This window comes from Nymphaea colorata, chromosome 2, assembly GCF_008831285.2.
Source record: "Nymphaea colorata isolate Beijing-Zhang1983 chromosome 2, ASM883128v2, whole genome shotgun sequence".
NCBI classification, from domain to species: domain Eukaryota; kingdom Viridiplantae; phylum Streptophyta; class Magnoliopsida; order Nymphaeales; family Nymphaeaceae; genus Nymphaea; species Nymphaea colorata.
In genome coordinates this window covers 16260258-16316351 of record NC_045139.1, presented here as the reverse complement: position 1 = coordinate 16316351, position 56094 = coordinate 16260258, and the positions used below count along the sequence as shown (strand labels likewise).

The 56094-nt window shown below is 38.9% G+C and overlaps 7 protein-coding genes across 7 annotated transcripts; 6 read left to right on the top strand and 1 right to left on the bottom strand.

The window, feature by feature from the left end:
* The first annotated feature begins 4418 nt into the window (after positions 1-4418).
* Positions 4419-5015, top strand: LOC116247461 (kunitz trypsin inhibitor 5-like). Its single transcript, XM_031619642.1, has one exon. The coding sequence runs from the start codon at positions 4419-4421 to the stop codon at positions 5013-5015; it is 597 nt and encodes a 198-aa protein (XP_031475502.1).
* A 2047-nt stretch (positions 5016-7062) lies between these two features.
* LOC116247460 (miraculin-like) lies at positions 7063-7692 on the top strand. Its single transcript, XM_031619641.1, has one exon. The coding sequence runs from the start codon at positions 7063-7065 to the stop codon at positions 7690-7692; it is 630 nt and encodes a 209-aa protein (XP_031475501.1).
* A 2040-nt stretch (positions 7693-9732) lies between these two features.
* On the top strand, positions 9733-10691 carry LOC116248698 (kunitz trypsin inhibitor 5-like). Its single transcript, XM_031621632.2, has one exon. It carries the CDS (start codon positions 9854-9856, stop codon positions 10535-10537), a length of 684 nt encoding a protein of 227 aa, XP_031477492.1. The 5' UTR covers positions 9733-9853; the 3' UTR covers positions 10538-10691.
* Positions 10692-12532: 1841 nt separating this feature from the next.
* LOC116248813 (miraculin-like) lies at positions 12533-13321 on the top strand. The gene has a single exon (XM_031621793.2). It carries the CDS (start codon positions 12550-12552, stop codon positions 13162-13164), a length of 615 nt encoding a protein of 204 aa, XP_031477653.1. The 5' UTR covers positions 12533-12549; the 3' UTR covers positions 13165-13321.
* Positions 13322-20528: 7207 nt separating this feature from the next.
* Positions 20529-22027, top strand: LOC116248252 (kunitz trypsin inhibitor 5-like). Its single transcript, XM_031620931.2, has one exon. It carries the CDS (start codon positions 20819-20821, stop codon positions 21668-21670), a length of 852 nt encoding a protein of 283 aa, XP_031476791.1. The 5' UTR covers positions 20529-20818; the 3' UTR covers positions 21671-22027.
* A 7835-nt stretch (positions 22028-29862) lies between these two features.
* LOC116247459 (transcription factor SRM1) lies at positions 29863-37305 on the bottom strand. The gene is made up of 3 exons (XM_031619640.2): positions 37294-37305; positions 35025-35548; positions 29863-30580 (listed from the first exon to the last, which is right to left on the bottom strand). Exons 1-3 carry the CDS (start codon positions 37303-37305, stop codon positions 30088-30090), a joined length of 1029 nt encoding a protein of 342 aa, XP_031475500.1. The 3' UTR covers positions 29863-30087.
* A 15922-nt stretch (positions 37306-53227) lies between these two features.
* Positions 53228-55700, top strand: LOC116246795 (LRR receptor-like serine/threonine-protein kinase FLS2). The gene has a single exon (XM_031618658.2). It carries the CDS (start codon positions 53630-53632, stop codon positions 55427-55429), a length of 1800 nt encoding a protein of 599 aa, XP_031474518.1. The 5' UTR covers positions 53228-53629; the 3' UTR covers positions 55430-55700.
* The last annotated feature ends 394 nt before the right edge of the window (positions 55701-56094 follow it).

Genomic DNA, 56094 nt, shown 5'->3' with positions numbered 1-56094 from the left:
CTTTCATTCTTATAGTTGGCATTATTAGCTCATCAAAAAAATCAAGCACTGTTAGCTTTAAATGGCATTAGCTCATCCTTTTTAGTCAAATTCAAGCACTATTTTTAATGTTGTAGTTGGCATTAATGCTTTTTTGAAAAGCAAAACACACTCCCTTGGCTTATTAGGATAATCGGCTCCTGACTTTTATTGAGAAAATCAATAGTTTATTCTACTGAAGATGCTAATGATTTTTTGCCTGCGGCTTCAGATTTATAGTTGGAAGCCATCTTGACGATCAGATTAATAAGATTCCGGAAGCACATAGAATAAGGATGTAGACCGATGTCGTAAAAGAAACAAAATGGTAAGCCGCATATCAGTCTATGGACATCAAAAACAATTTTAAATAATCTGAAAAGGAAATAAACCTTGTACTCGGCCTTGCATCGCCGTATCGTCAAGGAGTACTGCCGTTTGATTATTGAGGATCTCGAGATCCTCGGTTTAACAAACAGCAGATCTTGAATCTGCAGATTTCTAATCCGCAGACGGGCTGCGGATTTGATGAACATGAAGACGAAGTTTTCACAGTAAACTAATGTGAAAAAAGCATCATGGGTTCAGATCATGGATGCATCTGATATTTCCAAAATAAACAAAAACTTGCGACGCGCATTCGTTTGTTGGAATGGCCCATATAGTTGATAAAGTAGAAAATAATACTTGGAAATTTGGAACCTTACAAATGCTGTTGTGAATGAGAAGCAATTGGTCATAGTAATCCAAAAATAGGGTTCCAAGTATGAAATCGGTTTTTGGATTCAGGTTCATATATGACTTTTCTTTTCTCATATTTGAATCAGAATATGTAAATATCCAAAAAAAAAAAACAATATGTAAATATCCAAAAAGATAATATGTAAATATCCAAAAAGACAAGCATAGTTAAATGTATATTCAGTTCAAATCCAATCCGTGGACATAGTTCATATTGGGTCTCACTGCATTTCAAGTTGGAGTTTGAAACCAAGTCAAAATCTAGTTAGGTCGGCCTAATAAATGGTGGATTCTAATTGAATTCGAATGAGGAAATGGGCACTTGGACATGCTTATGTAATTGTTAGCTAGAAACTGATTTAAACTACTTAATTTCACATAATTTCACTTTTTTTAAGTTCAGCTTCCATTCTGTTTTTAGAGTTATTATTTATTAACATATAATATTTATATTCACATCACTTATTGATTTAAATCATAATCACAAAAAACAAGAAAAAAACATGATAAATTAACTAGCTGTTTAAATCTTAAAAAAAAAACATGTTTTTTTGAAAAAAACGTTAAAAATGAAAAAAAAACGTGTTTCGTATATTTTCAGTTTTTTTAATTTTAAACAGTTTTTTGGTTTTCATTTTTTATTTATTACAAATCTACTTATCTTTTGATGTTTGTGTTATAAGTTTCTCAATTATTTTATTTTCCCTTCATTTTTTGTTTTTTTAAATTTTTAAAAATTTATCATATTTTTCTTTTTAAGACTTTGAGACGATATTTGTAACTATCATTTAAATGTTGCTTTCATTGTCATTTTTTCTATTTTATACTATACATGTATATATCCTGTGGTACCATCGTAGTCACTTCTTCTAAATTTACCATATCTGTACATATTCCGCTATCCATATGACTTAATTGAGTCGGCATGCATTCATTTGCCAGTTTCAGTGTATATAATGCCTTCTTTTATCCTGTCAAAAAGTAGGAGGAGAAAAAATGAAAACTGAAAAGAAAAGGGTGACCGAGTTTGGTTGTCTGGAAGCCCAAGAAATCGTATTCTAAAAAATTAACACGATCATCGTGTGAGTTTCAAACGGACAAATTAACACCAATCCGCGTTTTTTGACTCCCCAAGAATCATTCCATGATACTAATCTTCTGCTTATCCTCATCCATTATTCTCTGCCCTCACTACCTTACAAACCAGCACTCCATACTCGAGATCGTGAGCACCATTAATTCTGCTAAATGCCAACACATTTAAGAACACAAATTCATGGCACCAATCTCCCATGCTCCACCATTCAAAGTCAGATAGCAGAAAGAATCGATTCCCTAAGAAAAAGCCATGTTGGCAATCTTGTCACTAGCCATCCTCTTCTTCGCATCCACAGCCGGCGCTGCGCCTGCTCCGGCAATCGACATGAATGGCAATCAAGTTGAAGCCGGCGTCTGGTACTACATGTTGCCGATCCAGAAGAGCACCTACTAGCGGTTTCTTTTCCGGCGCTCAATACAACACCACTTGGCCGGCCGGTCGACGGACCTGAACGTGGAGTTATACGAGACCAACCAGTGCCCGGAGAAGCCGATCTGGACGCTGGCCCTCAGGGACGAGAAGACGGGGCTGAGGTTCGTGAGGTACGGCGGGGTGATCGGCAGCCCCGGCCTCGCCACTCCCAACAATTGGTTCAGGATAGAGAAAGACTGGGAGTACTACAAGCTGGTGTTCTGCCCCACCAGCGTCTGCAAGGACGTCGTCTGCGGAGATCTTGGCATCTATACGGGCGGTTATAATCGTTGGCTGGTCATGGGCTGCCAACAATTTTCCATTAGGTTCAAGAAGTTCCGTCCCTTGAAGAAGAAAAAGAAGAAGATCCCCCAGTGATCACTCAACGTGAGAAAGCATCGTTAATCGATGTCATGGATGCATCGGATTTTTCCGCAGTAAAGGAAAATTTATTATCTTCATTATACTGTTGCAATGATTATCAAATCCAATATATTAATCGGAACTCCTTTAATTTATTGGACAAGGATATGCGCCGATTACGTCTAAAAGTTGGATTCTATGCTCGGTTTAAATATCCAAGTCTGAATTTGAGTCCAAATTAATCAAGTAGGTCGGCCGGCCCAAGTACAAGAGGTTCCAAACTCAACAGACTAATATCATGAATCTCCTAAAAAATGTGACAGATTCATAAAACTCTAAAACTATAAGCGTATTTCTTCGGGCGTCTGATCGCTTCCAATAATATGAAGTTCAACGTGGTTTGTGATAACTGGGAATCTCAATCAACCTCATTCCCATCAGACCTCAAAGCAGAAGTATTGGATTTCAAATCGGTTTTTTTCACGTAATCGTAAAATTCTGTATTTGTTTACATTGTGTGCCACACATAAAAAGAGATCTTCAAATATATCCTTTTTAAGTTTGTGCATATTTCTTCAATCGAATGAAACCATGTGGTTGGAACTTTGGATCCCATCTTTCGTAAACTCATCATGGCTGTATTTAGTAATAGCAGGATTTCCAATCCATAATACTTAGAATGTTACATAGGATTTCTTCGGTGAAAGGAATTTAATGAGTGTAAATTCTTAAAATAAGAGTTAAGCATGTGTTCTTATTTAATATTTGATCTTTCTTGAAGGAATCGTTGTATAGCTCAGAGCTAGCCCGTACTCTGAATTCGTGCTGTACTCGGATTTACATTGGTATAAATTTGGAATCATTTCAACTTACGAGGACGTTTGTTTAATTAGAAGACTGCATTGTTTGGCATCGTAACGTTAGATTACATTCGATATGTGATAACAAATTTGATATGTGAATTAAGAATTCCGATATAAGAAATGGCATTTTATTGGATTCGGGTTTGATAAATATCATATACTCTATTTTCTATAAGATAGTTTGGATTTGGTCTAAAGATCAGATTCAGATTATTAGTTTAGCTTTTGGATTCAGATATGTTATTGGTTCTTCATCCGCATTTGATTAAGAATTCAAATCTCAATATATAAATATCTGAAAAGATGGATATGCTAATGTATATGTCCAATTCGAATTCGATTTGTTGACATTCTGAACAACAGCAGCCCTCATGGAACACCAAGTTCCAAAATAACACGGAATTTCTGCTACCATTGGCTTTACATTCGCTGGACTACTTCAGTTAGAGACAAAGAGGGGCTGACTAGACTTTTTTGTCCCAGCCTCGTATATACAGTTCATGGTCCTACTGTTACGATATTTTTATAGCGAATCATCTGTTTTATTCATGCATATAATTTTTATAAGATGAACAATGATTCTAAAATATATTTTTTATATTTATATATATATATATTATAGTTAAACTTTCCAAAAAAAAGAAAAAGTAAAATAAAACCACTCATGAAATTTGATTTAAATATGGAGAAGAAAGCGGCGAAGGATGATCAGGAGCCTTCAGACAGCAATTTTCCGATCAACTCGCCGGTTTTTGACTCACCAAGAAACCGGCTACTTTGCGCATCCTTATCCTTGCCGACGTTTCTCGCCATTGACTTTCAGCTACTCGTCCTAGCACATGTCAAGCTTCATCACGTTATAAAACGCTCTCTTACTTAATTCCTCATCTCACCCAATCACTAATTGGAATCCAATAACAAACATGTCCCCCATCTTTGCATCACTTGCCATCCTTCTCCTGATTTCCGCCGGCGCTGCCGGAGCCTTCCCGGCGCCGGTACTCGACATCGACGGTAATGTACTCGACGTCGGCACTCGCTACCACATAATGCCGGTCGTGAAGGACAGATTCGGCGGCTTATACTCCGGTCGCCGCAACGACATGTTCTGCCCCATGTACATCCAACAAGCTCCCTACGCTATGCTTGAAGGAATTACTGCCAACTTCGTGCCAGTCGACGGCTCCAAAACCATCCGTCTCTCGACCGACATGAACGTCGAGTTCTTCGAGTCCAACCGCTGCCCTGAGCAGCCGATCTGGACCTTGGCTCCGCCGGACGCTGCAACGGGCATGAGATACGTGAAGTACGGCGGGGTGTTGGGGAACCCTGGTCCGAACACGGTGAACAATTGGTTCAGGATAGAGAAATCAGGGGACAACTACAAGATGGTCTTCTGCCCCGGCGTCTGCAAGGCGTGCAAGGTTCCTTGCAGAGATCTGGGCGTCCATGCCGAGGGCAATGATCGTTGGTTTGTTTTAGGTGGCCGGACTTTCGCCGTCAAGTTCAAGAAGCAGTGATGCGTCAGGGCCTCATGTTGAATGCCCAGATATACGTACGAAAAAAATTTCATAAATTTTCTGCATCTCTCTGTTACGGAAACTTTAAGTTACTGAACGCTCCTTTCTTACTGTAACGGAGTTGTTATTTTCTTTCTGAATAATGAAAAATAAGAATCTTGTGATGTAACGATTGTTCATCGTCACACGTATTCTTCTGCAGTATTAAGAACAGAACGCGTGGTTCCTCAACAAATTAACAGTGTCATTTTTTTTGGAGAGAGTCAAAGCACTCCCTTCTTTAAATCTTATAGTTGGCATTAGCTCATAAAAAAAAATCAAGCACTCCCAACTTTAAATGTTATTAGCTCATCCTTTAGTCAATTTCAAGCAATCCTTTTAATGTTGTAGTTGGCATTAGTGCTTTTTTGAAAAGCAGAACACACTACCTTGGCTTGGCCTTTAAAAGCACTCGCAATGCTAGATAGAATAGTTTATTCTACTGAAGATGCTAATGATTTTTTGCATGTGGCTTCAGATCTATAGTTGGAAGCCATCTTGACGATCAGATTAATAAGATTCCGGAAGCACATAGAATAAGGATGTAGACCAATGTCGTAAAAGAAACAGAATGGTAAGCCGCATATCAGTCTATACAAATAAAAAATAATTTTAAAGAATCTGAAGAGAAAATAAACCCTGTATCTCTTCCTTGCATCGCCGTCTCATCAAGGAGTACTACTGATAATGTTGAGGCAACGTTTGATAATTGTGGATCTCGAGATCCTTGGCTTAGCGAAGAGCAGATCTTGAACCTGCAAATTTCAAATCCGTGGACGGACTGCGGACTTGATGAACTCGAAGATGAAGTTCTCACAATAAATTAATGTGAAAAGTATCGTGGGTTTTGATCATGGATGCATCTGCTATTTCCACAATAAACAAAAACTTGCGACGCGCATTCGGTTGTTGGAATGGCCCATCTAGTTGATATAGTAAATAGTAATACTTGGAAATTTGGAACCATACAAATGCTCTTGTGCATGAGAATCAATTGGTCATGTGAGTTTAGCGTGCGGATAAGGATAAAAAAACATCAGATATGAAAAAGAAATGTAACATCCAATTAAGAAAATGGATTAGATTCAGATTTAAGAAATGACAATTGATTTATTGGATTTCAATATACATAAATATCCAAAAGGATTCAGATTTAGATTCGTATTGAGTCTGATATTTTAGTTTTAAATAGTTTTTCTACATTCAATGGTAGCCAAATTCGTTGAAAAATTCAGATTCACTTAGTAATGCAATTATGAAATTAGATTTTGGATTTGGGCTCAGATATTACTTTTCTTTTGTCATATTTGAATGAGAATGTAAATATCCAAAAAGATAGGAATAGTTAAAGGTATATTCAATTCAAATCTAATCCGTTGACAAAGTTAATATTGGGTGTCGCTGCATTTGAAGTTTGAGTTTAAAACTAAGTCCAAATCCAATTAAGTCCAAATCCAATTAAGTCGGCCCAATAAATGGTGGATTATAATGAAGTCCGGATGAGGAAATGGCTGCCAGTGAAGGAGACAAAAGTTTCAGGAAAAGTACACCGGGGAAATTACGGATGAGGCAGGGACTGCTTTTTCCCATATAAAGCAGAGCATCCACAGATTAATGGCCGACCAGTCAAAATAGATCACTCATTGTACAGCTGCCATCTCCTACAGTTTTTATGGAGGGACGTGAAATTACTACGAGCTTTCACACGGTGGATCAGTTTCCAGCCCCCTGTTTCGGCAGTCCCCGACAGGCCAATGGTTTTTGAATGGTCAACACAAAACTGCACATTCAATGCGCCCGCCTAAAAATTTGACCTCCCGACGATCCAATCTGAATCGTTCCTTTGGAAATCCAATGGTGTGAACCGATCGCCTTAGTTTCCGGCCACCACTAGCTATATTCCGATCTTTTAGAAATCTCATTTTCTAATCGCTACAATTGATTCGTGGAGTCTATAAAATCTCAGAACCTCCAGTCTTTCACCCGTCATCTCCAACCAAAACAAGCAATGGCGAAAAAAACAAGCATGTTGGTCATCTTCTCACTGGCAGCTCTCTTCCTCCTGGTCTCGACCGGCGAGGCAGCGGCCCTACCAGGCCGGATACTTGACACCGACGGTAACCCGCTGAAATCCCGTACAGCCAAGTACTACATATCGCCCGTTGTACAGGATAACTACGGCGGCCTGACTGCCGAGTATCGCACCAATGGCACCTACGAGTGCCCAAAATTCATCAGCCAAGAAGATTACTCGACCTTGGATGGTGTAACCGCTTCTTTCTGGCCCGTCGATGGCAGGAGTTCGGTTCGGCTTGCGACGGACCTGAACGTCGAGTTCCACGAGTGGAACCCCTGCCCGGAGAAGCCGATCTGGACCTTACCGGCGACCGACCGAGCCACCGGCCAGAGGATGGTGAGATACGGTGGGGTGATCGGGAATGCGGGGCCGGAGACGGTGAACAACTGGTTCAGAATACAGCAATCTGGAAAGAACTACAAGTTGGTCTTCTGCCCCAGTGTGTGCAAGACGTGCAAGGCGGCCTGTGCAGATCTCGGCCTTTACTACCAGAATGGGCAGCGGTGGTTGGTTCTTGGTGGACGTCCCTTTGAGGTCAAGTTCAAAAGATTTTCAAAGTAGCTGATGAATATGAATGCGTGTTACAGAGATTAATGTATGCCACACTAGAATAAGCAAAAGCCACGGTATTATGTTCTCTTTCATGGCTACTGTTTCCTTGGCTTTTGCCTCAAAACTTACTTAAATAAAGCATCATTTTGTTGTGGGCTTCTCAAATACAAGAAAGCATTCCTTGTTGAGCTCATTTTTCCATTCGTATTTGCTTTCGTGGTCATGGCTCGTTCGCATTTTTGTGAATTCATGACATCTGAAGTAGCCAACTCTCGGTTCCTAGTTCAGTTGGTGAGTTCAAAACCTAAGTAGTAATGCCAAGGAGAGTTGAACCTTAGTCTCGACATCCTTTATGCCTAATGCCTATGCTAATGCTAGTTGGTGGTCTCGAGAGAGAGGTGTAGCATAATTAGTAAGCTACCATTAGTTTGATTTCTGTAAATACTACTATTTTACGCCGCTGTTAATCGGTGTCACGCTTCCCATCTAAATCACGATGAATTAAGCAACCCTTGACCCCTGAAAAGCAAGGCGAAAGGAAAAAGACGCATGTCAATATATCTGATTTGAATTGCATATTCGACCAAATTGATCCGAAAAATCGATATGGAAAAAAATTCAATATCGAATTAAGAAATCTGATCGGATTCGGATTTTATAGATGGCATCCGATTGGATTCGGATTTTATAGATGGCATCCAATTGGATTCGGATTTGGATATACATAAATGTTTGAATGGATTCGGATCGGATTCATTTTTAGACAAATATCATGTATCTAATGATATCAAAATTTGAAAATTGGCAAAATCTGGTTCAAGAATCGGATTCAGATATAAATATAAAAACCACATTCAGATTGTAAAATCACATTTTAGATGATTTGGATATGACTTTTTTTTTATTCGAATTTGAATCTGAATATTTGAATATCCAACAAAGTGGATATGATTAAGGATATATCTGATCTGAAGCTGATCCGTTGACATCCCTAACGATAATAGTCCTCAGCCTAGATCATTGATCTATTTCAATCGAATGTTTCAGATTTTGCTTGATTAAGCCCAGCGAAACCATATTCATGTTAACCAGGTATGGATTCAGGCTCTAATGATTTGGACCGGATTAGATTTGGATTTGACGTGGTCACCGGTTAGGATTAAATACCGTATCCAAGCTTAGAAAATCGAGAGTCTTGACTAATTAGTACTGTATCCAAGCTGAGAAATCTAGAGCCTTGACATCTCCCCTCGGTTCCAGGTTGAGTTTGACTGGATTGGTCCGGAGCTAAAGCTAATCACCAACGCATTTTAGTAAATAGTAAAAAAAAAAATCGTTACACAGATGAGCAATCCGCACAGTACGTGCACATGAAAGTATTAATGAAAAATCATGAAAATTCTAAATGTAAAACAGATTTTTAGTGACAAATCGGAAGGCCCTTAATATACAAATCCATCTTATGAACTCTACATCACTTCATCGCGGAGCAAAATTAATATATATAAGAAAAACTAGTTAAGGGGGTCATTTAGTAACTAACTTTTTGAGAATCGAAGTAGCATTTGTCAATTATTTTTTTTAAGAAGGTGATTTCTACACATAGCACTTCCGAAGGCATTGAATTAAATTAATGGCAGGAATCAGATAACATAGTTTTCGTATTTACTTATTCTTCATATTTTTGTAATTAAGCATTAGTAAATAAAACCATGACCAACGCCTTCTTTGACCGTACGTTGTATATTATAAAAATAAGGGTAGACCACTTCACGATTTAATCATAAGTTCTTTTTTTATTTTTTATTTTGATTTTGGTAGCTGCAAAAAGATTAGAGCCAAGATGAGCTGACGAGACTTTTTTTTGTCCGAACTGCAATAAACAGTTCAGGGTCCCACTGTTACGATATTTATCAATTGTCAATTATGAGACCTACCCCCGCCGCGTCAATTATATGTATATATATAAATATATATCAAATACAATAAAACCATTCATAAGATATAATTTAGACGGCAGAAGAAAGCGGTGAAGGATGATCAGGAGTTTTCAGACAGCAATTTTCCGATCAACTCTCCGGTTTTTGACTAACGAAAAACCGGTAATTTTGCTCATGCTTATCGTTGCCGACATTTGAAGCCATTGACTTTCAATCACTCGTCCGAGCGCATGCCATCACCACGCTATAAAACGACCTCTAATCTGATTCCTCATCTCACCCAATCAACCAAATCTCGTTGGAAACCAACAACGAACATGTCCCCTCTCTTTGCTTCACTTGTCATCCTTCTCCTGATTGCCGCCGGCGCTGCCGGAGCCTCTCCGGCTCCGGTACTCGACATCGACGGTAACGTACTCGACGTTGGCACTCGCTACCACATAATGCCGGTTCGGAAGGACACTTTCGGCGGCTTATACTCCGGTCCCCGCAACTTCACTGTCTGCCCCATGTACATCCGACAAGCTCCGTCCGCTCTGCTTGACGGGATTACTGCCAACTTCGTGCCGGTCGACGGCTCCAAGACCATCCGTCTCTCGACCGACATGAACGTCGAGTTCTTCGAGTCGAACCTCTGCCCCGAGCAGCCGATCTGGACCTTGGCTCCACCGGCCGCAGCAACCGGCAGGAGGTACGTGAAGTACGGCGGGGTGTTGGGGAACCCTGGTCCGAGCACGGTGAACAATTGGTTCAGGATAGAGAAATCAGGGGACAGCTACAAGATGGTCTTCTGCCCCGGCGTCTGTAAAACGTGCAAGGTTCCTTGCAGAGATCTCGGCGTCCATGCTGAGGGCGATGATCGTTGGTTTGTCTTAGGTGGCCGGACTTTCGCCGTGAAATTCAAGAAGCAGTGATCTGTCAAGCCTTCATGTAGAATGCCCAGATATGCGTTGGAAAAAAGTTTCAGAAATTTACAGCACCTCTCTAGTATTAGAGAAACTGTTTAATGACTGCAATGGAGTGGTCTGTTTCGTTTCTGATTAATGAAAATAAAAGTCCTGCATCATATGCTCGCTGAATCTGAATTTGGAACTTATGAGACTAAATTGAGCATCCCTGCCGAATCCTAATGAAAACCTTCAACTTCGAGCACATAATTTCTTCAGTGGAATGAAACCATGTGGATGGCCTTGTGGACTTATCATAATCAATTCGGTTACTCGGTAATAGTTGCCATTCCAATCATTGATATTTCAAATTAGGCGTAAGATTTGCTAGGTGTGAGGAATAATTGACCGTAAATTCTCAGAATAAGATTAATTAAAAACGTCTTCCTTGATCAAAGAATAAATTTATAGATTGGCTTCTAGGAGTTAGCTAGTGATGATTCGTGCTGTAGTTGGGTTTGCGTGAACAGTGCGTAAGTTTAAATTATGGAACCGTTTCAAACTTACGGGTACTGACAAAGAAAGGATCAACGCTTAATGAAGTAAATGGTAGCGCGTAGTTCAATTTCATGGCATTAGATCCTCTTCCAGATAAGCAAGCAGCAATCGCCGAAAGAGTTCTAATAAATACTCAAAAACAGGGCCGGAGAAAGGCTTCGCGTAGACAACATGGATTCTAAAATTTTTCTTATATTCATTGACATTTATGAATTCATTTATACATTAGTGTTCTTTTTTAATTTTATATAAAGTGCCTCTTAGCTAGAATTTTCGGGTTTTGCCTCAGCTTAAAAATGCTTAACTTTAACATTTTTCAAATTCCCGTATATACAAAAAAAAACTTTTCCTTTTTCTCTTTACAAATTAATCCTAACTGTCACTTTGGACTTTGCGCATTCCATCGTCAGCCTCAACCACATGAGCCGTCGGAATAAGTTAAGTCGAAAACATGTGTTAAATAATATTTAGTATGCACATTGGATGGCATCACCGACTTGTTTGACAAATTTTATTCCGGGCCCGCTCTTTGGCAAATTTTATGTGGGCAATTGCCCACACCAGTTAGCGAGTGGCTCCACCAAGATGAGGATTGGGTGGTGATTCTTGGCATCATCAACGTGTTTAAGTAAACAGCGTCGAAATCAAACTTGGTGAAATTTTCCCAAAATTAAGCCTATAAATTAGAAGATACATAAAAGTTTTGTGTTTTTGTCCTTGAAGAAATTTTTCATCACATTAGTCTTCTGCCATCCATTCCTCTTTTTCAGCATGCCAACAATTCTTTTGCTGAGAAAGGAAATGTCTGGTAACGGAGAATCAGGTAATTTTAGGTTAATAAATAAAAGGACAAGCCGTATACACGGAAAACTATGGATAAGCCAGGAACTAAGCTCTTGTCCATATAAGGCCGAGACGGATAAGCTTATCGACTCATCAATGGCCCGCCGACGACCAGTCAAGATAGAGCACTTCATGGACGATTGCTGCCTTCCTACAGCTTTCATGAAGGACGTGAAGCTTTCATTTCACGCAGTGGAGTTTCCTGCCCCCCGTTTCCGCTGGAATCTAGCACAGGTCAATGGTTTTTGAAGACTACACTCACTGCCAAGAAACCTCAAGAATCTCTGAAACTGAGGAGAGACAGCACATTCAGTGCACGCGCCTAGCTAGCAACAAAAATTTGACCTCCCAACGATCCAATCTAAACCGTTCTTTCGGAAATCCAATTGTGAACCGATTGACTTAGTTACCTCATTTTCCGGCCACTACTTGCTATAGACCACTGACTTTGATCTTGATTCTTTACGACTAATATAACAGCCGTAATGCGAAGATCTTTTAGAAAATGTCGCTTTTAATTTCAGTCTCTAGCCACAGTGTTGAATCGCTACCATTCATTGGTGGAGTCTATAAAAGCTCTGAATCTCCACTCTTTCCCGTCATCTCGAAGCAAGACAAGAAAAGGAAAGGAGAAAGCCATGTTGGCCATCTTCTCGATAGCAACTCTCTTCTTCCTAGCCTCCACCGGCGAGGCCGCGGCCTTACCGGGCCGGATATTTGATACCGACGGTAACCCGCTGAGATCCCGTACTGCCCGCTACTATATAATGCCCGTCGTAGACGATGCCTACGGCGGCCTGGAATCCGAGTATCGCATCAAAGGCACGTATACGTGTCCAAAATTCATCTGCCAAGATGAAAATAAATTCCCGACAAGCACCCCAGCATCTTTTTGGCCCGTCGATGGCATGGGTTCGGTTCGGCTGTCGACGGACATGAACGTCGAGTTCCACGAGTGGAACCCCTGCCCGGAGAAGCCGATCTGGACCTTACCATCGACCGACCCAGCTACCGGCAAAAGGATGGTGAGGTACGGGGGGATGATCGGAAAACCGGGGCCGGAGACGGTGAACAACTGGTTCAGGATAGAGAAATCAGGGGACAACTACAAGCTGGTCTTCTGCCCGAGTGTCTGCAAGACGTGTAAGGCGGTCTGTGAAGATCTTGGCATCCACTATCAGGATGGGCAGCGATGGTTGGTTCTTGGTGGCAGTCCGTTTGCCGTGAAGTTCCAAAGGTTGCCAAAGACTTGATCATATGATATGAATTATATCCGTTACCAAGTTTGATCGACATTAGTGTTGATCATGAATAAGCAAACGCCATGATATTAGGCCGTTTGATGACTTGAATAAAATATTGTACGTGTTGAACTTTCAGTGCAGACTACAGACTTTGTTATAAAATATTGTGCATGTTGAAGTTTCAGTGCAGACTACAGACTTTGTTTTCCTTTAAGCTAGTTTTTGCATTCGTATGTATTTTTGTCCTCTCCGTTTGGAATTATAAGAGCTGGGATTCACCATTTTTGTCGTTGATGACATTTTCAGTAGCTCGATTTCTAGTTCAGGTAATGAGTTCAAATGACCAAAAACACAGGGCGAGTTATATTACATTTTGATAATTAATTAATCCGTTGATCATCTGAAGCATACTGAAATCAGTTTAGGGGGCTTTTGATCCATTTTCTTTTTTCATTTTTACCTTAGTACCAATTTTATGTACTCGCCTAAGACTGGCTGGTTCAGATATAGTTGTTAGCGACGAATTCAATTGTATAGCAGATTCAAGAGTTCCACATACAAAATTTTAACTAACTTCAAAAGATATTTTATACTTTGTTTTTTTTATTAATACATCTTTTCGTCTACATTTTGCAAAACACCGTTTTAATATATATCGTGACCAATTATCGGTCGGTTGACCAAGTTTTACAACATTACGGGCTTTAGCTCACTTTTAAAAGGCTTCCTTAAGTAAACAAGGGAATGGCTTTCTAAAAGGTAAATTTTCACATGTTTATGTATTTCACAATAAAATAGGTAAAAATTTATCTAAAAACATTTAAAAAATGATGAAATGGTTATACTGTTGTATCTAAAGCCAGTTTTTTTTTTTTTGTACAAAGGAGCGGTTTAGAACCGGATTAACTAACTATAGCACGAGGTCGAGCTACACCAATTAGATCATCCTCAATCAATCGATGCAAATGACCAGGTGGATTGGTAAGAATGGTCACTCCAAAAATCCTTGAAAAACCTATGAAGCAAGAAAATCTGCATACATATTAGCTTCTCTGTACATATGACATAAGAGACACTCCCAATTACATCTCAGCAATTCTTGACACTGTTCAACTATCTGGAATAAAGGATCATGAGGTTGCAGGTCCTTTAGAACTTTGTTCACAGCTAACAAAGAATCTGATTGAACAATAACTTTACGAAAACCACGCTCCCAAGCCAATTTCAAACCATTAAGAATAGCAATAAGTTCAAACTTAGTTATATGATCATAATTTGCACGACAAGTGAAGCCCAATAACCATTCTCTATTATCATTGTGAAATAAACCACCAGCCGCTAAGTCTCTTAGATTTGTTCTAGCAGCCGCATCAACATTTAACTTAACAAAACCCAAGGGAGGTGACATCCATGCAATGAAGGTTTGAACTTTTCGTTGGGATAATTGAAGTTGAGTCATATGGTTTTTAAACTCCCCAATAGAAGTAGCTATGCGAAATAAAACATCATCAGGCCAAGAAAAATCTTCTTCAAATACAAGTTGATTTCGCCACTGTCAAATATGCCAACAAGCGAAGCAAAAGAAAATAGACCAATGAATCATATTGTTAACCAAAAGCGATGCCTAGAAATATTATTCCTCAGCCAAAGCCAAACCTCCAAAGTAGTTGTATTAAACTCCAACAATTTAGCCCCATGAAGATAGCCAGCCCATATAACTTGATAAGAACTACAATCTCGGAGGACATGCAAAGTATTTTCTTCAAGAGCACCACACCGTAAACAAACTGTAGTAGTCAAAATATTCTGATGTACACAAGCAGATCTAGTAAGAAGACGATTTTAAAATAATAACCAAATAAAGAAGTTACCCAAGGGAGAATATCTAGTTTCCATAGTTTATACCAGATGCCATGTGTGTGAACACCAATAATAAGCAATTTATAAGCAGAAGGAAGAGAGAATTTGCCATCAGTTGAAACTTGCCAAAAATTCTTATGTTGCTCATCTTGTTGAAGTTGCACAAATGAAAGTTGTTCCCTAATATCAGCTGGCAAAAGTGTTAACAACTGCTCACTCCAATTATTGTTACAAACATAGTCCTTAACATGTTTAGTATGTTCCTCCTCAAACAAATTAACATTACAGCGCTCAAGTAAGGACTTATCCCTGAGCCATTTATTTTTTCAAAACAAGGTTGTTGACCCATCACCTACAATTCGAGCACAACCGTGAGAAAAGACCGAAGCTTAGAAACTAATTTTTGTCATGCCCCATTAAAGTAGGAAAAGGCCGAAGCTTAGAAAGGACTATGCTTTTCCATGAAAGGAAGAGATGGATTTTTAAGTTTTTTTTTTTTATTCAATTGAGAAGGAAGGATATCCTACCAGTGAGAAGCAACTCAGTCTACTCCCATGCCGGGCTTAGGATCATGGACTGGCGGATCCTAACCAATCCTTTAACAATTACTTTCCTCCTTAAAGAGCTAGGAACCAACATAACCAATCACTTAAAAACATCATTTACATGTTCCATAAGATTCTTTATAGTATTAGATACGAGAATAAAATTTGTAGGTATTACAATCCACCCCCTATAAAGCAGACACATTTTTATGTGTGGATCCTTAAGTTGGAGTGTTAACTAACCTTGATATCAAATGTTACGATAACTTCCACTATAGCAGGTTTAGTTATAGCCCAAAAAATGTTAGGAACTAGAAAAATCAATCACTTAACAATTTCATTTATATATCCCTAATGTTTTTTTAATTTCAGAAATGAAATTAAACTTTTAAAGCGTTGCAAAGGTTGGGACCACATTAGAGGGTAGGTATAAGGCCCTTAATACAACTTAGTACATTAGTCTAATTACATTAGTACTAAGTGACATGATGCTTATACCACCCAAACCAGTGACGGAGACCACTGACTAGAACGGCTTACCAACTGCAAGATATAAGGTTCGGCGACCGGTCAAATGCATCAGTTATTGACCATTTCGTGAAGGGATGGCATGAAAGTACAAGCCTTCGTGTAGTGGAGTTCATGGCTCCTGGTTTCTGCAGCTCGCTAGCAAAAACGGCTAATTGTTTTTTCAGAAGACTAAACTCGCCAAGCAATATCAAGAAAATCTCAAACGAAGATGCTCCACATTCACACTCGATCGTAAGCAACCAAAAAAAAAAAAATTGGCCTCCCCACTTTCCAATCTAAACCGTTCTTGAGAAATCCAGTGGTGTAAATCGCTCGACTTAGTTAATATCAATTGCCAGCCAGTAGTAGTTATAGACCGCTGACTTAATTTCATCTTCAGTGTGTACAGTATTGATCAATCGCTATAGTTGATTCATGGTGTCCATGATAGGTCTACATCTCCACTCTTTCCACCATCAACTCAAAGCAGAACTAGAAAAGGAAAGGGAAAAACCTTGTCGGCCATTTTCTCATTAGTCTTAGCCTCGACCGGCGCCAGTAAGGTGCCCGCTAGTTTATAATGCCCGTCGTAGAGGATGACCATGGCGGCCTCATTCCGAATATCGCACCAAAGGCACATATCAGTGTCCAAAATTCATCTGCCAAGATGAATATGCAGGACCAATAAGCACAGCAGCACATTTTTGGCCCCTCACTGACATGAAATCGGTTCGGCTTTCGACGGACCTGAACGTCGAGTTTCAAGAGTGGAACCCCTGGCCGGAGAAGCCGATGTGGACCTTACCGCCGACCGTCGACCGAGCCACCGGACCGGCAAGATCGGTAAGCCAGGGCCAGAAACAGTGAACAACGGGTTTAGGATTGAGAAAGAAAGGAACAACTACAAGTACTTATCCTGCCTGCCTCAGTGTATGCAAGACGTGTGTAAGGTGGACTGCACAGATCTCGGCCTTCACTATCAGAATGAGCAGCGCCGCACGAGCGGAGCCAATTTTTTTTTTTTTATTTCAAACTATAATTTCAAAATTTTAACAAGGGCCCAAATAAATATAAATTTTATATATATTCTAGATCATTAAGATCATATACGATGAGTTGGATCTAAGTCGATGAATATTTTGGCATTCCTAAGTCCAATCAAATCGAATTTAGTTAACCAGGTCTTCAATTATTCGTGAGTCTGATAATGATCCGCCATGCACGTGTGCTTGGATTTGGGCAGTCTTTAGATTTGGTCTTGACTTGGACGCTGGATTGGATTCAGCACTTAGTACCGAGTCCGGGCTTGGATCCACAGATTTGACCTCCCCATCAGTTCCTTGTTGAATCCGGTGGTCTCCAGCAGGCCGCACGCATTAAAAAAGTATATATTAACGGTGGAGAATTGCTTGTCATTCATTACTTGCAGCAAACTCGCGTCAAGAATGTACTTGAAATGTTCGACCCCGGAAAAAAGAAACTCCGCATTTTTGGTGGTGACAAATCTACTGAAGGCGTTACACGAATTCGTCTTACCAATTCTAATCTCTACATCATGGTGTAAAGTTTTTTATCTAGAGGAGAGAATATGCAGTTAAAAAGAAGATGTGAAAATGTACTGATAAGTAAGTTAGTGGGTAAGTTGAAACATTGACAGAAGATCATCTCAGTATCAAAAACAGCTTTATATCTTGAAAAAAATTTGAGAAAAAAATGATGAACAATAAACTAAATTAACAAAAAGAATCTGCCCACATGGTTTGTATTGTGGAAACCATGCCCGGAGAAGCCGGCCTGAACCTCAGCACCGACCGGCCGAGCAACCGGCCGGAGGTTGGTGAGGTACGGTGGGGTGATCGGAAAGCCTGGGCTGGAGACGATGAACAACTGGTCAGGATAGAGACAGAAGGGGACGACTACAAGCAGGACTTGGCCGCGTGGTTGCTCCTTGGTGGCCGTCCCTTCCGCGGTCAAGTTCAATACAATTGATATGACCATGTGATATGATATGATAATTATCCATATTACCAAGATTAATAGGTTATATTGAACAAAGAATTGTTCGTCAAAATTAAATAAAGCATTGTTTTCATTGTGAAATCTAGCCCAGTCGTTAGCTTCTCTTAAGCATTAAATATGGTCATATTTAATTTGTTTATGTGGCTGTTGATCCCTTGCTTACGCTTAAGCAGGCATAAGCCCTCAAACACGACTCCTTCCAGACTTGGAGTTTCTGATGCAGAGAACAAACAGAACAGATCCAAACCCCAACCTATGTTTATTTCACATTGGATTTGAGATCCGCAATGATAATCCAACCTCAAATCCATGGTTTTCTACATATAGCATGGATTTGATATGAATGCTACTAAGATCCCCAGTTTGTTTAAACAAAAGATCTTGCAACTTAGATTGGAAGGAAAAAGTGTTAATTGTTGTAGGAGCAAATTAAATTAGTTGTTTTCAATTGCATGAATGAGAGAGAGAGAGAGAGAAGGAATCTTCTCGATTGACTACTAAACTACTTTAAGTGCCATATATCATCACTTTTTTCCTTCTTTGAGAATTGGGAACAAGAATTTTCCATCTCCTTAAAGAGTCTTTTGGACTGTGTAGAGAAGCAGGCCATTTTCATGTGGCCCAAAGAGTAGGTATTGGTGATTATTCAAACCATCTTATCCGTTATATTCCAAGTTAAAGACCGAGTCCAAATGTGCACTTGTGGAGGTCAGACAAATAATATTTACTTTAATGAAGCTTCCAATGATCCTCAAGAAGCACCTACGCGTGCTTGGATTTGGTCAGAGACTAAGGTCTGGATACGATGCTTAATACCAAGTCCGGGCTTCGAAATCCACAAGCTTGACTTCCCTTTCATTTCTTCATTGAGTTTGGCTTTTACTGATCCGGATGTTCAATGAATATGAGTCAGGAATTTTTCCTTACAAGGGTCGAATTATCTTTCTCAAAATTTTTACATCAGCCAAACTAAAATTTTTTAAAAATTTTTTTAGCATGTATTTCACCTTATTCCAAATCTAGGATCTCTTCGCGAATTGGATTTCGCACAAAATTAAAATCTCGAGGCCGCAGCTATATTTTGCGTAGCTAAGGTCGACTATGACATAGAGGCCTTTTCATTTGGATTCGGGTTCGGGCTAGCCAGATGAGGTCTATTTTGGATGTAGAGGCATATTAGGTATGTCAATATATTCGATTTGAATAAGATATCTATCGATTCGATAAAAAAAAAATCGAATATAAAAAAAATGTTCGATCAAGAAATCGGATTGGATTCGGATTTAATAAATGGCATATGATCAAATTCAGAGTCAAATTCGAATATACATAAATATTCGATTGGATTAGAACACGGAAGCAAATCGGATTTATTTTCAGATAAATATCATGTATCAAATACTATTAAATTTTGAAAATTGGTAAAATCTGGTTCAAAATTTGGATCTGGATTTAGATATAAATATAAAAATAGGATTTGGATTGTAAAATCAGATTTTGGATTCGGATTCATGTATGACTTTTTTTTTTATTCGACTTTATGTGAATATTTGAAAAACGAATATGATTAAAGATATATCCGATCCAAATATGAGCGGTTGACTAAGCATGCATATGAATGTGAATGTGATTTTCAACCTAACTACATTAGGGGTCTTAACACGGAACCATGTACTATAAGTAAGAAATAACTAAAATGCCATTGCTGGTTATATGGAATATTCTTCCCATTATAAGTGGGAAAGTAGACCCAGGAAAAATATTCTCTTATATATATATATATTGGTGATTTCTTAAAAGTGGTCGTAATTTTCTTGAAAACTAGAAAACAAAAGCTTGTAAGTGAAAAAAGATAACAGCGCTTCTTAACAGTATATTACAATTTTATCCTTTTCAACTATTACTTAACCGAAATCTTACTTAGCTCTCGTTCGATTGCATTTACAAATACGGTAGTTCCTGGCATCCTGTTAAATCGCCTTTTTATTTAAAACAAACAAAAAAAAAAAACAGAAGGAAGATATCTTCGGGACTGGTTTTGTTGCACAGTTTGCCATAATTTTGGTCTTCGATAAATCCAAATTTCGGGGTTTGACGCTTTAAACTTTAGAAAACATTATTAAAGTGGATGGCTACTCGGCTGTTAATATATATATATATATATATATATATAAAGGATGATATCTTGAGTGTTATGGTGGCTTATTTATATAGTCATATTTATATATATATATAGTCGCTTATTAAACAATAATAAAAATCATCCCTTAGGATGAAAATTTGGGGGTAGGTAAAAGCGCAAAACAGAAAGTTGCTGGCGTGCGGACACTGACCGAACGTAGCCCCTCTGTTCGGACGCGGCCATACAAACTTCGTCCCTTTCAATAAGTTCAAACGGCCTCGCCTAACGCCCGACTGCAAGAACTCCTCCTACCAAACCTAGCCACTGTTTCTGAAAACCATGACGGCGCGGACGGCGGAGATTTCCGCACCCATTAACCCTCCCCTCCATCCACCGTCCATCTTCATCCGGTCGCGTCATCAACGGTCCAGTAAAGGAACCTGACCTTTCAAAAACCACCCATGGCTATCCCCTTGTTTGTGGCAAGAAGATTAAAAAACCTCGATTTTGACTTCGACAATGGCAGTAGGTGACAAAGCTTCACGGCAACTCGTTTACAAGGCCGGCTGCCTATAAGATAAGCGACCATTCTCCAATAATTCATTCCATGGAGGAGCAGACCTCACCTCTCTGCAGATTAAACATGCTCCATAACGCAGGAACCATGTTGCAGAAGACCCTCTTCCTCATCCTCGCCGGGGGGAGAGAAGGGCTCGCTAAGAAGAGCAGCAGGAAGCCGCAATCGCCGAGGTGCCAATGGACGCCGCGCGGCTGCATCAAGAGGAGCGCTTCGGGGAAAGCGGGCAAAAGGCCCGAGCCTGACACCAGAGTACTAAGGAGCACCATATTGGCCGCGGTCTTCTCGCTGGGGGTTCTCTTCCTCGTCTCGAGAGGCGCCCTCGGCCGGGAGACCCGCCAGCCGGTGCTTGACCTCGACGGCAGGCAGCTCAACTCCGGCGCGCGATACTACATGGTGCCGATTCAGAAGGACCGCCTCCGCGGCTTCTTCTCCGGCTCCCGCAACGGCACCTGGTGTCCCATGTACGTCAAGCAAGCGCCGCCCGCCTTCAGCGACGGCATACTCGTGAACTTCGCGCCGGTCGACGGCGCGAAGACGGTTCGGCTCTCGACGGACCTCAACATCGAGTTCTACGAGTCGAACACCTGTCCGGAGAAGCCGGTGTGGACGTTGGCTCCGGTGGACAAGGTGTCCGGCCAGCGGTTCGTGAGGCTCGGCGGGATGGTAGGAAACCCGGGGCCCGCCACCACCAACAACTGGTTCAAGATAGAGAAAGATGGCGACAACTATAAGCTAGTGTTCTGCCCCGGCGTCTGCGAGACATGTCGACAGGAGGACGCCGTCTGTGGAGATCTCGGCGTCTACCGTGACGTCTATGATCGGTGGCTGGTCTTAGGTGGCCGCCCCCTGACCGTGAAATTCAAGAGGTTCCGGCGTTGATCGGACGCCGATCAATCACGCTGTCTTGTATAGATTAAAATTCCTCGAGTCCAAAGTAATTAATTGTGCAATCCAGTTCGACGAAGAAGAAGTTCTGGTATATATATTCGATTACCGTGAAATGATGAGAAGCACCTCGTTGAATCCACAGGCTGCAAAATCTTAAGGGATCTTGCTAGTGGGGGCTTATCGATGTACAGCGAGTACTGTGGGAGCCTCTCTTCGTTGGCCTCACGCAGAAAAACAAAAGGTAAGGTGAAAGGCAGAGTGCTATTGTAATGGTCCCATGGAAGGAAGATTGGATTTTTCTTTCTCTGGACTTTGTTCCCTTCTTCATCTATTCACACTTATTCTTTACGTTTGATTCTTTTCATTTACTTTTTACATCAAGTACGTATTGGCGTATATATATATATATATATATATATATATATATATATATATATATATATATATATATATATACGTCCCTTTTCCTGTCCAAAGTTTCATGTTCTCTTCAAGTAAATTTTTTAATTTATCTATTTTTTTCACTTCGCTTTGATCACTAACTTAGGTAGCTTTAATTTCCGAATGTACTTCCCAGATATTCACCGGAAGAAGTCTATCCGGTTGTATTATTAGTTTGAGGCTCAAAATTCAGCTACGTTACATGAATTCTCAATATATATATATATATAACGCCGTCAATGATGGGCTAGCTGCTTGTATGTAGCCACTTGGCTTCGATTTAAGATGTCTTAGACCCATACAAATGCTTCAACACATGACCTCTTTTCCCTTTTCCAGTGGCAAAATCACAAACTTAGTCAACTTGCATTCTGAAGGAATATAAACTTAACAATTCAAGTTGAAGGAAGTCCAAGTTCGATCCATACCAGAGTAATTCACATCTCAATTATGAGATGATCCAGTAGGGATTTGCCAAACTCTAGTTTACAAGATTGCCTAGCACGGTTAAAGTTACGCGTAAGCCGGAGACTATTCCCACCGCCCAAGTGAAAGCCAAAGTCTTTCTCTATTTCTATAAGTTCAACGTTACTTTTGATGCCTTGAGGTGATGATCTTGTTATGCTTCAACTTATAAATCGATGATTACCTCTTCTAATTATAGAGTGTTGATGCTACGAGAGTTCGAAACAAAGACTGACATATTACCAACCTCCACCCGAACTATTGCGCCTTTAAAGTTAGAAGAACATATTTGATAATATATATTGCATATCGGTGACCCCCTCTTGTACTATAGAGGATTGATGTCACGAGAGTTCGAAACAATATTACCAATCCACTCCGACTGTTGCGCCCTTAAGGTTAGAAGAACATATATGATAATATCTATTGCATATCAATGACCCTATGTTGTAGTATAGAAGGTTGTTGCTACATGAGTTTGAAACAAAGAATGGCATATTACCAACCTCGATTCCGACTATTGCACCTTAAAGTTAGAAGAACATACATGATAATATTCTAATACAACAGGCAGCTTCTTATGTGCTTAGGATCAAGTGGCTCCACAAACATCAATGCTTTCACTTAGGGCCCAAAAGTCCACGGATGAAGTGTGTTTGAAGCAAAAATTAAAAAGCAGTTTTCCTTGTGGCGAGAACAATGTGTTGAACAAATTAAGTTTGTCATTTTCATTGAGAAATGTAAAACCATCTGTGGATACATGTGGTTGAACTATGAAGAGAGTAAAGAAAAAGGGTTAACGCCTTAGGGAGCAAAAGTACATGGCGTCCAGGTTACAAAAAGAATACAACAAAAGGACTTAAGGCAAGTGGGTCAAGAGGAACACTCGACCAAAAAATCTTTCACAGGTTGAATTATTGATCCACAAAGCGAATTCATTGTGAGATATTTTTTCTCATGTTGTCAGTTTGCAGAAGGCATCCCTCTCATTATGTGTCCACCATAAAGCATGGCGATGTATGAAATGCATGCATAGATGCATAACCTTGATATATGTGCACATTTTCTTGTTGGGCCCCTTTCACGACGCCAAGCATAGGAAGGTGCCAACTTTTATCCAATCTGGCTAGCCTATCTATGATGTATATCACAACATACTTTAAATCAAATCATTTCGACTAAAATGTTCTGATTTTACTCCGCATTTGGTATGATTTGACCTGTCACTTTTGACTTCATAGGAAACGCCACATTTACGTATAAAAAAATTGACTAATTTAATCAATGTCTTCACACGTTAAACAAGTTATTCAATTCGCTTACTAAGTCTAATCAAAGTTAAACAACTCAAAACAACCGTGTCCGTCTTCCTTCACATAAAAATTAAAATATTAACTGTCGAGTAGATGTTAAGATTGCAAAAGTTATGCTCGATCGTCTGAATCTAGCCTCTCTCCCGAAAAGATAATCAGGAGAGAGAGACCTCAAAGATTTGAAGATTACAATCCTTTACTGAGTGAGCCAGTTACAAAATTTGAAGATTACAATCTTTTACTGAGTGAGCCAATCAATACAATGTAATCATTCAAAGTTTGTCACTTGTGAAGCATCTATTCAAAGTCGTACATTGAATTATATGTAGCAACCTGCGATCTAGATGTCAAAGTGTTCATAGTCATTGATCATGTTTAAAATTCGATGGAGCCAAAACTCTCCTTCATCGCCCTCTTGCTTAATGATTTACGATGGGGAGCACTGTGGGAACGCAGATGCAGTGCAGCAACGGTAGAGTGGGGATCGAGGAGAACATATATCTCCAATAGAAAAGGAGCAGAGAGTTCATGATCACTGGCTCTTTGGATTCGTACAATAGCAGCAGGATAACGCGTGGAATTGGAAATTCGAGCGCAGGTGAAGAGTACAGTTGGTATCTAGGTTGGACGGGAGAATGAGGTAAACGATGGCGTGTGAGTTGACTACAAGTGGCAGAAAAACAGATAAGCCGCCCTTTGAACGACAACAATCAAGTGGGACGATCACGTCGTTTCTTCTCAGTACAGATGATTCTAAACGCGGTCTCAGATTGCAGTGTCTCATGAACCCCACGATTCAAATTTTTTAATATATGATTTGTTAAGAGGGTATATATATGTATATAATGGAAACCGAATGAGTTTGATTTCAAGAAGATTAAACGGTGGAGATCAAACTGTAAAAACAAAAAAAGAAACGAAGCTGTATTTAAAGAGATAAAAATACCCTCCAAAAAGAAGGTAAAATATCTTGATTTGTTTTTTCTGGCTCTTTGTTTCTATGTTTTTTCCAACTTAAAAGATCGGCGGCTCATATGAGAATGGCATCCATCAAAAAAATCTAGTTTAGTGCTGATACGACCATTTCAGTCAATATTTTATGTTTTACGCAAATGCAAACGAGTGAATGAATAAAAGAAGCAAGTTTTAAGATGTTGAGGTCATAAAATTCTCATTTGCACATTCAAAAATCGTGTTGCTTCTTTTTTACTAATGTTTTAAACTTGTACGTTTGAATTGTGGACCATTATATGGACATGATAAAATTCCAACAAACATGAATAGTAACTCACAAATTTTACACGGGGCCCCCATGGACCACCTAAAATCTAATAATACTAACGTTTACAATTACAATAGCAAAATGGCCCTCTCCACCTTCTAAAATTTGGATGGATTAAAACGTGAATGCACCTTCCTAAAAAAACTATTTTGGCGTGGCCACCGGCCAATATTTATTCACAGTGTCTGAATTTACATTTTGATCTAAACATCAACCAGGGCCATTCGTTCTGCTAGTTGAGGTGAAACCCCAATTATATGTTCCGATCCATACAAGCAAACAACCAGGCATGCCAAGAATAGTAGTACTGCACCGTCGTTTTCGATGTCGAGAACGTGAACGTGAAGTTTTTTTCCATCCGAATTCAAAGGTTTGAGGAACTTTTCTTAAGATCATAGTGCGTCACCATGTTAATTTTGAGAAAATTTCATTTCAGTGTGATATTTAACGATTACCAAATACCCGTACGATATTTCACTTTTTTTTCTATGAAGATTCTGATTTTTTTTTTTTTACTTTCCCTCGGTACAATCAAATTGAACAAGAAACAACGGTAACCCCTTTTTTTTTGAGGAAAAAAAAAATCAATTTGGAATAACAAAATTAGAAGGCGGCATAAGTGTTTAATAGCAAAAATAAGGTCCTACATCAGAAAACAAATATGGTGCTGGAGTTATGGGTGAAAATTAAAATGGTTCCTTGAATGAAGGTTTATCTTTCAACTATACCCAAGGTATTACAATGGGGTGGTAAGGTGGCTCACATTCATAGGTTTTGAGGTCTAAATCTCTTGATCACTGTCATGCTCTGGTGTGTTGCTCATTTGTAAGGTAAACGGTAACAAACTTGACACATGAGTTGAAAAATGTACTATAAGTCCACTCAAACTCTAAAGCAAGACAGAACCTTGGAGGTACGAAGACAAGACCTTAGGGTTTTATCGGATTCCCCTAAGGACTCAACAACTCTGAATCAAGTTTTGACTCTCTCATTGTCCAAGACTTCATGAAGTTAAAGGACATGAGTTAAGTTCTCTTCATTGTGCCTAATCAAGTTTGAGCTCTGTTTCTTTAAAATGAAGGAGAGATCTATATTTGCCAACAAACATGATAAGGCATCTCGTTCTTGAGCTCCCATCGTTCAGACTGATGAGCTCATAGTGATTTCCTAATCGGTTTCACATTTGATGAAACTTAATCTCGCTAGATTCGTTTGGATCAAACCCGACAAAGTGATCGGTCCCTTCCCTAGCAAGGGCTGGACTGCTAGGTTGTCTTGGTGCGATTCAAAAGGACAAACCTGTGACATCCAGTTGGTAATGAAGAGCACAAAGAAAGTATGAACTTTATAGTTTAATAGAAAAAACAGTGTCTATGAGTATTGCCAATATTGGCTTGAAGCCTTATCTTTCTGCCAAGTGATAATGACTAATGAGGCAGACCAGATCAGCCCGAATTAGCACTTTTAGAATCATTTTTTTACTTTAGCAATTAATCTTACGAAAACTTCATCCGATCAGCTTGAATTGGCAGCGCTTTTAAAATAATTTTCTACTTTTAACAATCAATTTTTACGGCGACTACATTCCACTGCCTTTGACAAACCAGCCGGCATGGGTATAATCGTGAACGCATGCAGAATGAACCCGTCTCCGTCGATGCTGAAGTATTTCACCACTTGATTTATAAAATAATGCGCTCTGCCAAAAGAAAGGCAAAGGATTCGATCTCAAAATTTGTCAGCTGGAAGCATGAACATGGAGATGGAGTAGATAAGGTCGCTGATATTTTTCCATATTAATTGACAAATCTAGGTTGTCTGGACATTGCTCTTACGAACGCCGGCATTACTCTTGAACTTCACTCCCCACCACCAAGTCCAAGGCCTCGCCAACAGTGTGAGAGAGGGAGATCTTTATATTATACTTTCGGCTCCCCCAAAGGGTTGGCACTTACTCGTCACCAAAAGGCAAAAAAATGTTTCAAAGAAATGATGATCAAGCTACAATGCCTGTCTATATATATATATATATATGACTTTGCACGTGCCACCATTCAATCTGACATATAAGTTGACTTAGAATCCGTCTACAGATTGTTCGTATTTACTCAGTCATCAGTACATATTTCATGAGTACGTTGTTCTTATGTACTGAGTCTACGTACTGTTTTTATCTACTCAGTCGTCGGTCTACATGATGAGTTCAACCAATCTCATTTTCAGACTGGTTCTTTCACTCTCTTTCACTCCCTCACCTTTTTCTTTTCTTTTTCTTTTTGTCCTTCGACGACCATTCTCTCCACCCTTCTTTCTAGTGGGGGATTCTCTTTATTGAAAAGCATGAAAGAATACAAACAAAACCGAAGAAAAGGTTGTATACTATTTACAAACACAAGGATCTATAACCAGTCTACATCCTGCGTAGTAGACGATCATGTCCTTGGAAAGCATACCATGTCGAATGCTCACTTTCTCAGTCTTGAATCATGGTCCAGAAAAGGAAAATATCAGAGCGTTAGCTTTCTATTGCTCATTGTTAGCTTTCAGAGTGATCTCATGAACTGAGTTGGAGACCATTTCAATTAACTTCCGCAGAACACGGGACTCAAGAAAATATAATCATCCATGTTCAAATAGGCTGCAGAGTCCTGCCATAGCACTCCTGCCCCAGAAAACAATCTGTTCACAATCCCTGAGGCAATTTCAGTAGTCGAACCACACGGTCGTGTTCTACCTGACGTAGAGTGCAGAAAATTCTTGAGTGATGCCACAATTCAATGGCATCCTTGACCTGCTCGGACCGGTTCTGATGTACCGACAATAGGGAAACAACATGTCCACCAAACCCTCTCTGGCAAGTCTAAGAGCCTCTATGAGCATCCTCGCCAAGTTAAAATTCATAAATCCGACTCAAACTAAGACTGGATCAACTTTTCCTCATACATAGATACATTCATATATATAATGTACATTTGTGTTTGTGTGGAAGTGAATGTGAAAAATATTATACAATATAAGCGTTGCTGTTAATGAACGCAGCATGGCCACTGCTGTAGTCTGCGAAGGCCAATGGAACAATGTAAATGAAGTTGGGTAACAGATCGCTTGGATGTATTGAGGCCCATTTCTGCATTGCATTTGAGTCGATGATGGAGACTTGGGTTTACCTCTGATTCCAATTGGCTTTCTAGTTTCATGTATTCCGCCTGCCAAACACGAAAACCTAATTTTTCCTCACAACGCAGACTTTAGACCTTTGACATATATCAACAAAATTCAAAAACCTGTAGCGCTTCTTTAGAATTAGAGCCACCCGTGCTTCTTTGTCAACGCTTTTACAGGAAGGGTGCTAGAGTTAGGCTCACGCCCATCAACACCTTCCAATGAACTCCGGCAGGTGGGCTTCCAACTTTTTGACTTGAACTTTAAAATCTCTTGAGGTACAACCCTACTGACGCAATATTTTGAAGTCAACGAAAATGCAAGAGATAATAAAATTAAGGATCTTGCCGAAATCTGAAGGCTGCTTACCTTATTGGCTGGTAAACGAATAGAAGCAGCTTTTCTTCTTAAGCTTTGGTCTGATTAGTCAAGAAGCCCGTACATGATTAGCTCATTGAGAAAGCAAAGCCTAAGATCGCATTATTTACCATAGACATAATGATATTTACAACTTTAAAACTCTTTTTCTCAATCCTACATGTTTTTCCCCCTCACGACGCAATCCCACTAATATCGATGTGCAACAGATCGGGTATCTGATGGGAATGTTGGGTATTCGATTGGTGATGAATAAACTGAGTACTCGATTCCTGATGAACTGAGTTTAGACTGAATATATATATATATATATATATTATCTTTCTGCATTGCTTCTCTTTCTTGATATATAATCTTTGCAAATGACATTAACAATCAGCTCACTTAATAAAAAACTCTTTATGTGTCACCGACGACACCAAAAACTCGACATCCCTAAAGGTTCTTAAAATATTAAAAATTTTAAATGTGAGTAAACATCAAACTATATACCCGATGGGTATAAAATTGACAGTTAAGTCTACCCGATAACTATGCGAGCTGTAGACAAGGGCTTTGAGCCAACCCAAGTCTGACTTTGTTAGGTTTTGAGTTAACCAACCCTGACCTGATGCCCAACTTTACCCATAAAGATCCGAGGGACGAAAGTGGAGATATTTTCAGGAAAGTGGCGATGCCCGTGAAAAACGGACTTCAGCTTGCTTTGTTCGGTGATGCCACGTTCGCTCTTGTTATTCAATAACTTGGCCTATGTTTTTGCCAGCCAGAGAAGGATGAAACTCAGCGACACCAACGCCAACCAACAACAAAACGAGACAGCAGGCACGACAGGCAACCACTAACCATCGCCCGATTGGCCTTACGCCACCGACGCAAAGCGTTACCGTGTGTATCGGTGCGCCCCTCTTGCTTCCGTAAAACCTCGGCGATCGACGTTCTTACCAGCAGTCCGTCGGTCAAAAAGTGACGAGCATAGATTCAAAAAGTACATAAGCAAAATAAACCAGTAACTGTGTGCACGTTTGTCTGTGTGTGCAGGTGCATGCACAAGCTCAGGCATGCCAATATCAGAAGTTCTAATTCAACCAAGCAAGGAAAGCACTACTGAGGGAGAGGAATGGAATGAGAGATAGGCGACGACAGAATCATAATGCTCCCATAAGTAAAACATTTACAGGAAATGTATATACATCACCCAGTTCTACGGCTTATTCCCATGGAGTATGAATGCAAAATAGCCCAATACTGAACCATCGTCTTATTAATCCCCCAAAGAGATTATGACAAATAGCACGAAACAACTACAACAGCCTCCCTCACTATTCTATCCCTTCCGTTCTTTTATACATTTGGGCAATGCCTGCCCATCACCTCTGCGCCGAAGTCTGAGGCATTGGGTATGCCATCGGAGCAAGGTTCATCGGAGCACCTGGTACCATGCCACCGGGGACTGGCGCACGAACTCCATACGCCATATGCCCAGGAGAAGGTAGACTTACCGGTGTTCCTACAGCAGAGACAAGCGGCCCACCAATGGGCTGACCAATAGGAGTCCCATATACACCAACACCTGGAGCACCAGGCAACTGACTGGCTGCCTTGGCAGGTTTTCCAGCTGATACAGCAGCTCCATTCGTCTGTCCTGTAATAGGACCTTGAGCTGCCTGCATGTCGCCATTGCTGACGCTGGTGATATCGTGAATGCTTGATCGCCTTCTGTCTTTGTTAATTGAATTGAGGCGAATAAAGTACTTTTGTGCATGACTAGCCACCTGGGTAGGTGTCCTCGAGATCACAAAGTTCCTTGAGATGCTACGCCAGTCACCTTTTCCATACTTCTCTAAACCAAGTAAAAACAACCTGAACACGACAAAATAAGCGTGCGTGCGGAGTATGAGAAATCAGTTCCAGCATCGGAAAAAAAAAAAGTTGCTTGTTTTCCAGCAAAAGTGGAATAATTATCAATAAACACTCGATCAAAATCCACGTCAAGAAGCAAAACAGAGGGCTAACACTGAAATTAAGTTGGTTCACTTGCATTCTGGATAAAGTTTGGCGTGCATAAGAGAAATCACGATTGAATTTACATTCTACAAGACGCATTTTTTTCTAGGATCACCAACAACAAGTATTTGTTTACCAATTTTGCTACTCCCCTTTTTCCTCTTGATGGGTAAGAAACAACTTGATGCAAACTGGACGCCATCATGATGTTTCTATTCTATTAAAAAAAATTATAAAAAAAGCTCAGGAACAAATCTCCACGTTAATTGCATACATTGCAAACAGTGCACCCAAGCCAGCACATACCGAGCCAAAATCAAACATGAAAGTTATGAATGCAGAGACGGGGCAAGGCAACGGAGAAACAACTTCACTATCAAACCATGTAAATTGAGTAGCGAATATATGGGTTTCACCTATTTAGTAAAATTATAAACAGGCATTATCTAGCATCTTAGGTGATCATGTCCTTTTAACCTTTTTTGGGGGGTAAGGGAAGGTGGGGGTGGAGGAGGAAGAGAGAAAGGAGGGAAGAGCGCATATAAACATAGGTCAGATTTGCTTGCCTCATTCTGACCATATAATTAACATTTTCTTTTGGGCAGGACCCCCTGATAGAAGCTCGTATTATAATCCTTCATTAAAAGATGAAAAAACAGTCTTTTAGGAATCACAATCAGAATCAAGTGACAGAGAGCGAATGGAGTCTACTGAAGGGAGTTACTGGAGAGACGAGAGATGAAAGTAGTAGTATAGGAAACACAAAGGACTTAAGAAAGCTAAGTCGTTTCTGTTCACAATAAGAAAGGACACCATTCACCTCTACTAATATGATGAGAGCATTAAGATGCTTTTCACCTTGACATGCAAGCTCGAAAATCTAAGTACAACCTAACTGCTTCGTCCATTGCCCTTATACTGGATTTACATCCTTTTGAGAGGGCTCAGAAGCTCCTGTCTAACCAACCTTGTGAAATTATCGCCTCTTCTTGCCATCTCATCATTCTCTGGTTCAATCAATATGATCTACCTATGTGAGCTCCTTATAAAACCAACGTAACCAGCTACCAGTCTCAGCCTCCACGTTTCACTTACGGACTTGATTTAAAAATTTTATCAATACTTCTAACTTCTTTTTGGCGCCACTTGTCCTTCATGCCCTATTTCAGATACCATGCTACCTGCATGTGTCTTCAATGCCGTGTGCTCAAAGGTAAGGTTTCACCACCTTCTGCAGGCACTCAAAAGGCAATTTCGGTCCATTTTATTTGGGGTACTCCGATTGGCCCAGAAGGCTAGTTGCACTTTTATAATCAAGCACTCTTGTATGGAAACTCACATGAGGTTACAATGTGCTTGCTGTTAGCAAACTAGCACAGACACAACAGCAGGTGCAAGAGTATCTAGTATTGGACAGAGAATAAAATTCTCGCATGTTGTGGATTGTTCCGGCATCAGCTCGTTGGATATGTCGGGTGACGTGAATTAGAGGTACAAAGGGACTTGGAAAGTGATGACCAGCAGTCGGTAATATCTCCCTTGTGGTGTGGAAGTTTAAGTTCACCCACCCTTTGTTTTGTTTTCCTGTTTCAGATGGACACACGTTTATACACACACACATACACACATGAAATGTGCCGTCCATGAACTACATCAACCGTCCAGCCCCGTAGAACTCTGTTTGCGGTTTTTCACAAATCCAACCATATGTAGATGGATTCTACATGATCAAAAAAGTCAATCAATTCTTAACCTTGTCAACTCACAAAAAATCCAGTCTAGTAATAAAAAAAATCATGACTTCTTTGTACCAACATTTTGGGGCATACTGTATCTACTGATGTAAATAAAATAACTAAAAAGCTAAAGTGGATATTTACACACATGATCTGCTGACCAAGGGCCCCTCTATTATCCCAATGTCAATAAGTTTCGATGGATCAAGTTCTCACACAAAATCTCCAAAATGAAGATGGAGCCGGTAGAAAAGGACTAGCACCAGCCTGCTATACCTGAATATCTATTTACAAACAACTAAGAATGAACTAAGAGTAGGTGTCACATGGGTACGGGTACAGTTTGGGTATGGGTACGAACACGACAACTTTAACAATGTAGGTACGGGGTACGGCAGGATATATGTATCTATATATGCAAAATAACACAAAAAATCAAAATGAAAGCAACATTTTAGTAAACAAGTGATATAAATAAAAAACATTAGTATGTTACTATGTTAATGAATAATAACTTTAAGTAGAATGAAAAGTAAGGTGAAAAAAATTAAATCAAACTTAAAATTAAGCAATTTGAATCTAAAGGTACCCGAGAGTGTCCAAGTACCCATTTTGCGTACGGGTACAGCAACACGAGTACGAGTACGTGGACTTTACCCATGTGACTTAGATGTGAACCCAAATTCAGTATCACATACATAATAACAATAATAACAGTAGCAGCAACAACAAAAACATAATATCTCACATAGGCAATATAATTACAAGAGCATTGCAATTGGTTACTGAAGTATAGGAAGCCTTGTGCTTTTATGCTGCATATCAGCAGATGTGAAAATACATGCTAAAATGTGTTTGTCCATGTTCTCTGTTTCCTTGACAAAAAGGTGAGAAAATTGGCAAAGCAGAGAATCAACAATCGATTTAAAGAGGATCAGTGTTTTCTATAACAAGCCACCGCAGATATGGATGTGAAAACTAGATAAGTGGGAAAAAAAGCATATAGAATAAAAAAAATACATGTCTTTGGCCCCTTCAAGGATGGAACGATAATTTGCAAAGAAAAAGTATTAGCTTCAGCAAAATGGTCCATGTTGACTGTGACTCGTAGACAACAAAGAAGATTATTAAAGAATTCCAGATGCGAAGCTCAGAAGCTAAAATATTCGCAGTTCCACTACGAAGTACTTGACAAAGTTTCTCCGAGCAAGTCCCATACTTCGTCTTCCTTAAGAACATAAAAGCCATTAATGACAAGGCTAATTTTCCTTTCCAGGAGATAGAAACTGTGAGGAAAAAGATGGTGGAATTGGGCTGCTACTTTACAGTGTTCTAAGAGCCGCCACACACCATAATAATGATATAACTCCCAAATTCAAGAGTCATACATGGCAAAAACTAAACTAAAATCCTCATCCCATGGGTTTTATGAAGTAATTACAGCAAATCCCAAAATTAGGCCACTACTCAACAATATAGTTATTTACCCATTACTCAACGCTACACGATTCGCGTATGGGAATAAAACATAGCTGGTAAAATGTGGACCTCCCCATGTTTTTCACATGAGGGACTCACCTTCAATTGTAACATCTAACGGAACATATCTGTTGCGGCCTAAGTATTACTTAAAGATTTACCAGACTCAATGGTAAGAAGCAAATACGAAGAGATAGAAAACTAAAACTGGTTTCACACATTACAGGTGTGCTAAAAGTCAAACGCATGCATGTACATGATTAGACATCCAGAGCTTCCCTAAAGGATTGGCCAACTCTACAACCAACAGGTACAACTGACCAAATCTAGTATCAAGTATCAGGTGCTCAAGGGTCTACAATCACCCTTTCGCACAAGCGAGCAAGAATCTCTGTTCAGAGATGCACTTTCAGAAGCTCTGTTCAGAGTTGAACCTGAATATCAATGTTGTTATTCACCCCAATAATAGCATGACCAGCATATGTCATCACTGAAGATGAAAAGGAAACCAACTAGGTGGAAGAAAAATCTCAATCCTAATCCATTCACGTAGAACAAAATTAACCAGAGACCAAATTCGTGTCGTCCTGAAGCAGAATCATCGAAGAAATAAGAAAGATGTTGACTATGAAAGAACACCGTAAAAAGATGTCTTCACCACCACTACTACCAACGATACACGAGGATATAGAACCTGGAAAATGACCAAAGTTGCTGTCCTTAACTTAGACAAATTACAAATGATTTCAAAATGAATTTTAGAAGATAATATTTACAGCGGAAACATCCAACACTTGAAATCACAAAATACCAAGTGACCAAACAAACAGAAATTCTCTCAACGGCAGCTAGACCGTACATGGAACCATTTCTGCACATGGTGAGTATCCAGCAGAAAATGAAAAGTAAGCATTTGGAACTCAAGTACTGGTAGTTTTACCAGTATGACTAAAGTTGCCAGCTTCCAGTTCCACCAAGAAATAGATTTATGTAAAAGCTAGAATAAAGAGCCATGGAGATTTTTCATTGGATACCAGCACGCAAATCGAGTAGTAGCGAAGAAATTTAAGGCGGCAGAAGAATACCTATGCTCTTCCTCTGTCCAAGCTATCCCTTTGCGTCGTTCCTGGTCCGACCGGGACCCAGTCTTTCCACCAAGGCTGGACTCTGAGCTCTGCACGGCGCCAAAATGAGCGCTTTTCCTTCCACCTCCACTCTCGGCAGATGCATCCCCAAACGCATCGGAAGAAGAGGATGAGGCGTAGCTGGGAAGGGGCACCCTCCCGGATTCAATCCCATCGATGTCCTCCACAAGGACGTCGTAGTGGCGCTTCACCTCCACCGCGCTCTTCCCGGCCACCGATGAAGCAATTCGCTCCCACCTGTCGCTCGAATCTTCCGGATGAGTCGCAAGCGCATTCTCGAACGCCTTCTCCTGCTCCCTGCTCCACTCGGAACCGTCCACCGTTTCCGCCACCGAATTCCCCCCCAATCGGTTGTCATCTAGTCCCTCGTCCAAATTCCGACCGGGACAGCACTTCCCCGTTTCTCCCTCACTTAGACGAGAGAACCTCCCAAAAATGAAAACCGACCTACCCAGAAAGAAATCCTAAAAGGTAAACGAGCTAGAAAAATATAAATCCCGAGTCCGATTACTGAAACCCGATGGAAACAGATGGTAAAGGACAAAACAGCTATCAGAAATTCTTGCAGATCCAACGGCACAGAATCGGTCGGAAAGCAAATAATTTCACAACCGGCAGAGAGACAGATATGTCAGCCAGAAAAAGAGGGTAAGAAAGAGGAGAGCAGGAAAGGGGGTGGAAAAATTAAACGCAGACACGCAAAGGGAGAATATCCGTGACCCAGCACCCCAGAAATTCCGTCTACCTTGACGAAAGAACACGAATTATGAACAGGGAAATGGGTTTTCTCGCACGGGAAATTGGAAGAAGACCATCGAACAAGGGAAGCACAAAACAAAGAGAACACATGAAAAGAAACGAAAAGAGAGACAGAGGGGAAACAAGGGAGGGAAGAGAGGAAGAAATTAGGAAGATGAAGTCATGAGAGGAAGGGAGACAGCGAAGACACACTGTATCTACTGACCATTTTTAAACCCTAGACAGACGCGGTAAATAGAAATGGAAAAAAAAAAGCCAAAGAGGAAAGGACGGCAACGGCAATAAAAGGAAAAGAACTTTTTATCCAGCGCCGGCAGACGCAGCACACGGCGGTTGGAAATAAGCAGTCAAAAATAATAAGAAAAAAACATCAACAAGGAAAGAGATATTGAAGATAAAAAGCGTCCGGGTTTTGTTTGGGGTGAATCTTATTTTTTACCAGGCTCAGGTGAAAGTATCGAAGTAAATTGATGCGATTTATCGGTAGATTCACTCCTTAAATGGATTTGCTTTCCCTTGATGAACTAAAAATGAGCATTTACTTATTTGTCTGTTCAGTAATAATCATAAGAAAGTCAGTTTAAAAACATAGGAGTTTAAGATGACGAATTTCATATGGTTAAAAATTAAAAATTTATTGTTAAAAAAGTTTTCTTGTGATAAAGTATTGTTTATAATGTTTTAAATAATGAGTATAATTTTGTTACAATACGGCACAATGTCTGGCATCTTATTGATTTGAAACTAAATTAAATTCTTAATAAACATAAGAAACTGAAAAGAGAGACAAATAAAAGAGTGGATGTTGTTGATTTTTTTACCAAACGAACTTTTGAGCTTGTCTAACTTTGTTGTCCTCATTAAGAATTCAGTTTATTAAAAATAAATCCAAATATCATATTGTCTTTTAGAAAAACTCAAATCAGTCCCTTTAATTTGTCCTGCTTTCCAGTGGTTTTCTCACTCTCAAGCATTATGAGTGATATCTTATGTAAATTTAATTATATATAGAGATAAATGAAAACTGTTTAAAAGTATACAACTTTAAAAGAATTAATATGTACATTAAATAGATTAATTGGAGTTTATACAGCTCAAAAATCAAATGGTTAACTTTTTTCCTCATAATATCTAATATATACTTCGAGTTTTCAAGATTTTCATAAGGTGATGTGACATTTTTGTTGCTTATTGTTAGTTTCACACATTTGCTTATTCTTTTCACAACCACCGATTTAAAAAATATCAAGACCTGATTGCTTTTGTCTATCTATATAGCATATAAATGTCTTAGCACTTTCATATATATACATATATATATAAATTGAATTGTGATTATGTGATGAGTATTTTTGTTATTTAATATTTGATTTTTTTTCTTTTTCATGTTTCCACGTATATATATATATAAAAGTTTTATTCTCTAAGAAACATTCATGAAAAGGCATACCTGGAATAACATGGTATCGGAAATATAACAGTTATTTATATTTTTCTCATCAAATTCTTATTGTCAAGAAGTTAATTAAAAAAGAAATAGAATATACATTTAAGAGTTTCAAATTTTAAATATTTGCATTATTATATTAACATCCCTGCAATGTTGGTTCATGGAGTTCGAACGAAACATGGAAAAAGCAAGGTCCAATTTTAGTCCACGCGCACTTAATGGCTGACAAGTGATAGGTACCCAAGTTTGCACTGTAGTGTTTCTTTCCCCCCCCCACCCCCGTCTCTCTCTTTCTCTTGAAAATTTTAATACGTTCGTCACAACACTAAACAAATATTGATAAGGGAATATTTTTATCTCTGCGCTTTAACCCAAGTTAAAAACACTAAAATGGAGAAATATATTATGAAAAAACCTACAAATTTTCACACAACTGATGAACAAAAGTTGTAAAATTGAGCTTCTTAAACAAATGGAATTACCATAAAAAAAAGGAAAGAAAACGAGAAGCATGTCCCTACATCTACAATTTCCTTTTCATCTCATGGGTTTATAGTTAGGAGCAAAGCCAGAAATTTTTCAAAAATTTGTTCTAATTAAAGTTTTTAAATTTTGACTATGGCCAAAATATCATTTTTTAAATTTTTTCATATAAAACAAGTGATATTTTTTAAAATGTACATATAAAATTTTTTTAAAAAAAAATTGAGGTGGAGCCAAGATCCAAGCGGCCCTGCCTTGGTTCCTCCCCTGTCCATAGTATTGACAAAATCAGTTTTACTCAAAGGTTTGTTCATGATCCCCTACATCTTTTTAAGACAGTGAAAATCCTCAAAAGGTGTAGCATAGCTGATTTGACTGTTCGTATGAAAGAGTTTGATCATCTGTTTGACTCTCATCGGCATTACTTTCACAAACAATAAACAGTGAGCGTGTGACACTCTAGTTGAGCGGAGTGTATAGTTTCTACCAAATAAAGTAGTTTTGGATCTTGGAGGCAAAAGCAAACGGATCAGACTCCTCAAACATCTGCCCCTATTAAGATAACAAGAAAACTGAAGGCTTTAAAATAGTAAAACTGAGACTTGGTTCAACATGATTTCATCATTTTTATCTTTGATTCTCATTTTTTTTCCAATAACGTTATAATTTCCAACATGAATATTAGCCATATGATTAATGATATTAATGATATAGACTTTTCACATTAAAAAGTCAGTATCAATTGGTAGAATAGATGGTGCTAGTTTGGAGGCCTTTTCTATGTGCCTCAGTCACATGGGGGGTGGCATCTTCCACCTCCAATTTATTGATTCCCTAAGGCACTTTGTAGTCGCAACTGGTCGGGTCCTAACAGAGGTCGACTAGGGATTATGGTTCCCCTTAAAATTAAATAATAAAAAAAAAGTTGCATGGAATTCCATGTAGCCATTTAGCCTTATATAAAAATTTAAAAAAATTATATGTCAGCCCACATTAAACTTTTGAAACTATAGTTGGGTCTCCCAAATGAAAAATTCATTGCTCTGCCTCTTTTGTTTAATTTTCGCCTTCCAAGGATATGCTTTCAAGATCTCACCCGAGATAGTAGAAGCAAACCAACTAGGTAGCGGAATTGTATAATGTTTAAAAAGTATAAAATAACAGGCCGAAAAGGATCTAAAATCTTCAAGGTTCGAGAACCATGGATTTAAGACTGGACCCTTTCCATTTGATCTTAAATCAGAACTCTTCTCAACGATATAAAGGACAAAAAAAAGGTTTCAACTCAGACCTAAGATCCTTTAGTTTGATGAACTATAGATTTTACGGTGGATCTTTTGCCACATCAGCATCAACATATTAGATAAGATCCACATCAAATCCATGGATCTTAATGTGAAGTAATCAAATGCTTACGGGGCATTTGTTTACTTTGGACCAGTGTTCACCTTGGATCCAAGGTGATCATTATGGATTTTAAATATGATGATTTGAGATCAGACTCGTTTCCGTCGGACCTCAAATATAAGGTTTTCACTACATTTTGAGAATATCGAATGTTCACGTTATATAAGGTGGTAGGGCGCGGCATCTAAGTTGAATGGTGCACTGTTGCTATCGCTGACACCAACGCAGCTCAGGACCCCAAAGACAGAAAGAATGAGGGGTCATTCTGGCCTCGCGTCGAGCGGTAGGATAAACCTCTCGCGCACCCAATGTTCACATTATAGTGGATATGAATCCAGTGTTTGGATGTCTATGGGCCCTAAATAAAAGGGATTTCATGTCAGCATTTTATTTAAGATTCAAGGCTATTAAACACCGGTTTAATGGTTTGTCTGGTTATGGAAAAAAAATAACGAAAAAAAAAAAGTAAATTCCTAATAATTCTAGCGTTTATTCATAAAATTGCATTCGTACTTGCACTTTAATAATAATTTCTACCATTAATAAAATAATCCTTTCTTCTATAACTTAAATACGTTTTCAAACTCCCAATTGATTATAAAACCTTCAAACTCTAGATGGGCAGTCAGAATCTAGGAAGAAGAGTACGAATTTGACACGATTCTTGGAGTTTGAATTCCATGCATAAATTCCCATTAGAACTCGTGTAGTTGATGCAATCTTCATGACCTCAAAGACCAGCTTGTACATCACCTTGTTTTGGACAGAAATTTAATTTTACTACTATGAGCGAAGCGTTACAATAGTTACTAATTAATATACTGTTCTATAAAATGTCCATATATACAGAGGATTATCTTTTCATATTGTTGGAAAGGAGAGGCTTACTCATGTATATAAGATCTTATTAAAAAGGTAGCTAGACAGACCATGATCGACCTTAATTGGAAGTGCTTAAATATATGTGACATCATTTATTTACTAGGAAACACACAATGAGCCATGCTTGCTAAGGGAAGCGCATTGCTTATTTAGCCATCAATTTTTGTGTGGCCCATTAATTATAGTACTGAAATTATTCATTTGTCATAATCGCACAATCCAAACCACTTTTTTGCGAAATAAACCATGCGAATCGTGCATGTAAGATTCATTCTTCAATCGTCTGAAAAAGATTGAAGAAAGCACATAAAATATATATGCTTTGAGCAGTTCCATTTTGCTGCTACCACCTAAACTCCTCTCTCCGTTTCTTTGTTCCTTCATGTTTACTGGCAGCACTTGGATTCTTGAGCCTCTATCAACTTTACATGTTTTCAAAAGGAAAGGAAACAAACAAAAGAGAGAGGGATGGGCAAAAGTGCAGTAATGGCAGCGACGGATGAGAATTGAGAGGAAGAAAGTGGCGGTTTGCGGCGGCGCCGGCGGCTATGGCGACAGCAAGTGGTGTGTAATGTGGGCTGATGAGAGAAGGGAGAAAGATGGCAGAGGTGAGAGAGCAGACGGGTTGCCAGCGCCGGTCGGACGGCACAAAAAACAGAGCAGCGGCAGCCAATTCGAACTTCCAGAGTCAGCAGGGAGAAACGCCCGTGGGTTCATGGCTGACTGTGCCTTCCACGTGAAAGAAGAGGGAGAGGCGGGTTGAGGTTTGTTTAATTAATCTTTTGGATAGGCACCTTTTCTAATTAATAAGGAAAGAAAAGGTGTTTCCCTGAAAATTATTTCAGTGAAAAAAAAAAAAGTTAAATAGCAAAAGAAGAAACAAGGCCCCATAGATGTCGGGCTCCGGCCGGCCGGGACCCTGGGCCGGCCATCAAGGCCCAGGTCTGACCCGGCTTGATCTTATTTTAATTAAAAAATGAATAAAGTATCCATAATTAAAATATAAATGTGATATTTATAATAAAAAAGAGATAAAAATATATTAAATATGATTAAAAGGAAGACCTAGTCTTGAACTTCAGAGCGGCTGTAAAATCCGTTTGGTGGACACCCAAAATGGCTTATACGAGGGACAGGAGATCGCGCCAAGCGCCGATTGCCTGCCCAATGATTGTCGAATTTGTCTCCAATCCTAACAACTCACACACGTCTTAAAATATCATTTTCCATTCATCTCGTCACACCATATTAAATGTCATTTAAGATTAAAAACGAAGCCCAAATTATTGGTTTTCTAGTTGTGTTTATTCTAACGGCTTGTTTGGTTGAAGGGAAAGGGAGGGATTGAACAATCACTCCTTTGTTTGGTTGGCTAATTAGAAAAGAGAAAAAGGAAGAAAGTGTGTTTGACTGCGATGGAAGGGAAAGGAAAAAGAGAGATTATTTAGTGTAAATGCAATCCCTCCCAAAACGAACATTGGGAAGGAAATGAAAGAAACGAAAGAAAAAAAGTCTTTTTATTCTCACACTATCCCTCTCATTTCTATACTTTCATTTCCTCTTTCCTTTTTATTCTTTTCCTTTCCCTTCCTTTCCCTCGCTTTCCCTCCAACCAAACAGGACGTAAAAGCTGAAAAAACATGAAGGCTGTTACGGCCACAGAAGGGTGTTTTAGTTAGAAAGAAAAAAGGTTTTGTTTAAACTTGATTTTAATCAGTTTTAAAACTTGGTTTGTAGTTATATATATATATATATATAATATGATTTAAGTAGGAAAGGGAAAGTGTGCGGGTTTAGAGGAGGAGGTGGAGGGGGAAGGGGCCAGATATTTAATAAGGTTGCAGATTTTTTTAACCAACTTGGCTCCATTATCTTCTTCCAGTTGTTGCAAGCTTGCAATTACTTGGGTGGTCCCCTGCCCCTCCAACCCCTATACCTATTCCCCTTCCTTCTCTTCCCCTACTACTATTTTGGCCTTTCGTTCTATGAGAGCGATGGGAAAACAAGTGGAAGGATTGGGTTAGTGGTTGGTGGGCGGCCCGTTACTAATTCCAATGACATAAGTGTCATGTTTCTATATTACTAGGGATGAAGGGATGCAGAAAATGAAGTGTTATGTAGCCCTTATCTTATGTATCAATGCAACCCTTGAACCTTAGGCGCAGAAAATGTAATAAAATAAACACTTTGGCTCTCACTCAAGCAATCGTTCCAAAAGAAATAAGTTAAATTTATAGATATAAGAAATAGTAAGGGCGAGATACTTAGATGCTGGACCAATAGTGTATAACAAGAAAAAAAAAAGTGAATTAATACTAGATGATTAAAATGTCTTGCCTCCTTTTTCTTTTAATTTCTCTCTCATTTGTTCATTTGAAAAAATCAATGGTTGAAATTATTCTTTATTTATCTAGTATTTAAGCATCCAACACCTACCAGTTTCTCTTTCTCTTTTATATATTTATATATATATATATATATATATATATATATATATATATATATATATATATATATCAAAGGGTATTTTACTAAAGATGTCGTTTTCTAGAAGCAAAAAAAAATCATATTTTCTTTAAAGCAACTTTCTACGTCATTTGGAAAATAAGGTGCATTTATGAAGCAGTTCAACCATATTATTCAAGCAGTTAACATCAGCGTACCTAATAATTCATATTTGACCGTTCTCATGCTTGCTTAGAAACCCTTGTTTTTCCTAAAATTCGATCCCTCTCGGTCTCTATTCATTGAATATTGTTCCTAATCAATGCATTGAGTGGAAAGGTAGATGTATATTTGTGTCATCTAAAAAGGTGACACCTTGATAAGACACTACTCTTTAAATAATATTTTTTTAACAAATTAAGCCGTGCAAATAGATTTTTGGTGTATCGAACTTTAAAAATAAATCATCTTCAATTTATGTTTCAAATTTCACCAGAAGTTTTAATTGTTGATCTCCACACCCTTACAAAGTCTAACTAATGCATCCATGAACTATATGTATATTTAATATGTTCTAAAACTTTGAGATGTATCAGTTTTATTTAAATTAAGGATGTCAATGAGTTGGATTTAGCTTGGATGTCCAACTGAATTACTTCAAAAAAAAAAGTCAGACATGAAAAAAAAAATGCAACATCTGATCAAGAAATCAGGTCGAATTCACTAAGAAATGGCTTCCAATCATATGCAGATTTGATTTTAATCAAATACCCAGTCAAATTCAGATTTAGTGAAATAAATATCTTATATTCAATATCAATACATTTTGGATTCTGGTTTTTTAATATATAGTAATGTGATCCAGATTCAGTTGTGTATTTGAAAGTCAGATGCAGCTCAAATTTAAAGTCCAAATTGAGAAATATTGTAGATCTTTTTCCATTCAAGTTTAAACATCAGTTCAAATTCAAATATGTGAACATCAGACAAATCAGATATAGTAAATGATATCCATCCGATTCAAATCCAATGTGTTGACATCTCTCTAATTCATATATATACCAAGTGATGGGTAGCGCAACCGGTTGAGTTGGGTGGTGTAGTGTGGTTATGTCTCCAATTTGAATCTAGAAGCATGTTATCCTAATGGTCTTGGGTAGTAATGTTGTTCTTGAAATGAGCGGTGCAAGTGGACCGGTTCTTGTCCCTCCCTCTTCTCTCTCTCTAATATATATATATATATATATATATATATATATATATGACTTTTAGATTCACCCCAAAGAAAGAAAAAAATGCACACACTCTAGCTTTTGTTTCCTATAAGCAATGAACTCCTGATAGTGATGCTTATATAAATTTACAAGTATATGTTGTGTACTATGGGCAAACAAATCTTATTGTTTCAGTCTGATATCAGCCGAACAGAGATATATATTTTTATTTTGGGTGGTTGGTGGGCAGTTGTTGGATGCTCACCAGAGATTAAACATGATTTTTTTTTTATTACGTTTATAAATTATTGATGGCACCGCGTAAGCACCTTGGCAGCAAGCGAATTCAATGGTCAAAGCAAGATATTTTTTTTGCATTACACTCTTCCTTCAGTCGCTTTCCTTTGTTTTTGTATTCATTAACGACGGCCTAGACTTGGCCACCTCCCTTTACTTTCTTTTCTCTTTTCCGATTTGTTTTTTCCAAATATTAGACATAGACCAACATGGCCCTGCCTTTTTCTGTATTTTACAAGTCCCTAATTATATTTTTGCCAATATTATAAGTATCAATGTTCCATCTTGAATGACAATTCCATGACAGATCGAAATTGTTCTTATTTTTCATAGAGTTCAGGATTGTTTCGGGCTTAACTGAAAAATAAGATACCCTTTGTTCACCTTCTAAGTTTAGAGGGAAGAGCTAAGAATCAAACTGCGACCAGTTATACTATGTCTCTCGAAACTAGCTCAAGCTGAAAAAAATACACATAATCTGTCCCTATTCTGCTATAAAAAGCCATTAGATTAGAAACTTCAAAATTTGCTTTTCAATTTTTTTTTTCAAATATTAGCGGTTGTGTAAAATTTATATTAAATTATAGCAGGATTGAGTATCTTTTGTCTATTCTCATGACATGGGCCCCTTTGGGGAAAAAAAAAAAGGAAAAATCTTTCTCCTCCTCTTTTCTTGCTCAGCGTTTGCCGTGAGCCGTACGTCTTTCCATTTTCGGATGAGGAAGGTGAGGGTAGGCCAAGACAATGCGCCCCCACAAACAGCCGATTTTCATTTATTTATTTGGTTACATCGATTGTTGTGGTCGATTTATTACTTGCTAGATACAAACTAAGGCGAGCACATATGTATTTTTTTATCACATGTCTTCGCTTTCTCATTATTGTTAATACATTATTATTATATTCAATGGCCGATCACCAAAAATAAGCTGGTGCCGTAATAGCGGAGCTAGGATTTTCAGTCCAACCTCTGGATTTCGGTAGGGCCAAATTGAATTCAAATTTAAAAAATACATAATGTAATTAAAAAATTTTATTTTTCTCAATGTAATTTTTTTTTCATTGGTCAAGGTGGAGCCATGGCATAGGCGGGCCCTCCCCTCCCTCCGCCCCTTGCTGGTGGTGAATATGGACTCAATCTCTAATAAATGAATGAAAAATAATTCAAATTTGGATGACAGAATTTCAATATTTGTGATTATTGAAAAAAGTTTAGATACCAAATAAGAACAGCTGCCACGCTGGAACTACTGTTTCGTTTAAGAAAAAACTCTACAAAATAAGAAGGTCAAAGAGAGAGAGAGAGTTGCGTGCACATCACAATCACAGTGCATGCAATAAATATGCACCAAACATGATAAGGGAGTATTTTTGATGTTTTTATAAAATAGTGGGCATTTTGATTTTTTTTCACATCCTTATTTATCTTTACATAAAAAGTTTTTTTTAATTTTAATAAAGGTATTTTTGTCATTGCATTTTATCAAAGGACAACATTTTTTCAGTTGGTATTACTCATTTATATTGCAAAACAGTGAGGTGTGCAATATTTTAATTGATGAGTGTAATACTACCTTGAAAGTAGGAGAAAATGAAAGGAACTAACCTATTCCAGCATCATCACTTTTGAATAAGATGATTGTTAGCTAGCTAATGGAAAGAGAACCTTTTTTTTTTTATGAGAAAGACTGACCTTCTTGCACTTTAAAGGGTTGTCGGTAGCAAGAACACTATGTAACTATTTGATGAATACATCTAAATATTGAAGTAGATTTATGCCTTTTGGTTGTCGGTAGCGAGAACATTATGTAACTGTTCGATTAATATATCCAAAGATTGAGGTAGATTTATACCCCACTCACATCAAACAAGTTCAAAAGTCCTTCTTTTTCACTATACGACGGGTATTCTTGTTTGGGAAAACTCTATAATTAATAGGGTGGCCAAAGGGAAGCAGCAAACTTGACGGGTCTTGCTCACTATAATGCTCCGTAAAACAGTAAAACAAGTAAAAACGTGATATTTTGTAGTTGGCTAACACAAAAAGTTGAAATGAGTGGCGACTTTGTTGAATAAAGTTAGCAAGAGTAAATTTTAGCTGAACAAAATTATTCAGAGCAGTGGCGAAACCACCTGGTGATTGGTTTAGACAGCTTTTTTTTATTTTCTTTATTATATATATATATATATATATAAGTGTCGCACTAGATATGAGTATTTTTGAGCAAATGCTTCTCTAGCCAATTTTTCTGGCTTTGTCACTGATTCATAGAGATGTATACCAAGGTGACATGATGAAGAAGTTGTTTTATTTCGAGCCTTGCATGAGCGTTTTCTATAGTACTGTTGTTTTTTTAAGTAAATTTTTGATGACTTGATGACTACGAATCAAGATTTACCTTGCTATTTGTTATTTATGTTTCCTATAATATTCTCGTGGTAGAAATTCGTGGTTAAGATTCACATTCAACATCATACAAATAATTTTATATTAAACGTTATAAAATTTAACATTTATTAATCGTTTTTTCAAATGATTAAGCATATGATATTAGTAATTTTAATCTCAATTATTTTTTCCAATTGATTGAACCTTATAAACCATTATTCAATTCATTAAAAAAGATGAACCTTTACTGCTTATAAGTTTCTTATATTTTTTTTTTCACATTCTTTTGAAAAGTCCAAACTTTTTTAATTTTCTTGATCGGAAAACGATTCTGGCCCCTTTCAGTTGGGTCACGTCATTCATCTTTGAAGAGGCAGTGCCGTTTGGATTCAAGAACCGAATATTGGTTGAGAATATTAAATACTCAGGCTTTTCGTGGACAGGATCAGGTTAGCTCCGTGACTTTCTCTCTCTAAATAATTGAATACACCAAGAACCCAGTTTATAATCTGATAATACAAAGTTAATTAAAGAAAATTTGATTTAATTTTTTTTTCCCAACAACAAGAAAATCATTCTGAAGGTGAGAGACCTGTTGACAATTTTTTTTTTCTTTTTAATTTTGATTCAAACGCTATGTCAACCTTTTTTTTCAAGAAAAAATTGCAAATGAAGTATGCTAAAGAAAGATATAATGTCAAACTGGTCTTATGATATCACAGGTTAATTAAAGCTGGTCTGGCTTGCTGATCATGCCAAAATTCAATCGTGTGCTGAAATTATCTATGGAGAACGAGAAGATATAGTATTGAGAAAGCGGTAGATAATGAAAGAACACTGGAAAGTAATCGAACCAGGGCTTGGGGAAAGAGCCAAGAAACTCGATCGGATTCAATAACCAATCTAAAAAATGCTAAACCTTTCATCCATTTAGGGGGTGTTTGATTACTTCAGGTAAAATCTATGGTTTATCAAACAAAGGATCTTAAGTCCGACCTAAGTTCTCCACTTGAAATCCTTATTTTACCTTTTTACACTTTGAAAGGGTCGGATTTAAGATGGTTTTCAAATCTTGAAGATTTTAGATCCGGGGCAATTAAACACCTCTAAAGATGACAACTTCCAAAATAATATATATATATATATATATATATTAACCATATTCTGCAAATTGAATACATTGTAGCTGAGAAGATCCTTTAATATTTGGTAGAACCGAAAAATGCGAGAAAACGAGAGAAACCGTATCTTAACTGCTTAGGACGACTAGTATCTAATGAAAGAGTAGAATCGGGTCCCTTGGTTTCAAACCCGGTCCCTCGTCTCATTCACCGGAAATTTGTGGCAAGATTCCTGTGCTTTTAACCTTTTTTGACCAGATCTCCTTATTAAGATATGCCAAATATAAGAGAAATAAATGGTTTTGTCGGCGACCCAAGAAATCAGGCAGCCTGAATCCAAACTAATTAGATGGGATCCAATGAGTATCGTGATCTGAACAGCCGGATCCAAATCGGATCAGATGAGAATTAGGGTTCGGGATATGCAAGATGATTATTAATTCTTAAGTGATAGAAAGTCTCGATCGGCTTCAACAGTAATTGGTCGGTCATAGATTAATGTGATTTTGGATGCGTCTATGGTGTTTGCAATTGGTAACTGGTGTATGGCGTGCTCCTTTGTTTGCACCACCCACACCCGCTTCATAAAATCTTCATTTATAACTCATTAAAGTAATGCATTTCTAGTGTATGTTTCGTTTTTATTTGTGTGTTTATTCGAATTCAGAATCAAAAACAAACAAAGAAACTTATATATGCATATGAATCTGATTTCATGATCTGATTTTTTTTTTGTATTCACATCCGAATCCAAATTTTGAATCGAGTGCATTTGATAGAGAATATTTATTTAACAAAAAATCTGACCTTAATCCAACTGGATATTTATGTATATTGAAATCCGATCGGATGTCATTTCTTAAATCCGAATCCGATCTAATTTCTTAATCAAATATTAAAATCCGATTCCTTCGGCTAGTCGTGCTAGACCGCACCTTGGGTTCTTTAAGCATTTTTGTTTTTTTGCAAACTTTACTTTTCATTGTTAAACTTTCATATATTGGTTATACAACAAAAAGTGATAGCATTCATCCCATAGTAATAGCGAATCTTTACTTCTCATAACATTAAGAACTGATGATGTGACAAGAAAAAGATTAATCAATTAGTGATAAGGTGAAAGATATATGCCTTTCGTTAATAGTATTATGGGTGGGGTTTACTCAATTACCGACCCAAATTTGCATTCTTCTAGATGGATTTCCTAATGAAGAACTAGATCCAGATCGAGATCTGTATAGCAGTTTTAGTCCAAGTACAAGATCCAATAAATCTGAGCAAGTCAGAACTTATGCTACTCGAATGCGGATATCTATTCCGATAGCAGGTCCAAGTCTGAGGCTGAGTCGGACTCATTAACCATGATGGCATGGCCTGGATCCAAACCCAAGTCCCATCTGCAGCTTGCAGTTTTCATCCCTACGCTATCACAGCTGCAGCTTGCAGAAAATGGTAGCTGTACTTGCTTAGATGCATTGTATAACGTCTAACCGAAGCAAAAGTTAGGATGTAATTGGCAGAATTTTTTGTTGCAATGTATGCACATAACAAAAATATCACATGGTGACAACAAATTGGATGCTACATAATTGCACTTGAATTTGATCACTAATGTATAATTATACTTCATGAATCACTATATTGCATGTCTTTTTAAAATTTCTGCAACACTTGTTTGAACATGGAGGTAGTTTAATTTTTCCTATCAATGATCAAAAGAGCGAGTATCTTTGATCAAGAGATGAACAGGTAAGCAACACTTGTCACCTGTTCTAATCATTTCTCTGAATTTCCAACAATATGAATGCAATCTCAAGCAGTCAGAACTCCTCCCTTATGTCAGTTTGTTTGGACGTGTAGTTAGTTTTCTACATGAATCAAAAACTTGAAGATTGCCAATGTAGAATTTCTTGGTCTTTCAGTTACAGAATCTTACCTGAGCTTCCAAAAGAACTCCTCTAAGAAAGCATATCTAAAATCTTTCAATGGACTGCATGTCTAAGATCTTAAATATGTTGATTACAGTACCACATCCGTATGATTAGAATATAGAACATCAACCAACTGAACAAAATATATGCAGTTGCCCGCTGATTGCGGTTTCGACACTGATGAATTGACATTCATGAAGCATAAAGCAGGCCTGGCTGTGCATTGGACCTCCTCATTGCTTCTGTGAGAAGCTTACTGAATGTGACAACAGTGAAGCAACAGGTGATCCTTTTAAAGGATTCCCGGTACATGCAAATCTGGGTCATGTCCTTCCGAGCTCCAAGATACACTGTAAAAACACCAACTGCTAGAGAAATCTTCTTTGTTTAATCGAGAGAAGATGAGAAAGAGCAAAACCATTGACTGGTCAGATACCTTGCTTCTTTATTTTCTTTAATTTTGTTATTATTGAATCCGGTATTACCCGGTTTCAGTCGGTCTGATGCCTGATTGAGGAGATTCTTCAATTGCTTGAAGCAAGCACATGAGGACAGCTGACAGCAGGCGACGCGGTTTCAATTCAATGTGGATTGTGGCCGGCCTTTTTGGTGGCAGGGCAGAAGCAGCACCATGCCCCATGATGAAGGTAAACATCGTTACAATACAAAAGTTCAGCGGTGGTGAAGACAAGCAGAGAAGAGAAAAGAGAGAGACAGAAGAAGCGAAAAGCTTTGCATCCACAACCTTCCTTCCAGCAACACATGGCAGGAAGAAGAATGAATGATTGGCATCCTCCCAATCCCAAAAAACCCAGCACCGTCTCTCTACGAAAAGAAACAGCAGCGCTCGAAAAGATGCCTCTGCTGTGGCAATGAACGCACGTTCGCTTTTATCTCAGTACTTTTTAAAAGTAAAGATTCTTCTTCTTCTTCCGCCATCTATGCACTAAAACAAAGGGAGCGATAACAGTAAAATACTTGAAAGGCCTCTGATTCTCCAAACAAACCAACACCCAGAAATGGCAATGGAGATAGAGATAGATAGATAGGGGCTAGATGTAGAGGCAATTCAAGAGCCCGTGATATCCTAGGGATACCAAATTTCTCCTTCTTATAGTTTACAGGAATGGAAAATTTTTTATCTAGAAATGGAGAAGTTGCTGTATGTGAAGCGAATAGAGAATAATCCATTAGGACAGAATGAAATTCAGAGAAAAAAAAAGCGGCAGGTTCCCTGATATTCAAACTTTGGCCTTTGTCCCGCAGGGTTCCCAGGTTGAATGTCAGATGGCGTCCTTGATCCGAAATCTGCGGCCATTTGAGATTTTGGGTGGCCCCCCACTGCATAGTGAGTCTCTAGAGAAGTTTCAGGTCCTTACAAGGATATGAATTTTGAGAAAGAAATGCAGACTATATCATGGATTTGTAAAATTTTTGCATCTTAAAAACTATGAATCTCAAATTTGAAGTTCAATGTAGATCTTACATTCATGGCCGCAGTTTGTAAGAACCATGGGTAAAAAGTGGGTCTCAATTTAAGCCAAACTCGGTTTCAAAATCCTAAGAACCTAGAATGAGCTGAACACGATGACCTCATTTTCTGAAAAGAGTTCAGTCTCTAAACGTTCTGCCAAGTTTTTTTTAATAAACATCAAAATCTCAAAATACATGTCATACAACATGCATGCGTATCATAAGTATATGTAAAATATGTGCAGCATCCATAATTTAATGAAAGACCTGACGAGTTTCACTTGGGGAATATGTGCACAAAGGGGAAATATATACACATAATATGGAAGTTATGGAGTTCTAGACTTCTAGTTGCATCCATGCATGGACATAGCATACATCCACTAATGAAAGGGCATAATACAACTGGGCAGCAAGCTTCATATTCAAAAAGGGGTTGAGGTTCAAATTCTATGACTTCCTTTCTGGACTATAAATGGTTGTAAGCACGATATTAAGTTGAATCATGATTCATGTATTGTAGATCTACCTAGAAGCAACCCAAACCTTACCGGCTTTCCCTAAATAAATATTAAAAAAAAAGTGTCTCATTTCTTAAGAAATGAAGGACAATCAGTGCCAACTGACTTGGTTCTTTCCCTTTTCAGGTCAAAAAAAAAAAAAGGGAAAGAAGGATCCCTTCCTTAGACGAGCACTCTAGAAAAGTAGGTGCAGGGCAAATGTGCTCCTTGCCAACGTCAATGGCGTTTCTTCTGCGGCGACATGATTGAGCCACATGGAGGAAACAAGAGACATGTGCCGTGGGAATGCTGCTTGTAGTTAGGCAAAAGGGCCAAAAAGAAGGGGACTATGGCCCTTGCACGAAGCGGCAATTACGATTTTGAGATCTACATTCTTCCGGGATGTTCACCGCAGAGAGCTTGTTTTTATATATTTCATACGTGAAGGAAGAAACATGGTCCCCAACAACAGCTCAGGAAAACTACGTTACTGTAAGAAGCCAACAAGGCATCACCAGCATCTTCGAGCTGCACCAAACGTTTACAACACATTGCTATTGATTCAAAAGAAGTCCACCAAAACAAGAGAAAAGAGTAAGTAAATAGAGCTGAGAAGAAGCACAGTCGCACATGGTTCAGCTCGTGGCGGTTATGGTACATCTTTTAACTTGAGTGTCGCACAACCAGCTCGTGATGGTTATGGTACACCTTTTAACTTGAGTGTCGCACAACCACCATTCACAGTTCAAGAAAAAGTAGCACCCATGAAAATGAAACTATGCATCAGAGCACTTCAACTCTTGAAAGTAGAAAGTTAAACAACATTTCATGGCATGCTCTTAATAAATTTTCGTTTCAAAATCTTCCTTTTAGATATCAAAACAACTAAATCCTACAGAGTTCCACCGGTTTTGTTATCTTGTGAAGCGATAGCCCTGAGACAGAAATGACAGATATCCGATTGGGGCCCCTCGAGGCCAAGATCGGGATGCATAAGGGACCGCTACTGGCCTTTGCCATCTTTGGCCGCCAATCACAACGCGGCTTTGGCGTGCAATGGCCACCATTCACGCTGCCAAGAGCCAAAAGAAGGAATAACTTTCGACACTTTCATTCTTCACCGACTACAGCGGCCCCATGCTTTCCCCAACGTTACCTCTAGTAAAGGTCTCTGTAGAATCTCATCATTCCTGAGTTCTGCAGTAGTAGAAGACCTTGTAGACCGCATGCATGGAGGAAGTACCTGCATGAATTGCAGAAAAGCAGACAACCCAACTTCTCTAAGCGCCAGATTTAGTGAAATTAGCAATCTTTACTTAATATTCTGCATCTGAGTTGGCTTGTACATTCCCAATCGCTAGGATACAGCAGAAGCAGTGGAAGTAACCATTGATTCTGAAATGAATCGAACAGACAGGATGATCAACTCATTAGATTCTGTTCCGAATCGTTTCTGAATCAGCAAAACATTATTATTATACTTGCATGCTTGAAACTAAAAGGCAAAAAACAAAATAAGACAAGCATGAAATCGGGAATTTGAGTCGGATTGATTTGGGAATGATTCAGGCTCATTTTGACAATTTGGGGACCAATAGTACTAAAGAGCTGAAAAAGAAATATAATGGTAGTCAAGTGTCTGCAAAATGGTCTAAATCTCTGGGACCGTCTATAGTGACATGCTTCGAGGAAGATCTCTCGTTGCTTAAATTGCAGATAAAGGAAAATTCTTCTTTTTGCACCAAAATCAAGCCGTTGTTGCCTCACTGAGGACAAAAAAAAAAATCTGAACTCCGGACCTCTTACATTCTTCCGACCAAATAAAATAATGTTACCAGCTGGTTCTTCTTGGTACCTTAATCCGTTCCATCGAGGAACTTTGAAGAACCAAATTCGTAATTCAACAGGAAGACGTCCCGAATGCTCGTCATCAATGCTAAGCACATGCACGAACATCCATGTGAAGGGAATTAAAAGGAAACAACAGTAAAAAATTTTAAACAAACGAAGCGAGCAAAGGGCAGGCCCTATAAAAACAACGCAGGCCTAGGTTCATGCGTCCAGCTTTCCCTGCCTTACTCCCCTCCTCTTTCCTCTTCACGCCCTTCCGGTCACTATGCGTTTCTCCGCACCCGAGGAAGAAGATCATCCCAGCAAATAGGAGAGTGAGACAGAGAGGATCAACCATAACTTGATGGATCTCTTGAAGTCCAAAATGAGAGAACACGGACGGATTCTCCATTTGCTCTTCATTTTAGCTGTTAGCTTCCATTTTCTTCTCGACTCACCTGGGGTTTCAGCAGAAACAGAGTCAGCCTACCCCACTTGCGCTGCTTCAGACAGAGCTACTCTTCTGAGCTTCAAATCCAGCATTTTGAGAGATACAACAGGCTTTCTGTCCACATGGGTTGGTGAAGACTGCTGTGGAGCATGGGAGGGAATCCAGTGTGATACCAAAACAGGAAGGGTGATTGTATTGCAACTGCAAGCAGGTTCAGATGGCACCAGCTTCATGAAGGGCGTCCTTTCCCCTTCTTTAGGTAACCTTGAATTCTTGCAGGTCATGTTGATCTCAGGGAAGCAGATCATGGGCCCGATCCCTGAAAGCATTTCCAAGTTATCATCTCTCACACAACTGTATTTGGAAGACAACATGCTGGGAGGAAGTATTCCTTCAAGCTTGGGTAAGTTGACCTTGCTCGAGGCCCTCTCTCTCAGTGGTAACAGGTTGGGGGGAGTTGTTCCTCCAGAACTGGGGAGCCTAAAGAATCTGGTGCAGATAAATCTGGGGAAGAATGTCTTAACAGGAGGAATTCCGTCCACATTGGGAAAACTTCGTCGCCTGGAGTCCCTTGACCTCTGCTCCAATAGTTTGTCTGGGCACATTCCTGATTTTTTTGGGGAACTGAAGAATCTCAAATATATTGACCTATCTGACAATGAATTCAGTGGGAGTTTACCAAATTCAATTAGCAACTTGCCGTATATTCACAGCTTAATTTTAAACAACAACCACCTTACTGGTGAGCTCCCACGCCAGATTGGTAATTTGAGATCTCTTTGCACTCTTTCTGTCAGCCAAAATCTCCTTACAGGCACCATTCCAGATTCACTGAGCAGACTACCAAACCTATGGCATCTTAACCTCTCAAGAAACGGGTTTTCTGACCCGTTGCCTGCTTCTCTTGCTCAAGGCATGCCTTCCCTGTTGCGCATCGATCTTTCATACAACAATCTCCATTTGGGTAGTGTCCCAGCTTGGATTGCGAACAGAGAATTGAGAGATGTCCACCTTGCAGGGTGCAGAATCGAAGGGCCACTCCCACATTTTTCGAATGCTTCCAGCCTGAATTCTATAGATCTATCTGATAACTCCCTGACGGGTCAAATTGGCAACTTCTTCGTCTCAATGACAAGTTTAGACACAGCAAAGTTGTCAAACAATATGCTAGAATCAGATGTATCAGGAATTATCCTTCCAAGTGGGCTGTCTCTCATCGACATGCATTCGAACAGGCTTTATGGATCCATTTCTGCATTTATCACAAACAACATCGGCAAATTTCTGGAGATTGTGAACTTGTCTTGGAATAGGATTGAAGGGACACTTCCTGAGTTTAGGCAGGGTTCAAATCTAAGATCACTGGATTTGTGTAGCAACAGAATTGCAGGCACAATCCCCAACTCAATGTCAAACTTGGTCAATCTTCGGAGGCTGGATATCTCAAGAAACAACATTCAGGGTAACATCCCTGCAAACTTGGGCCAATTGCAGTCTCTAGAATGGCTTGATGTCTCCACCAACAGACTTGGAGGGAACATCCCTAAGACCCTTGGCAGCCTAAGGCATGCAAACTTCAGAAGCAATTATCTTTGTGGGCAAATACCACAGAAGAGGCCTTTCAACGTCTTCCCTGCAGCAGCATATGCGCACAACCAATGCTTATGTGGAGCTCCGCTTCCATCCTGCAGCAGAACAGAGCTCCAGAGGTGAGTCATAGCGCAGACAAGCTGCCACAATGGAATCCATCCTCCGCATCCTTGCTGGTTACCTTCCTCAACCGAACATCATATCATAAAAAAGTAAACAAGTTCGAGGCCGATTAACTGATCGACTGATAACCGACTGACATTTATTCAGTTCCTCTTTTTATCCTTGATTTTTTATTTCCTTTTTCCTAGTTTATTCTTGTGGCCCAGAGTTGTTTCGATCCCCATGTACTACCCTTTTCCTTTTCTGAATTATCACTGCTAATTCTATCTTATTTTCGTTGTTTCACGGTGTAAGAGCTTATTGACTGAGCAAGAAAACCTTGAATTGGAAACATTGTTTCCTAAATGTTTACAACAATAGTTTTTAAAATAAAGAAAAGGCAGAAAGGACAAAGTCTAAGACGAGAATCAGAATGTAGAAGACGATTCCTGATCAAACAAGTTTCAGTCAGATGAACCGATTGCAGTGAGGTAAAACTTAAAAGAGGTCAGGCAGCCGATGATTCGTGATCGCAGTGAAGTTGAAAGTGGATATATCAACCACGTCCTTTGCTAAAATAAACTCAGGCCAGAAAATGCAAGGCAATAAAAGTAAACGCCATAAATCCCATAACGAAGAGGATCTGTCTTTTTACGGATTTTTCAGACTCCCATAAATCCCATCCA

Excerpts from the sequence above, each read along its gene's own strand:
- LOC116247460 (XM_031619641.1), top strand. The coding sequence starts at position 7,063 with ATGGCGAAAAAAACAAGCATGTTGGTCATCTTCTCACTGGCAGCTCTC.
- LOC116246795 (XM_031618658.2), top strand. The coding sequence starts at position 53,630 with ATGGATCTCTTGAAGTCCAAAATGAGAGAACACGGACGGATTCTCCAT.
- LOC116247461 (XM_031619642.1), top strand. The coding sequence starts at position 4,419 with ATGTCCCCCATCTTTGCATCACTTGCCATCCTTCTCCTGATTTCCGCC.
- LOC116248698 (XM_031621632.2), top strand. The coding sequence starts at position 9,854 with ATGCCATCACCACGCTATAAAACGACCTCTAATCTGATTCCTCATCTC.
- LOC116247459 (XM_031619640.2), bottom strand. Across the intron at positions 30,581-35,024 it reads TGGACAGAGGAAGAGCATAG|GTTGTTTTTACTTGGTTTAG; the intron begins GTATTCTTCTGC and ends TGTCGTGTTCAG.
- LOC116248813 (XM_031621793.2), top strand. The coding sequence starts at position 12,550 with ATGTTGGCCATCTTCTCGATAGCAACTCTCTTCTTCCTAGCCTCCACC.
- LOC116248252 (XM_031620931.2), top strand. The coding sequence starts at position 20,819 with ATGGAGGAGCAGACCTCACCTCTCTGCAGATTAAACATGCTCCATAAC.